Below are 72,089 nucleotides of genomic sequence, written 5' to 3' on the forward strand. Positions count from 1 at the left end.
ATCACATCCGTACAGTTAGATTCAAGAGAAAAGAACAAAAAATCTATAAAAATCATGGTTCACACATTAGTTCTTGCTACAGTTCCAAAACCCTTAAGTGAAAAGCTGCAATGTTTTTCATTTTTTTTTTCACATTTAACCCACTAGATGTGATCTACATGTTTGATTGAATAATGCTTTCTTAACATGTATGTTGAATTTTTTGGCAACTTAAAAATATGACATACAATGTAATAAATTTTAAACCCTTAAAAAAATCATATTTCTTAACAATATATGATCCAAAAATCAATTCCTACTATTTTGATCATATAATCCAACCTATCTATGGATCAGATTTGGTCTCTATATGAGTTTCAACCAGGGGGTTTGGAACTCATGAGAGTAGCCTATATAATGTATATGGTACCCTTGTATGTAAGAAAACCCGGTTGGAACTCATAGTGAGATGCTGCTTTGACCAAATGTAACCTCATATATGAATTAAAAGTAGTCAAAATAGTAGGTATAGAATCTTGAATCATGTATTTTCAACACAAAATTATGCTATGAGGACAGTCTGTAAGCACACTATGCAGAGTCAAAGTGGCTAGGTCTCTATTCTTGGAGATGGTTTCTCCATGTAAATATAAAAAAAAATACAAAAATATGATTTTATCAGGATTCAAAATTTGGCACGTTGTAAGCCATTGAATTTTGACCCTTGTACACCATTGGGATAACATGATCCAAGCACCGATTTCTACTAACCTAAACATTTAGATCACATCTGGATGGTCAGATGCACAAAAAATTAATTTTTTTAACATATTACAGGTTTTATTCAGGAGTTCCTTACCAATGTGGGTAGGATATATATATATATATATATATATATGGAAACCTACCCACTTGAAAACCTACCAACCCTATCCACTAAGAAACATTTTATCAAAATTTCGATTTTTTTTTCGAAATTCTAAACTTACATATGTATTCAACATGATTGATTTACTAGAAATTGACACTTAGATCATGCATTTTGGAAGAAAAAATTTGTATTTAGATTCTTGAAAATTATAAAAATTATAGGCCGTTGATTTTTGAAACCTTATAAAAATCTATCCATGCATCGGAATCAACTGCTCCAAGAACTGATTCCTATAAAAACAAGCACATAGAGCATATATATCTGTAAGGTCAGAATTTTGAAAAAACCTTGAAAATTCAATAGCACGTTTCTTAGTGGGTAGGGCTGGTAGGTTTTTTAATGGGTATGTTTTCAATATATATATATATATATATATATATATATATATATATATATATATATATATATATATATATATATATATATATATATATATAGAGAGAGAGAGAGAGAGAGAGAGAGAGAGAGAGAGAGAGAGAGATGAAACCTGCCCAATAAGAAATATTTATGGTTCGAAGTTGTTTTGAAATTCTGACCTTACACATGTGCTCATCATGATTGATTTAATATAAATTAGCATTTTGGATGAAAACAATGGTATTTGGAGGCTCAAAAATTTATAAAATTGTAGGCCATTGATTTTTGAAACCTTATAAAAACATGTCCTGGCATTGGAATCAAATGCTCTAAGAACTGATTCCCATAAAACCAAACACATAGATTACATCTGTAAGGTTAGAATTTCGAAAAAATACCAAAAATCTGATAAATGTTTCTTATTGAGTAGGGTGAGAGGTTTTCATATCTATCTCTCTCTCTCTCTCTCTCGCTCTATATATATATATATATATATATATATATATATATATATATATATATGGTCAGGATATATGGCCGGGGTGGTCAGCATGGCCTTGTGTGGAGCTGAAGGGCCAGGATCAAAACGTACTGGAGCATGGGGCTGCCGCTGCATTATTACGGTTGGGGCATGTGAAGCTGAGTGGTCGTGCCCTCAACCCAGAGTTTTATCTCGCAGGGACATGAACCCATCAAGTGACCGGGTTATTGGTGAGGTTTCTTCGTCATAAAAAAAATAAAAATCGTGGTCAGGATATGCATATGAAGAGCGAGGTGCTACAGAAAGCCCACAGTTTTAGCTGGGGGTGGTCATATTATATAATGTAAACGTGAATGGTATTGATGCCTTCCTTATGAGGTAGGGATTTAACTTGGGGTCGTGCCTTTCTGTTGTCATAGCAGATGATGGAAGAATTCTAGAAAAAAGAATTCGGTCAAGGGGCGTTTCACATTTTTCAAAGTATAGATATGCCTCACAGTTTGGACCAAGAGCAAATAAAGTTGACAAGTAAAAAACCAGGTCCCCAAGAGTTTTAACCACGCCTAGACCCACAGATAAGGAATAATGTGGTAGTTGCTCAATGCTTATCAACAAACAGTGAACCTCATAAATAAAAAGGACCAACCGACGGAGAGAGAGTGAGAAGAAGAAGAAGAAGAAAAATAATGGAGAAAAATGAATCTACTTTTCCTGGCTTCTTCACCCGCTATTCCCCTGACCATCTTGAGTACAGAAGGGCCCTGAGTCGTCTGCAGAACAAGGCACCTTCTCCACTAAAATTGAAGACCATGCCACCATTGGTGGTATGGGAGGAAGGCTCAAAATGGATCTCAAAATCGGCAGATTCAGCCAATGGGTGCTCAAGTGAGAATCTTCCCATCCCTCTGCTCTCACCTCTGGTGCTCCCACCTGCCTGAGACAGATGCTGCAGCAGATTTTAAGTGTACCCATGATCTAAAATTTGGTATAGGCTCAACAAGAGGGATATGGTAAAAGTTCAGTCTTTCTTTGATCTTGTCTGATTTCATTAATTAGCTCCTTGTAAAGTTAACTTTTTTGGAACAATGTACTGTAGATAAGAACAACAAGAACAGTTCTGCGTTTGTGCTCGATCTATATGTATAGATCCAAATTAACTTTTAACAGTTTTGGAAAATTGTGTCAATTCTAAATTGCTCGATCTGTTCAATTGAGACCTTATAATGCAATCCCATTCTCTGCACCAACTGCTGTTTTTGTTTACGTATTCCTGATTTATCCATCAAGTCGGCTGGGCTTGTTCTTTGCACCTAGTTTTGGCACAGCAGCTATATTGTGGTTCATCCTTTTCTTGTTTCATAATTGGACTTTGAATCCATTTCATATGAGGGGAGTTGCCAGAACATTGGTTGCTGTTTTCGTATGATGAGAGTCGCCATAATATTGGGTGCTGCTTTGCTATCTATGAACCGTCTTAAGGTACCTGGATGCCGTTCATCCTGGAAATGAAGAGCATCTAAAACCCATCCGAAGGATGGTCTCTAACTAGATGGGCTGCACACAAATTTCTAATGCTGTTCACTTTCTAGATGGACAGCATCATTGACAGCAGATAGGCATCTGAGAATCATCCAAAACAAGACACATTTGGTTGGTTTTGGCAGGTGCCTTGAACGGTTTTTTTTTTTAATGCATGGTGCTACCATCTTCGAATACTGAAAGAAAAAATTCTTATATTTTCTTTTTTCACGTAGAGTGACGGCTCACTTAGAATTCGATAAAACCATTTTTTGAAAATATTGATCAATCTTCACATTTCAAGCACGAGTTGCTGGTTTCAAAGCATACAAGGCCTTTTTCAACTTGTAAACTTTTCCTTTATATATTTTCTTCTCAAATCCAGGAGGTTGCTAAACATACACCTCTTCTTTTAGCTCTCCATTCAGAAAAACAGATTTCACATCCAGTTGGTAGACTAAAATTTTTAAGTCAGCTACAATGGTTAGCACAACTTGTATAGTTTTCATTCTTATAACTGGAATAAAGGTTTCATTGAAGTCTACTTCATTTTTTTGTAGTATCCCCTTGCTATTAATCGAGCTTTGTGCTTTTGAATTGAACCATCCTCATTAAATTTTGTCTTGTAGATTCATTTCAGACCGACTACATCTTTTCCTTCGGGTCTATCTACTAACTCCCATGTATAATTTTTCTCTATTGCAGAGATTTCTTCATTCATGGAAATTTTTTAAATATCATCTTAAACAACCTCTTCATAGTTTTGAGGCTCACATTTCAATGTCAAATAACATGAATAACAGAAGAAGTTTACTTTTGGTTTATGCTTATACCAAGCTTAATATAAAGTTTTATTGTGTATGGACTTTGTGTGAACTATTCAAGATATGCACAATAGTGTTTACAACTTCTACCCAAAAGTTGTTGGAGAGATTCTTTCTTTTGAGCATGCTCCTTGCCATTTCACCAATGGTTCTACTTTAGAGCTCGACCACACCATTCTGTCGTGGTGTTTTTGCAACAGATAATTGTCTTTTGATGTCATGCTTTTTGCATAAGTTTCAAAACTCATTAAATGTGAACTCTTCTTTGCAGTCCGTTCTCAATCTCTTCCGCTTGAAACTGCTTTCATTTTCTGCATAAGCTTTGAATTGCTTAAAGATGGAGTGCTTCTAACTTTTGTTGGAGGAAATATATCTACGTCATGTTGTAGTTATCCATGAAGAACAACAAATATTGTCTTCTATTGTGAGATTGTGTTTATGTTGGACCATAAATGCTTGCATGGACTAACACAATTGGACACTTTGCCTTCAAGATGGGTCTAGGAATAGCAATCTATGGAATTTTCATAGATACGTCTTTCATATATTTTTTTCTCATTGATACAAGGAAGCCCAATCACTATTTTTTTTGCTTTAATAATTCCAGGCATTTATTATTTAGATGACCAAATCTTAAGTGCTAAAGATTTGACACATCCAAATTTTCATCTTTCAAAGCTTGATTTTCACATGGAGTCATACTCAATGAAAAAAATTTGTTGGAAGTCATTTTTTCCTTCACTATGACTTGTTGACTTTTCTTGTCAACTATAGTGCATTGGTTATTATCGAAGTTAACCGAGTATCCTTTTGGCATGAGTTGACCAATAGCTAACAAGTTATGAGCTAAAGTAGAAACATAGGAAACATCATGAATGAGTTTAGTTTGACATATTTTTATCTTCAAGGTTATGACTATCTTGCCTTCAACATTTTGAAATTATTCATCTCCCACCTTTATGAGAGAGATATCACCTTGAAAAGCCGCCCTTGATTCCCTATAGCGTTTTCACGATTCAAGAATCACGGTTCGGTTTTTTATTTTTTTAGCAAGGTTACAAAACCCAAAATGATCCAAATTTTTTTATGGGAAGACATTGACATGTGCACAGTTTAACCCTAAAAAAATTAGAATTTAATGACAGAAAAATGAACATAAAATAACGTCATTCTCGCTTGCTCGGAATCGAGATTCATAGATTATCGATAAAACATGAATAACCCTAATCTAAACATGAAAATAATAAAGAAAGGCTATGAATAATATAACGAATTTGGATTTGATGCTTGAATGAGTAAAACAAATATAAGCATGATGAAATAAAAAAAATCAGAGAAAGCATGATTGAAATTTGATTTAGTCTCTAAAAAGGAGATTCGACCATAGAACGGTCGAATCTCGATCTTTTTTAGGCGTTTAACATAATGAACATTATACCAACAATTTTAATGGATCCAAAATATAAAAATCACCCTCTTGCATCATTGGATTATCTTCTTGAATTGCCTTCACAATTCTTGAATGAATGACATGCTCGAATCCAATACCAAAGGGGTGGCAATAGCTAAAACGTAGAATAAAATGATAAAACTAAACAAAATAATAAAAAAAGGTGGAAGGGGATTTTTCCTTGGGCTGCTGCAACAATGGAGGAAGAAAGGGTTGCTGGAGGAGAAAGAGAGCAATAAAGCAATGAGAGAGAGAACATTGGTCGACCCCCTTAGAGCCCCTTTAAATAGGATTTTCAAAACCCATGTACTTAGGGTTAATTAAGCGCCTTTTGACTTTTTGAAATTCTATCTAATAAAACTAACTAAAAAGGAGCGATTTTGGGTAGACTTCCAACTTAAGTGAGACACTAACTAGCTAACTCCAATTGACCTAATTAAGTTCTTAAAATATTTCAAATGTGGCGCCACCTAGTGTGGCCCACATTTGGTTTTTCAAACCTTAAAAAAAAGAGTTAAAACAAATTTAAAGTTTTAAAATCAAATAGAGTTTTGAAATCATCTAGACTTTTCAAACTTCTAACCTAATTAGGACACAGACTAATCCTAAACTAACAAAAAAAAATTCAAATGTGGTGCCACCTATTGTGGGCCCCACTTGTTTTTTAGAAAGCGATTTTAGAACTTTGAAGATAAAGGGGTAAAAAATAAAAAAAAATGAATTTAAAAATTAGGGTTTTGCACCCATGTATTGAAAAAGTTGAAATAAAGACTGAAAAGGGTTTTGAAAAGGAGTTGAAATCACCATACGAGAATCAGAAGTTTTGAAAACAGAGTCCTAAATTAACTGAAACTCTGGAACAATCTTAAATTTTTGAAACTCTTATAGTCTAGGCATGATCTTGACTAGGGGTGGTCATTGGGCCGAGAACCGAATAGGCAACCAAGTATCCAGCTCGATATGAGTGTGCCCAGACTGTGCATTGCAGACCCGAACCAACTATTAATTAGACATTAACCAGGCCCAACCCATTCAAGAATTGAATGGATCCAGCCCCTCCTAGCCCAACATGAGTCAGGTAGCCCAAGCTTGGCTCCAACGTGATAGCGGTCAGGCTGGGCTAGAGGAGGAGCCAGAAATCCAAATTAGGTTGGGCATAAATGTGTGTATGTGTGCACACATGAGCATATGTGTACTTATATATAGTAATGGGTAGGTGAAAAATGATACATGCTAAATGAGTTTTTCAGGTCTTTTTTTTTCATTTTATTTTTGAATTCTGACAGATATGATCTATGTTTTTGATTTTATAGGGATCAGCTCTTGAAGTGTTTGATTCTAACACATGGGTAAGTTTTTATAAGGTTTGAAAAATCAATGGTCCAAAATTTTTGTAAATTTTGGAGGGTCCAAATATCATTTTTTTCATCAAAAACACATGATCCAGTCTGGATTCCTTGTACATCAACTATGGCCAACACATTTATGGGGTTGAAACTGAGAAAAAAACACAGGAAGGGCAGAAAAACCTATTTGACATGTATCAATTTGGCACCTATCCATTACTCTCTCTCTCTCTCTCTATATATATATATACATATATTTATTTATAGTAATGATAGAGTGCTCCTACTCCTCAATCACAACCATCAGATTTGTTAATGGTTATGATGATGGGTTAAATAGTGCATGTCTTTCAACTATTATTCAAAACCCAAGTGTTTTTTTATTTTTTGAAAGGCAAGCTGGGGTTAGGCAGACCCCTACCAGTCATTAGGATTTGAACCTGCAATGTCTTGTGACGTGAACTAGCTGCCGTGGTGGAGCCACTTTATGGGTAGGGTGGGGCACGTTCCCAACCTGACCCAAAATAAACCCCAAGGGGGTAATGGGTCGGGTGGGAGTGCCCACCCTCACCCGGTGACTATGTGGGCAGTGCCCACCTTGACCTGGGGCACTGCAGGTTAGGCTGGGCACTGGTGTAGTGACGCTCCCTGATGGGTGACGGCCCAGCCCCAGAGGCCCGAGTCCAAATATCTCCGTCTCTCTATCTTTCTCTCAAATCATCTTTCTTCCCAACCCTTCTCTCTCTCTCTCTCTCTCTGTATATATATATCCAGCAGCTCTGCCCTTGCACCTCCCAAATCGGCCACTTACAGTGCAAACAAGTATGACATTTCTCAAAGTTGTGCAATTCTCAATGATTTAAATCTTCACGTGCCTATATCATGGATGAACCGAATGACTGATTCACTCTCATGGATGCATCCTTCTTTTAAGTTTTTGCAAGATCATGGTACATACCAATATCATGGATAAACTGAATGGATGATGTTCTGTCATGCATGCTTCTTTTTCTTGCTGGACCACCCTGCATGATTATATTATGGACAATGGCCTATCTTATGCCATTTGCATGTGTAACATGGGATCAAAGGCATGTGAACAAAGAGAGAGATTTAAAAATAGATGAGAGAGGTATGTATTTATAAGCAAGGCATGCTTTCATGAAAGAGACTAAAAGTCAACAAATCATTTAATTCTTAGCTTTAAAATTGTGGTCTCTCACCATTTCATTTAATTTTTTGTTTCTAATAATAGTGCAGATGCATGCAGCATTCAACCCTTTATCACAGGATCTTATGGTTGTGATTAGGGTGGGCAACAGGCCGTCGATGGGCCAAGCCGACCTGACCACTATGAGCCGGGTTTGGATCAAGGTTTTAGGCCTGGACCCGTTAGGTATTGGGCCGAAATACGGCCCACGGACTACAGGGCTGGTTAGATGAGCTTGAGTTATTTATTAATTTTTAATAATATAAAATTTAACAGTTGTACAGTAACTATTACGATTTACTTAATTAGTTATATCAATTTTTATAAAAATTAGAAAGAATTGGGAGAATGGCAAGTTGGGAACTTGTTAATTATTATTATTTACAAATGAATTTGAGACCGGTTGAGCCAGACTCCAGCTTATCTTCAAATCCGAGCCCGTAAAGAATTGGGCTGGACCACACTTAAAGCCCAACAGGCCAAACTCAAAATGGGCCCAGCCGGGCCTGATGCCCCTCCAGTTATGATCATGGAGTAGGTGCTTCAAGAGCTATATATATATATATATATATATATATATATATATATATATATATATATATATATATATATATATATATATATATATATATATATATATATATATATATATATATATATATATATATATATATATAATGAGTGGTAGCTCCGCAAGCGCAACCACGTTGGCCGTCTATCACAGAGTGTGATGGACGATGGAAAAAACACAAAAAAAGGGCAAAAATGCATATTTTGCACGTTTATTCTTTTTAGGTGGTTTTTGACCGCCGTTAAAGGTCCCAGCAAAAAATGCGACCTTTCACTGGTCAAAAATTTGTCACTAAAGGTTCCGTTTTTCGCTGGGACCTTTAGTGATAATTTTTGGACAGCCATTAAAGGTCCCATTTTCCACTGGGACCTTTAATGGTGGTAAAACATTGTCGCTAAAATGCGTGTTTTAACATTTTTTTTAATGGTTTTTGCGCTGGCTGTCCATCACGCCCTGTGATAGATAGGCCAACATGATCCTGTAGGTAGTTGTTCCCTTAAGGGTTCCGCAGCTACTCCTTTTTCTATGCATAACCATTGAGACTCTGTTTGTTTGGTAAGAGCTATCAGTGCACACCACTTTCCACTTTGTGCTGAGACATTGCAAGTTCAAAACCTAATGGTATGTTGTATTAGTGGTTGGGGTATGACTAAACCGAGCTTGACTGTAAAAAAAAAAAAACATCAGCTATGTTTTTTCTACAAGTGCTTATGACATTTAGAACGCTACCACTGCAGGGGTCGCCAACGTGGTTGTGAGAGTGTTGAGATGATGGCATCGGATCAAACCCCGCTGCTGCACGGGTGTGTCTATAGATTTTAGAAGTGGGTCACGTAAGGCAGGATGATCGTGGGGTCCTACCTGGATTTTTTTGTGACAGTTCCTAGTAAGGGCGGTGTCAACGGGTCAGGTTTGGTTCAGACCTAGGTGAAACTAGACTTGGACCAGATGTTTGGGTATGGTATTGAATCCAGTCTAATCGGGTCTACTATAAGAGAAACTATACATGAACCCGATAAAAACTACATGAACCAGACCTGGACCATACCCAGTAAAATAATATTTTTATCATTTTTACATTGAAAAATTGTGGGTATTAATAGAAACTCGGGACAGGCTCAGGTTTGGTATAAAATTTCATAAACTACACTCAGGTCCATGTATTAATTGGACCTTTGGGTTTCGACCCAGTTCTTAATTGGGTCTTCTTATTCGTCACCATACCCGGACTCTATCCGGGTAAACCTGACCCGTTGACACCCCTAGTTTCTAGTCATAAAAAACATTTAGAACGTAAAACAGTGTGAGCACTACTGATTATTTCAGAATCACCACCAACTACAAAAATACCTTTTAATTTGAGGGAAGGCTTGACATGTGGGTTGCATGACTAAGGTCAACAAGTCGGGTTTGGTTAGGAGTCAGGTGAAATGGACTAGATTTTCGGGTATGATATTGGGTTTATTTTAAGAGAAATCATACTCGGATCCGATAAGAACTACATGAACCAGACCTGATAAAATAATATTTTTATTATTTTTACATTGAAAATTTGTGGGTCTTAATCAGAACTTAGAACTTGGGTAGGGTATACAATTTCACAAACTATACCCTGGTTCATGTATTAATCAGACCTTTGGGTCTGGATCCGGATCTTAGTCGGGTCTTCTTATTTGTCACCATACCCGGACCCTATAGGGTTTGATCCGGGTCGGGTCCTGGTAAACCCGACCGATTGACACCTCTAATCGCGATCGAGTCAACTGCTCTTTGGAGTTGCCGACCAAGAAAATTAAGGCGGAAAATCGTTCCTTCCATTTTGTACGCGCGAAGAAGACGACTTCTGTCTTCTCCTACGACGATCGACGAAACTTCGCCGAGAATCCGTCGCTCGTGGGCACGGGTCTTTTGTTTTCTCGGGATTCTTTTCCGTGGCGTCTTCTGCTGAGTGCCTTCCCCGACTCCCTGACCCTTTTTATCGATTGGATTGATCCGGTGATTACCTCATCCGATTGTATGTTGTTGGTGTCTGAATGGCAACTCTGGTATTGATGAGCAATCGAATTTTGAACTCTAGAGTGGGAATGAGGTTTGTTTTCTTTGGTGGTGTTATGGTTTCGTATGTTTTGTTCGAAAATTGAGCTTGTTTCGATTTGGGTGTTTGAGGATTTGAATTTTTCTGAGGTGGGTTTTCTCCAAAATGGATGATGGTGATCATGGGAGCATAGTTTTTTGGGTGTTTTCTTGTTCTAATTGTGGTTTTTTTTTTACTGAATTCGGAATTCGGATGTGTGTTGATTGTGAAGCTTCTGGCTGGATTTATCCTGTTTGTTTGATTTTTATGTGGTGATTGTCATTTATTTTGCATTTTGTGAAATTCAACTTCAATATTTGCGTTTGGCGGTTGTGTGAATTGGATTATGTGCTACAATTGAACGTTCTGTCGTTCGGGTTTTCTTTTATTGGAGGTATGAAGTGGAAAAATATCTTATCTATAGGAAGTTATGATCATAATTCCCGACAGTGTTTCTGTAGCATTGGGTGAATGTGAGGAATGAATGCTTACTGTAAACTTTACATAACAATGTATAGACAGCATAATTCTTGATATTCCTAAAACTTGATTATGCACATATTTGGAAGTGTTTAGATTCATATGCATCTATCGAGAATACATATGCACTGTTGCTCAACTACTTGGAAAACGTACAACTTAGGAATTACTGCTTGTGTTTGACGGCTAGCTGTGGAGCCTCGGGTATAACCTCTCATGGGATTGGAAGCGCATTGTCTAAGGTGGTGCATCTCTACCATCCTGGCTATTATAAAGCACTAGCTAGTATATCCACCAAAGTTTTATCATTTTCTCAAATACTCTGCGAACTTTCAAGTTGAGTTAAGCAAATAATGCTGATGTTAACCCACTAAACTCATGCATCAAAATGGTCGATCACCAATACTAAAATGACTAAAGAACATGTCAGTTTCAATCTTTTAACCCATCCCTTGTCCTGACTTCTTTGTCTCAAAAAATAAACGTAGTCGAGAGATGAAAACCTTTCAGTGCTCGACAGCAATAAAAAGTTTGTCATAAATGTAGAAAACAAATTTATACTAAGCATAAGGGAAAATTTTGTGAATACATTCTCTTCCGGGTAACATGGTATTTTAGCTCCATAATCACATTAGCCCAGGATCAAGTCAAGGGTGGTAGAGAAATGGGGTTTATCTGTTTGAAGGTGGCAAAGTTTTGGGGGCTTTTGTAAAATGTAAAATTATGGTCAACATATCAATTAAGAAAAATATGGTCGTGAGCATTTGAAAATCCCTATTTTTAACATCTCATTTTTTTAAAGCATCAACAGTGCATTTTTTTCTCATGATATGCAGAGATTGTCTGAAAATTTTCCAAGCAAAAATGATCATTTTTAAATATTTCCCGCAAGTTTGTTTTACATTTTTCATTGTGCCGCAATTTGCACATTTATTCTTTATGTCTTAATGAAAAGATTAAATTGTGCTTCCACGTCACAACAGGTACATTAAGAGCTGAGGCAGTGAAAAGTTGGATAAACTTCATGCAAAACCATAACTTATGAAAGGGGGGCTAGTGAAACCCGAAGTGACTGTACTTCTGTACACCGCAGAATCTTAATTGTTCATAGATGGCTATAAATGTGCAAATGGTGGTTTTATAGGGAAGTACTTTAAGCAGTCAATGTCTAGGGGTCAACTTACTCAAAGAGCAAAGCTGTTAAAGAGGCCTATAGAAAATTGCAAGGGTAAATGTACTTGCAAAAATGTAGTTATTGTAGATGTTCCAGAGACTTCTGAGCAAAAAAAGAAAGGCTATGTGCTTCCCATTGTGAACAGAAGACTTCCTTCAAGAGGCATTACTATCGTTATTGTTGATGGCAATGACAGTGATAATGCAGTGTCTGATGATATAGACAGCAATGCCAGTTCCACTGAGGCATGTCATTCGTTTTCCTGCCAAGAGTACATAATTGAAGATTCAGAGAGTGATGAATGCCAATTGTTTGATCAAGAAAGAAGGCCATCTTTCAGATTATCAAAATGTAAAGAAAGGTACCAGAAAAGTAGATCATCCCGATGGAGCACCAGTTGTGATCACATCTCTCCAATCAGTTCATCAGAAGGTGATGATTCAGATTGCGAACTTCTGGAGTCATCCTTGGAAATTCGTGCACGATGGGAGAAGGCTGCTCTGAGAAAGCAGAAGTTGAAAGGAAGTCAGAATGTTCGGTTAAGGGTTAGCGATCAAATTAATGGATCTGGTTCAGATACTGATCCTAAAACTTTTTCACGCCAAACTAAAAAGAATGCTGATGTAGAAAGTGACATAAACATTGGATTCAACTTTGAGGTTGGGCAGCCTTCTGAGGCTCCAACTTCTTCTAGCTCCAATGATGCAGTACACAGTGGTGAAGGAGAGAGTGTATCAAGATGTGCAGCTACTGCTAATGGGATTATGGATGACAGTTTTACCAAACCTGTAGCAAATGAACCTATTGCAAATTCTGTTTGTCAATCATCCAAATCTGCTGTCCAAAATCCAGGTTTTGATCAGGTTGATTCTGATCATTTCAACTTGAGACCTACAAATGAAAATGCACTTGGAGAACAGATCCTTTCGAGCACCCAGCTACAGGATGACACATATAAAATGAGTTTACCCATAGCTTTTGAAGATGAAGAGGTCCAGAATGATCTCATTGGTGGAAGAGAGAAGCTAAAGGAGACTGCTGCTTACAAGCTTGCTGATCAAGAGGAATGGGAATCCAGGCACCAGGAACTGCAGATACAGGTCCACAAATTAATTTGCTTTCCTGAGTACATCTCATTTTTGAGTTTGGAATTGTATCATGTCTTGCTGCATCTCTGTTTCCTATTTGTCCATGAAACCATTTTGGTCAAATATCTGATGAATCTCCACTTATGTTATATTTGCATCACTCCTTATGTAAACTTTGCAGATGTATAAAATTAGAAAATTAGACGTGTGTTCAATTGTTACATGGATATTTTAAGTTACATATAGAGAAACTACTTTTAATGTATGCTATGTGTGCAAGGTTATTGTTGTTGTCAGTAAATGTTTGCATGATATTTTGGTCTTGAATGCTTATGTTTTGCGGCAGCGAGTTAGTCGAGTAATGACGTGTGTTCAATTGTTACATGGATATTTTAAGTTACATATAGAGAAACTACTTTTAATGTATGCTATGTGTGCAAGGTTATTGTTGTTGTCAGTAAATGTTTGCATGATATTTTGGTCTTGAATGCTTATGTTTTGCGGCAGCGAGTTAGTCGAGTAATTTGTTCACTTGTTACATACTCGTTCACATAGAGATTAATCCTTTGTTGATACTATCACTCATTTAAAGATGCATTCTCTCTGAAATATTATAACTAAACTAAATAGCATTTGGAATGTCTTTTTACTTTTTGGTATGGGATGAATGAAAATTTTAAGGCCTAGGCGGTGAGGAGATTTGATTGGAGAATTCTACACTTGTGCTGGCATGACTAGATGGTATATTGATGTAAGCAATTTACAACTAAGAAAGAAGGGGAAAACTGCTAGAGTTCATCTAAGATGTGAGATGTGGTTATTAGGATGGGTTAGACTAAAGAGTTCATGCGAGGTGTTGGCTGAAAAAGATCTGTTTTTTGCAATTAGTAAACAAATGTGACTAGGGTATTGCAACTCCAATTGCTGAGATGCCTTTGTTAGTGAAGCATATTTACATGGTATAGGGGATGAGGACAGGCATATGCAAATAATACAGGAATACAGGCATGAATTATAGTAATGCCCTGTAAAGTCATTGATGGCCCTTCATACTGGTCTAAACATGGTTGTTGGGTTGCTTGTTTAGGTTAGACTCTGTTTTTTTAGTGCATCATGAGGTACAGGCACATTTTGGAGCTACATAGGTTTATGTCTGTGTTTGTTATGTATTTAATTTATTTTCAAGTTAAAATATTAGAAACATTGATAAACTAAACTTGAGTTTTTTTATCATACAAAAACACAGGGTATGCATATGGCTTGCCTTTCAAATGCCAATGTCATAGTTGAGTGTAAATCTTGATAAGTATATCAATAGGTTTATTCTAAGGGACTCTTGGTTTGCATTGTGGTTTATGAATATTGATCAATCTTGGTACATTTGAGTCATTTATAGATGGGTGGATGCTGTAAATGTCTGACCGGATATCCTGATTGTGGTCAGGACTACCAATCTGTTGTTTCAACAGTGCAGCTAGGGAGTATTTTCTCTTAATCATGTTCTTAGACAATTTAGCCAGAACAAAATTTGAGAAATTAATCTAACTTGATAAAAAACAATTAGAGGAACATTTCATATAAGTTGTGTGATTGACACCAGTAGGTGTCACATATTGACTGGCTGCAGTTCATGATTCTACAGGCAGAGGAAGCACAAAGGTTGCGGAAGAGGAGAGAAGTTGAAACTTTACGATTGTTGGATATGGAAAGAAGACAAAAGCAACGACTGGAGGAAGTGCGGCAAACACAAAAGAAGGTTTATATTGAACACTCATTTTGTGTTCCTGAGTAGATTATATTTTTTTCATTGTATTTATCTTTAAATGAGGATGATTCTTCTTTTTTTTACCGTTCCCGAGTGCTGCTTACTATTTTTCATCTGATTATACACATAACAGGATGAGGAAACTATGAACATGAAAGAGCAGTTCCGTGTTGAAGTCAGGAAGAAACTTGACCAATTTGAGCTTAAATACAGAGACATGGCTTCATTGCTTCATAGTCTAGGCATACAGGTTGGAGGGAGTCAGTATCCCATGCCACATGAGGTAATTGCATAAACTTTTATTCTTTCATAGTTAATGGTTTATAAAATCTACCTGAAGGACCAGTCACTTGAATGTAGCATGTGCTCCATGACATGGTTTGTGGACCCAATGATTTAACATCAGCCAGCTCAAACACTTTCCTTTTCTTGCACACTGCCTGTTTTGAGGAATAGCTCAGCAGAACCTACACATTCTTCCTCCTTCGGTACAGCTCTTTGAGGGCATATACAACTATTACAGTATTTAAAGTTTGGATAGCATGTTTTCAGTGCCATCTGCTTGTAGGTCTGTGTTGCAAATTGGATATCCATAGTCGTGTGATGATTCCTTTTACAGGGCAATGTTGTGTCTGAAATGTGTGGTCCTATGGTCTTATGAAGAGTCTAATGATATCGTGCTGAGACACACTCAGGATTTATTCTCTGTTGCTGAAATTTCTTATGGTTTAGCACTTTACAGCACTTAACGGTCAGATGGTTTGAGTTCAACTCTTTGACAGTGGTTATTACCGCTCTATGTTTCTCCTGCATTTGAGGAAAAAATGGTGTGACCAGTTTTAGTTGTCAATGTTATTAGTGTACTGTTTTCTACTTAATCTGAATCTGCAGATGTGTTCATTGTTGTTTACTAGAAAACATTCTCTGGATCGAACTATTTCAATTAGAAAGCCTACAATTTTTATAGTAAAATTTAGGTGCATTATAAAGCATTGATGTTTATATTCATTTATAAATATGTGTAAACATAAAAATTCTCTAATCTAACAGATGGTTTATACTAAATAAGCTATTGAGATCACCATCACATCACCCCTTGCGCAAGCTGAAGCGTGGCAACTCCCTAGGGGCAAGGGGTAAGCCCACGAAATTTTATGCTGCCAGGACAGCGACCGTAAGTATGGCAGGCAAAGCCAGCACGGCTAGGTCTCTGATCCTGGGGGTGGTTTCTCCATGTAAATATAAAAAAAAAAGCTATTATCACATTTGTAGGGTCTGAATTGTGAAACATGTGATAAAACATTTAAAATTATAAAAACTAAAACCATCCATCCCTTGTCATTCCTTGTTACACACCAAAAGGTGTTAGGAGGGAAGTTTGAGATAATCATACTCACTTATCTTCCAGCATGTTGCTCTACTCATGCTCAGTTTGCTTTTGAAAGTTTCTTGCTTGATGTGTGTGTTCGTGTGGTCTTCTATTGCATGCATTTATGAAGCTTGAAACAACTCCTGAATATTATCATTTGTCTTTTTTAAGGCAATAGAATAATATGTATTGAGAGTCTTCATCCCCATGTGAGAGATGACAGTCCTTTGATAGTGTTACTTGAATTGTGGTACAGAAGGGTGTAGTTAGTCTTACCTATTATGGATAGGAACTTAAGCATAGTCTGTGACTTCAAACTTGTTTTGATTGTATAATAGATAGTTTTGGTGGATTTATCATAAATTAAATGTTATATAAACCATGAACATGGCAGGTGAAGGCAGCTTACAAAAAAGCCCTTGTACGATTTCACCCTGACCGTGCATCAAGGGATGATATCCAACAGCAGATTGATGCAGAAGAGACATTCAAGATGATTTCCCGTTTGAAGGATAAGCTTCCACTCACGCTTAGCTGCCTATTTCCGATGCCAAAACCACCATGGTGATTCTCATGTAGATCTTGCGCATAATTTTCCACTTGTACCTTGCACATAATCATATCCATGTGGGAATCCTGATATCTGGTTTTGGTCTAACCATGAAGTGGGAGCTGATGCATCTGTATTTTCACAGTTTGTCAAAGCCATTCCTCATGTTTATAGAAAGTAAGAGTCTTCTTTTATTCATTTATTTTGCAATGCAAAATTTTGCTGTGATTATTTGCAGTCAGACCTTCATTTGCCGATTCTGATCCACCATAATTTTGTATGGAAGAATTGTGTATTTGTGGTCAGTGTTAGGGTCCAGAAATTGTCATACCATTCAACACCTGATGATGATTGCAGTTGAAGCTTATATTGAAATAAATGGGCTGTAATGATCAAATTATTAGAAATGTGTAGCCTATTATTCTAACACAGGCAAATTTACATAATATTGGTTTCGTGAGGAAACACAAAAGCAGTGTTCACACAGTTCCAAATGGCCAATATATCTCGTATTGTGAGCATCAACTTCTCCTGACAATATTTTGTTGACTAATTTTCCTGAATGCGTGAAAGAAAAATGAGGATCAAGCAGGGATTATATGTTTTTAATTTTTTTTCATGATTGCAAGTGTTGCATTACCCCTTCCAGTTATTGGATCTTCATTGGGCTTAACCAGCCTTCTAGTTCTTAAAGATGGGATTGAGACTGTGGGGGTCTATTGTCCTTTTACTGTAAATATGTGATACTTTAGATATTAATGACAGGTCTTTGCAGGCATCCAATAGAATTGGAATGTTATGTAGAAAGTTGGCATTCCCCTGCGGAAGGGTGATGTGCAATGGTTTATGAGTTGAATTTAATTGTTGATTTATTGGTGCTAACTAATGAATAGAATATATTTCTTTTGGTAATCACTGAAGGAAAGGTAACTGTCTCTGTGTTTACACTATCTGTTGCATCAATGTATCCTGATACTTCAACCAATTTCTGGGGCTTTGGCGAGTACTCGAAAGCTTGATGTAATTTTTGGGTAAGATGATTAACCCCAATTGAAAATGTAAACTGAATCATATGATATTTCCAGTTCTACAAGGATCGTTTTCAGCTTCTCGATCTGGTTGGTATGCAGCTGATATAGTCATTTGATTCAATCTGATTTTGGCACTTGGAGATGATGACATGTAAGATGTAGTCGCTCATGTTGTGTGAGACCACTAGTTCAACTGTTTCTGAAAACCATTGCAATATTGACGTTCTATGAATCTATCTAGTGAGCATGGTCCTTAAAATAAAGGTTGAAGATTGGAGCATTTATTTCAAGGCCCTCAGTCTGGATACATGCTCATCCAAGAGTTAACATTAATTGCTCACTTTTCTGGAGCATTCATTTGCTTGTTATAACATTGAATGCCCTTATCAAGCATGGTTTCGGCCATTTGGAACTTCTGAAATTAATGCATCATATGCACCTGCTGGGGGTCTCTGTGTAGGTGATTCGAAGGGGTTAAGTTACACATGCAGTGCACACTATGTATCAGTGGTTACATAGGATCATGCTCTCTCTCTCTCTCTCTCTCTCTCTCTCTCTTAGAGAGTTACCTTCATAAGCAAAACTCATACAAAGGCTGTTTATTAGTGTAAATAGGTAAAAATTAATCCATGAAATCATCCTGCCAAATTTATTCGATTTAAAACTAAATACATACACAGGTGAAACTAACTGCAATCACTGAACAGAATCTGCATGGAGACCAGCATGCTTTTTGTGTAAATTTTTTCCACTCAAAAACATGGGTAGTGGATTTCTTTGTTCCAGTTTTAGTGGGAGCTGCAGGAGGGATACCTGGTATTGGTGGTGAAGCGGGACGAAACGGGTTTGGAAGGAATGGGAAAGCAAGGAAGGATATCAGAGGTGGTGACTGTGGTTAATTAAGATATGGAAATGGTGGGGATTTGAAATATTGAATTGAATCTTGAGTGACTTTTGACATGGACCATATTAATAGTATTAATCCAAGAAGATTTTATTTAAGAGGGCTATATATGTTGATGGGCATTTATTCCAATCCTTAATTTCATCGTCACTTGCTTTGATACTTGGTACCAATGCTTTGTGAATCTAGCGGGGCAGTTCTTTGAAATTTGGACCATTTGATCTAATTTAAAGATACATGTGATTTTCAAGCTAAATTCAAAGAATCAGTAATTAAAACTAGCCATTTCTTTCGCCCCAAAGAGGTTTGGCGTAGTGGAATGGGGCCTAGGCTGCGAGTCAGGTGGTCTAGGTTCAAATCCCATGGGTGTCACCCCTTGCGCAAGCCAAAATGTGGCGACTCCCTGGTGGCAACCGGTAGCCCAATGGAGTTTTACGTTGTCAGGACAGTGTCCTTAAGTATGGCAGACGGAGCCAGTGTGGTTAGGTCTGATCCTAGGAGTGCTTTCTCTGTGTAAATATCAAAAAAAGAACTAGCCATTTCTTTCTTTTCAAGGATTTTTATCATTTTTTTTTGTCTAAAGGATAATCTTTACTATATATAAGTAAGATTCAAAAGAATACTATTTTATGGATATAAGATCCAATTTTATCCTACTCATAATGGTGGTGCTCTTCTTGTATATAGGACCAAAATTAGATGCTTGTAATTCAGAACTACTATACGGATGTCTTGCTTTGGACCTAATTTAATTATGGATGATGAATTCATAAAATGTCCTCTTTTTATTACTTCTCTTGGAATGTGTGGATTTGGGTCTGGTTGAAACAGTGTTGTGAAATGCATTGAGGCGTAGTGAGGCGCTCCACCAAAAACGGAGACGAGGCATAAAGCGTAATATTTTTTTTGAAAACTTTAAAAAAATATCTAAAAATATACATAAATAAAGAAATGCTTTATTGATGAAATAACAACCAATAAGAAATATAAAATCTCAAATAAGTATTAAAAAATATGAGATTAACATATAAAAGTAACTAAAAATTGATTACATAACTGGAAAATATATGAGATTAACCAAAAAAAATTAAAATATACTAAGAAACTGATTACATAACTGAAATAACTGAAAAATATATGAGATTAACCCACAAAAGTTAAAATATATAAGATTATTCTAAAAAATATGAGATTAACATATAAAAGTAACTAAAAAAAATGATTACATAACTGGAAAACATATGAGATTAACCAACAAAAGATAAAATATACTAAGAAACTGATTACATAACTGGAAAATATATGAGATTAACCAACAAAAGTTAAAATATATGAGATTATTCTAAAAAATATAAGATTAACATATATAAGTAACTAAAAAACTGATTATATAACTGAAAAATATATGAGATTAACAAACAAAAGTTAAAATATACTAAGAAATTGATTATATAACTGAAATAACTGAAAAATATATGAGATTAACCTACAAAAGTTAAAATATATGAGATTATTCTAAAAAAATATGAGATTAACATATAAAAGTAACTAAAAAATGATTACATAACTGGAAAATATATGAGATTAACCAACAAAATATAAAATATACTAAGAAACTGATTACATAACTGAAAAATATATGTGATTAACCAACAAAAGTTAAAATATATGAGATTATTCTAAAAAATATGAGATTAACATATAAAAGTAACTAAAAAACTGATTACATAACTGAAAAATATATGAGATTAACCAATAAAAGTTAAAATATACTAAGAAACTGATTACATAACTGAAATAACTGAAAAATATATGAGATTAACCCACAAAAGTTAAAATATATAAGATTATTCTAAAAAATATGAGATTAATTAACATATAAAAGTAACTAAAAAAAATGATTACATAACTGGAAAATATATGAGATTAACCAACAAAAGATAAAATATACTAAGAAACCGATTACATAACTGAAATAGCTGGAAAATATATGAGATTAACCTACAAAAATTAAAATGTATGAGATTATTCTAAAAAATATGAGATTAACATTTAAAAGTAACTAAAAAACTAATTACATAACTGGAAAATATATGATATTAACCAACAAAAGTTAAATTTATTAAGAAACTAATTACATAACTTAAATAACTAAAAAATATACGAGATTAACCAACAAAAGTTAAAATATAGTAATATACTAAGAAATTGATTACATAACTGAAATAACTGGAAAATATATGAGATTAACCTACAAAAATCTTGTTGATCATGTCTTGGACATCTTGTTGAAAAAAAAAATTGCGCCTTGAGGCACAGAGGGGCGCGCCTCAAGGTGCGTTTTTTATAACACTGGGTTGAAATGTTTCAAGACCAATGAAGGTGGCGGTTGAGGCAAATTCCTAAAATTTATAGCTACTTCCCACATAGAATCTGTATTTTCACCTTGCCTTTTTTTTCTATCCAAACGAGATACAGTATGGTACTAAGTTGGTAGAAAATGGATTTTGTGGTCACATGATTTTGCACCATAAAAATCCATCTTCATTCATTTATATATGTTTCCTTGTGATTATCTTCTGCCTTATAATGTTCCAAATGTAGTGGGATCATTTTTCAGTTTGCACATGCAGATCATATCTACTCACAATGGTCCTAGATCTAAACTATATTTGAGTATGATGTGATCCAACATTAATCGAAACTTAAATGGATGGATTTAGTGGCACTAATGGATTTGGATTTGAAAGATTGGATCATGTTATTGCTCAAAACAATTTTCATGTGCATTTGGATTTGGATTTAAAATCAATGGAGATTTAGATTGATTTATTCAATATCTAAAATATTAGAAATAGTCAATATTGAAAATATAGGATGTTTAAATTACGTTGCATACCGTCATGCACGTCTTATGATCTATGTTTATTTTGGGGTAATGTTTTATACCCTCTTGCATAAGGAACCCCTAGTGACAAAATGTAATATTTTTATTGTTTTCAATTTTTTTTTCACATCTGACCCTCCACAGGTGATCTACATATTAAGTTTAATACAAACTGACCTTTGAACCTTGTTTTTCTGATGTATATGTCAGATTTTATAAGGGTTGAAAAAACAACAGCCCATAATGTACCAAATTTTCAAACCTAAAAAAACATATTTTTAGATTGAAAAACTATGATCCAAGGGTCGATTCCTACTATTTTGACCATGCTGAACACATCTATGAGGTCAGATTTGGTCAAAACAACCTCCACCTGAGTTCCAACTAGGGCTTTTTTTTTACCCACGGCGGTAGCAAATGCTTTCCCCTTTATTTTGAGGTCAAATCCTATCAATAGTATTCAACTTATCTCTCACGAGTTGGTGATATTGGTTGGACACTGATTGGAAATTCATAAGCTGATGGAATCAACTCATTTATTATGAATCTAAATTGTGAGCTATTTGATTTATTATGAATCAACTCGTTTATTATGAATCTAACATGAATCTCACTAAATTGTGGAGAAGCTGAATAGTGGTGGATATTCTGCTTTTAAGAAGCTATTGCCTGCTATTTGATGTTGTGATTAGCCTATGTGCAATGTGAAAGCAGGTCATCAGGTGTGCAATGAGAAAATCAATGTTTGAGATGTAGAGATAAAATAGAGTAATATCTCCAAAATGTGCGAGATCAAGTCAAAGCATAATGAACCGTTTAAATGAAAAGCCTTTGGAGAAAGATCAATCTTTAAACACCAAAGGAGAATGGGAATAAAGCCAAATATGTCTTCATTCAGGGAAACCCAACCTAGTGTACTAGAGATCTCCAATACCTAGGTTCAAGCAGGAAATGAGCTAAGGAAGACTGTTAAAAGCACATATATGTAACTCATTCTTGATGTGTGCTCATGAGTTTTAACAAATTGGAAGATTGAACTAAAAGTTTTTAATAAGTTTGTAAGGCTTGACAAACTCACTTATGTAGATGTAGAAACATGAACCACTACTCATACAATTCCCTAAAGCACTCATGAATCCAGAAAAAATACAAGGCTATAAAATGTCCCAACTTAAATTCACACAAGTTTAACTTTGAAAATCTAATTAACAATATAAGAAGTTAAGTTCAAAGCAAGCCCACTTAGTACCTTGATTAATTTAGATTTTCATTCATCAAGTGAGGGTTAAGTCCCAAGGACACTCTCACTGATAATAGGATCCCTATACAAGAAAGCATTTTTTGAAATTAGTGAGGGATTGTTGGTAAATTTTAAAAATAATTAATATATGTTTTTTTTAAATTGATGAGTATAGTCTTTTTGCTCCAAAGTGCCTCTGGAAAGTTTAATCTCAAAATAATGAGAAAAACAAATTTTAAGGGTTCAAGCAATGTTCTTCCTCTTCTGAATACTTTGAAAGCATTTGTCTATAGGCAGTGGCGGAGCCACATACCAGAAGGGGGTTGGGGTTAGGGTGGGAACTGCCCACCCTAACCCCAATGTTGTGCCTCCCTCAAACCCACCCCTCTCCCTCTCCCTCTCCCTATATATATATATATATATATATATATATATATATATATATATATATATATATATATGTGTGTGTGTGTGTGTGTGTGTGTGTGTGTGTGAACGTCAGTGCAAACACTTGTGCGCTGCGCACCCTAATTTGGATTCCTTGAGAAAGTTGCTGTGCAACACACAGGATATGGGTGTGTCATCCATGCACATTCATGCAAAGGGTGCTCGAAGTTTGACTTAAATGGATGCTTATGGACGGTTTTGGCTCTTAAATAGATTTTATGAATACCCACAACAATTTGGATCAGCTTGATGGCTATTTGATCGGTGGACTTCCATAACTAAAGCTGGACACTCAGGAATATCTTCATCCAAAAATTTGTAATATCTAGAAATTGGTAACTACGGTTCGTTTAGAGCCTATAAATGGTCTATACTGTAGAGCCTTCTTGGGCCTATTAATACCTTAGACTCAAGGCATTTAAAAAGAAACGGAGATTTTCTAATTCTATTCTTATCTTTGCTAATCATGTTTAGCTATCAAGCTCTTGTGTGGGAGAACCCTTATGATTAGGGGTGGCAATAGGTTTGGTGGGTCGGGTCGGTGGGTCAGCATACCTCAACATGAATCCGACATGTTTATTAAACGGGTCGGCTGTGGCAAACACAAACCCGACCCATTTATTAAATGGGTAACCGGACACGACATGGTTAACCCATTTAATAAACGGATCAGGTCGGGTAAACGGGTTGGCGGGTTAGCAGGCGGGTCGGGTTGGTGGGTCAGGTTCGAGTAAACGGGTAAACAGGTTGGCGGGCGGGTCACGTCGGGTAAACGGGTTGGCGGGTCGGGTTTGGGTAAACGGGTTGATCCACCCGCCTAACCCGTTTATTAAACGGGTCAGCCGGGTTGGCATACCCCTAACACGAACCCGACACATTTAATAAACGGGTTAGGCGGGTCGTTTACAACACGAACCCGTTTAAGCCAAACCCCGGCTAAGAAGCGGTTGACGGGTCGTGTCAGATTTTGCCACCCCTACTTATGATCTTGTGAAGCAGAGTTGCTCTTGTGGTCAGCGCTTAGTTGCATCTTAGGACCTCAGTCACACCGAGCCTCGTTCACATCTTTATGATTCTACACTCGAGAACGTGCCTCTAAGTGTCAATCTCGAACGTTCAAAATCCTATTTTAAATCACCCTGTTCCAACATAAACTTGTGAGTCATGTTCTTGGTCAACATATCTTTAATCTAAACAACTTTCTAAAGATCCAATAATGAGCTCAAATTGAGAGAGAGAGAGACTTCATCTTCAAACAAACTGAATGGCTTCCAGAGCATATGCTTTTGATAAGTTGTTTTCCAGGTTTCTCTCCACTTCCTTTTTATGGAATCACCTTCATAAGCAAAACATACAAAAGACTTTATTATTGTATAGTTTGGTTTTTCTCTAATTCCTTTTTATGGAATCACCTTCATAATCAATACAGACCAAAGACTATTTATTATATTGTATAGTTTATCCGTGAAAACATCTTTCTAACTTTATTCTAATTAATACTAAATACATACACAGACCGCTGCCTGGAGCTTAGTATGCTTTCTGTCTAAATTTGTACCACTCAAACATGGGTAGTGGCTTCCCTTGTTCCAGTTTTAGTTGGGCCAGCAGGAGGGATTCCTGGTATCAGTGGTGAAGGGGGACGAAATGGGTTTGGAGGGAATGGGAAATGAGGGAAGGAGATCCGAGGTGGTGGTGGAGGTGGCCGAACTGGGTTTGGAGTTAAAGGAACAGGCACTAGAGGAGAAAGTGATGGTTGGAATGGATTTGGTGGCAGAGGAAAAGGGAAAGCTGGTGGTGATGGAATTAGTGGAATTGTGGGTGGTGAAAAGAAGCCTGTTGGATTCACATTTCTTGAGTTTGATGATTGTGTTTCAGACTGTTTTGATGGGTTTGAAGAACCTGGCTGAGGTGGGGTTGTATTTATGAGAGGTGGTAGTGACAGAAGGGGAGGCAAAGATGGTGTTGGTTTTTCATGAGGGAGTGCTGGTGGTCTTGACTGATATGGCAGAGGTGGGGCTATATTTATCGGTGGGGGTAGTATGATTGGTGGCAAAGATGGCAATTTTGGCAAAGGTGGCAGAATTGAACGAGGGTTTCCTTCTGCTGGTGGCTCATTTGGAGGAGACACATAAGGGAAGGGGAAAGCACCATAATTGGAGGATGTCAGGCTAGGCTTCTGATAGCACAGATCAGGCTCCTGTAGAGGCTTGAAGGTGAAAAAACCAGCAGAGAAGATGTGGAGTCCTGCCTTTCTTGACTTCAGTTTTACTGTAGAAGAAACTGCCATGGATGCTACAGAGCAGTAAGGGTCACTACTCTTAACCAACACCACAGAACATCTCCTGATCCTCCTTGTGTGATTGTTGACAGAAAATGGCAATTTCACTTTGAATTCTCCTCTTGTGTCAGTCTGTACTTGTTTGAAATTGTGCCTCTGTTTCCCATCTCCACATTCTATTTCAATAATTGCACCTTCAAAGAACAAGAAAATAAAGTTAATGAGATATATAAGTATAGGAAAGGGAGGCGGTTGTAGAATCAGTATGAACCAGAGATGAAGTGGCTGCTGCTTGAAAATCTCTGCTGAAAGCAGGTGTCACAGAAAACAGTGCCAATAACCAGTGCTGATGGCTGCTTTCGTCCATGTTGAGCAGAAGAAGGGTACAACAGAAAAGTGAGTATGCACAGAAAGAAGGGTATTCTGAAACTTCCCATTGGTTATGCTTCATTGATCAAGTGTAAGTAACTGGGGGGAAGGGGCCTTTTAAGGATGCAGTTCAGTGGGTTAATCATCACTTTTTTTTTATCGACATCTATGTGTTGAGTTCTGTTCTTTCTTTCATTTACTTTTGCTTTAATATTTTACAAGTGGTTTTGAGAGAGAGAGAGAGAGAGAGACCCACCAGGCTTCTTAATGGCTTCTTAATGTGGCAGGCACCTGTAAAAATGCTGGGCTCAAATGGGCCCCCCACTCACAGTACTCCCGAAGAAAATAATCTGTACCAATAAAAGATGAGAGAAATAGCACGGTATGCACTTTAATAATCATAAAATTGACAATGATAAAAAAAATATTGGCTTTCATGGCACTGTGAATCATCCACGGTCCTTTTGAATTTTGATGACCTATTTTGGAGGGATGTCTATATGATGTGATCCATTGCCCAAAGCTTCCCAAGCTCTAAGTTCAAATAAAGTTTGGTTCTCTAGTTATGGGCCATCTTAAAATTGGAAATATTAAACTAATGGCTCTACGTTAAAAGTGAGAAACTTTTTGGTGTGATATGTTAAGATACTAAATGACTGCTAAATGGGGGTTTAATACGATAGCTGGAGGGTTAGTTGCACTATCACAACTGAGGGGTCTCAATTCTCAAGTTCGAATCTCACGGGGTTTATCCACAACTGCCTGCCACAAAAAACACTGAGCTAGCCAAAAAAAATAAAAATAAAAAAGCAGAAAATGCTGGTCTTTTTTATTCATCTCAAGGAATATTGTTTGAATGTTGTGGTCATGTGCAGTGGGGACCCACCAAAGCAGAAGAGCCGCAGGGTTCACGAGTCTATCTTTGTATCCGGTGTGAAGACGACATTGATGAACAGGCTATTGTTTGTTTAATAATTGCATTTGATTTGTATACGGCATGAGCATTTGATGTGGAAGTTGGGAGATGGACCTCCTCTCACGAGCAGAATATGAAAGCATTTTCTTGTTAAAGGCATCTCACAGGATGTCATTGGTAACATAGTCAAAAATCTTTTCTTGGCAAATTAAAATCCTGTGAAACAATTAAAAAAGTTGTTATTAAGATGAAGAGGCATCCGTTTATTAAATTTTTTTAAATATATAGAGATATAATATATAAGTATTTAAAAAAATCACATTCTTTTGGAGATTATATCAGTTTTGAAAATCCCACAATAAAATCACGAGAATTTCAAACAATTATGACTATGAATGGTTGCACTAGTCTCTCTCTCTCTCTAGCCCATGTGAGTTACCCATTGACGGTTACTGGTGACTTTGCACGTCTGAGGGTGCAACTAAGGGGCTGTTTGCGTGTCACGGAAACTGGGGCTTTTCTGCAGAAACGCATCGACGGGAATGCATTTTTGCTGGCCCCACTGTGACCAAACAAACTGGGCACTGCTTTTTCTCCTGAAAAAGGAGCCCAAAATCCATAAGAACACTCCACTTTCAGCATAAAGGGTTGTCTGACATCTAAGTGAGTGGTACTGCCCTTGAAAGTAATGGTATTTCAGTGTAGTCCCAAGATATTGCAATATTCCTCTCATATTCACCCACCTGATTTCTACCAAATTCTAACGATTTTACACTTTTGCTAAAACGTGATCTAGTGAAACTCAAAACTGAGATTCGCTTATATATCAAAATAACAAAATTCAGTTTGTGAAACTTTTTTTTTTTACAACTACTTTTCTTTCACTCCACCCCCATCATCCTGGTTACCACCACTATTTCTCCACGGTCACCATCACCAGAGCCGGACCTGTAAAGAGGCCAATGAGGCTTGGGCCCCTGGGCCCAAAAAAAAATTAGGGGCCCATTTTTAAGGCCAATGAGTATTGTTTAGGTAGTTTATATAAATATTTTATACATTTTTATTTAATATAATATAAATATTTGAAATATTATATTTGTTTAATGTGAATGCAAATTTTATTATTATTTTGATTCTTTAAAAAAAAAATCGGAGGCCCTGGCCCTGAAGTCCTAATATTAATAGGAGGCCCATTTTTTCCATCCGCCTCAGGCCCCATAAAACACAGGTACGGCTCTGACCATCACCACCACCCACAATCATTTGTCACAAAATTAGATAGGGGTAAGCGTATTTCATTGGTCGCAAAATATATATATATATAGTTTGTGTATGTATGAGCTTATGCAAAATAAAAACATGCAAATATTCTCAAAATAGGCATTTTGATAATCTTTTTGCAATTCTAACCCTATAGATGTGGTCGACAATCAATTTGCTAGGAACCTGAATTAAGTTTTCAAATGAAAATTGACTTTTTGAGCTTAAAATATTTACAAAAGATTTAGGCTGTTGATGTTTCAATCTTTGTAAAAACTTATCCACGTGAAAATCAAATATCAAGCATGCAAATCATATCTATATGGTCAAATTTTAAAAATATTTAAAAACATTCCAATTTTGTGTATTTTATTTTGCATATTTCATTTTATAAGTTTTCATTGTATATATATATATATATATAATAGAGAGAGAGAGAGAGAGAGAGAGAGAGAGAGAGAGAGAGAGCAGTTGCTTACTCTAACCATACCTACCCCTATCATCGTCCAAGAATTTTTAAGGAACTTTCTGATGTTTTCTCAATTATGACCATACAAATATGTTTTACATGTTTGATGTTATAAGAATGAACTCTTAAATGATATGATTGACACACGAATAAGTTTTTATAAGGTTTGAAAATTGATAGTCTAAAATTTTCATAGATATTCAAAGCTCAAAAAGCTATGGTTTTGTGTAAAAAAATGATACAAGTATAGTTTTCTAGCAAATCTATGAACACATCTGCATGGTTAAATTTGTGAAACACCCTAAAAAATGTCATTCGTGTGGTAGGCATTCTATCACAAAGGCAGATAAAAGAGTTGAATGTTTTGTGAATTTAAAATGCAACTTGCAAAATATGTGGTCATTGCAATATATATATATATATATATATATATATATATATATATATATATATATATATATATATATATATATATAAAAGTCGAGACCCTGTGTTTGGGCTAGACTCATTTAAGCTAAATGAGTTGCTAGTGGCTCAACTCTTCAACTCTATGAAATACAAAACGAGACTAGTTGAGTGTAAACACCCTAAATTTTCCTCATACATTTTCAGACACCTCCTTTCAGCAGATGTCAGTCCCCTTAGGAGTCTAGACCTAGGTCGATTCCAGCTTAAGTATCATTTTACCCCCTTTTCATTAAGAAAATTACTATTTTACCTCTAGGTCACCATAGATCTCTATCAGTCAGAGTCGACCAAACTCATTTTTAAGCCCAGATTAGTTAGAATGTCAGTCATTTCTAGCTCACTTGAACTCATGATGAGTAAATCTCGTTCATTTCTGACCATTTTAGCTGAAATCAGTTCATTTTCTGAGAAATGAGCTCATTTCTAGCTCGAATCCAAGTCAATTGTCGTTGAGCTAATTAATCTTAGTCAACCCTATCCCTCTAAGTCTAACATGAGCTCAAAAGAAGTTCAAGTGGCTCGGTTCCAGTTCAAATCCACTGTCCATGGTGTTAGACTCCATTTTAGCCCATTTCAGCTGAAATTGAGCTGAATCCAGTCAGTTGAGCAAACCGAAGCACATGGTTGATTCCTTGTTTGATTACCTCTGGTTATGGCGCCAAAAACGGTTGAACCACGTACCGACAGGTGAGTCTCATTCCTCAGAATTTTCTCGTATTTTAAAATAAAGGTGAGTTATTTTTAAAATCTTTTTTAAAGGTCAGTTTGACTCGCAAAAGTAAAATTTTGCAATGATAACAGGTTTGATGACCGTGATGAGACCTATCTCTGCCTGATTAATCTAGTGTTTTGTTCTATTCAACTTGTCAAAATCGTGTTCTACAATGTCAGTTTTATTTCATGTGAACCTAGGAGCCTAGAATCGAACCTAGCTGACATGAATTGCATGTAAACTTAGGCATGGTTTGGTAGGACCGATTAAGAAGACATTATTCATGCTCACTTAGACTTAGGTCAAATAGAATCCTCCTCAATCTAGGATCTGATTGAAAATAATATTTGAATCTCATAATTTTCAAAATTTTATTTCTATAGGTCATTAGAGCCTTCTGTTTTCTTGTATGTTGATCATATTTAAAAAACAACCCCATCTACTTTTACCTGCCCACCACATTGTTGGGCTTTCTTTGAGAACCATAGTTTAGGACAAAGTCTCACAAATGGGGCACTTATTTGGGTTGATCCCCCCATGCCACGTACCAAGGGCCATAGTCCAAAGTATATCAGCAGGCGCTCAAGGATGTTGAAAAATATGAAGCTTAGAATCGAAGATTTTTTTTATGCCACGTACATCGAGCCTTGACTCAAGTATATCGGCATAGCATGATTGGACACAGATGATCTGAGCCTTAGAGTTAGGATTAAGGTCCTACAGCTATTTCAAAATTTTATGCATTTAGAGTCAGCCTTTTAGGGAATGTTGTATGCGGATACTTGTTTGTGCAGGATGTGATTGAATCTATTTCTCTTTATTTTCTTATATTTTTTCAATAATTTTTCTAAAAATTCTGGACGATTTTCAAAGTCCCTTATTTTTCACTTATTCCTTGCATTCTCTTTTATTTTTACAAGGATTTTATAAAACCCTGCATGATTTTTCAAATTCTCTATTCTTCAAAACTCCGGCCGATTTTTCATCCTTCCTTTCTTTTGAATCTCGAATTTTCAGCTTTATTTTGATCCTGCCTGTTATTTTCCTCAAGAAAAATCATGTATTTTCTTATGGATTTCAATCCTGTTATTCATTTTCAACATCTCTTCACCTTATTTTCCAGTGACTTCCCTGATCATGGCAGTGGGAAATTATCCGTCCACCTTCTCTTTTGGGTTTACCTTAGTTGCATACTTCATTTGTCGAAGTAACAACGCAATTGTCGCAATTCCAGCGATGACCCAATCCTTGGTAATGAGATACCCTTTCAAAATTGTCAACCTGATTTCATAAGATTTTTCTCTTATCCATTTTATTCAAATTGTTGCCCTAAAAATTTTTTCCTCATCCTGACCATCCCCTTTGTCCCAAGAGAGCATCGACATTGTTGAATGGTTCAGATCAGTTCAGGCAAGAAGACTGCACCATATCAGTGCATCAGCAATATTAGCAGCAAGCAAGAAAGAATGAGTTCTCCAAGTTCGGCCAGAGGACAGGGTCAGCAAGGTGGCGATGACATCAATCCCGCCATGTATACCTTATTCCAGAAGTTGATGGCCAAGATGCAATCAGAGAAAGATGAGGCTAGCTCAGGAAAGGTGTCATCCAGGAAGAAAACTACGGGCAAAACCATCAGAAAGTACATCAAAATCGCCTGAAAGAAGGTTCGACAGGACAACAAGTCTGAAGGTGTAGATTCAACAGAAGAAGATTTTGAAGAAGAACAAGAGTTGTTTATTTAAAAGCCTGAATCTATTAACCAGTTATAGAAGCAGACCCTAGCAGTCAATGATCAAATCCAGCTTCAGCTGAAGGAAATGACCAGGATGGTTAAGGACCTGTAGGCTCGTGATAAGGGTAATAAAGTCTATACTAGTGAGGATTTCTATGATGGTCTAGAAGAGGACGATAGTCTGGAAGATCTCCCTCGCAAATTTGTCAAATTCGATGGGACTGACAAACCCAAGGCTCATCTGGCTATGTTCTCCGTGGAATGCAACCGATTCAAGAGAGACAATCGAGCTTTGTTCAGATGTTTTTTTATGCAGCTTGGAAGGCACAACAGCCAAATGGTATTCTGAGTACATCAATCGTATCGAGCTGCGAGAGTTTGATAAGGTGGTCAACCTTTTCATCAAATGATTCTTATTCAATATTGAGGCCTTGCCCACATTGAACTATCTTTGCAGCCTGAGACAGAAAGAGGGCGAAAAGGCCAGAGACTTTATTCATAGGTGGAGATCCACTTGCAATCGAATAAGGGATCTGATATCAGAAGGGCATGTATTGTCAGTGATCCTAAATAATTTTTCCCAACCTTTGAGGGGCCTGATCTTTACCTCTCTAGTGCAATCCTTTGTCGAATTAATAGAACGAGCTGAATGACTTGAAATGGAGATAGAAAATAGTGTATATGAGAGCCTCACTCTCTCGAAGAATAACTCAGACACCAAGGAAAAAGTGTGAGCCACTTACGCAACCAACACCATGGCCAAAACAATAGCAGCAACATGAAAGGCAAAAAGGGTGATGCCCTCAAGCATGATAACAAGTCTTCTGGCTTCCCATAGAAACCAAGCACTCGAGAGAAGATAAAGCGTGACAGTTGGGATTATGACCGCGAGTTCACTCTTTTAGATCAACCGTTTGAGAAAATTCTTGAATACCTTCTCGAAAAAAATATGATCAAACTTCCAAGGGTTGTTGATCCTCCAGTCACCCTAGGGAAATGTAAATATTATTTTTGCAAGTTTCACTGAGCAATGGGGCATGATATTGAACGTTGCTTCGTCCTCAAGAACATCATTCAAGACTGCATCAACAAAAAGCTTCTTGTGGTAGATGAAGAGAAAGATCAGTCGACCATTTTGACCAAGTATTTCCTTGATCATTCAAGAAAATGACAATGTCAATGATTTTTCATCTTGCTTTTGTCATTTTAAAGGGATGATGTAGTCTCATTTTTTTCTTTGATTTGTCATTCTTTCTTTACTGCATCAATAAAATTACCTATTTTCCTCATAACTTGGCGTCATCTTCTTTTCAAAATGTCTTCTTGCGAGGAGTGACCACCTTCAGAGTGCCTCCCGAATCAATCAAGAAGTGCATCGTCAATCTTTCTCTTGTTATCTCTAGGAAATGTCTGTCATATATCAAGTATTTATTCTTTTGTTCAATATCTTACACTCTAGTTATACTGGGGTATTTTTTTTTTGAAAATTTGTCTTTACTTTAAAACATCATGTATACAGGCAGGATCAAACAAAATCTTTCACCGTCTATTTGCATTCATTTGCATTTGTCTGCATTCATTTGTATCTATTTGCATTCATTCACATCCATTTGTATCATTTTATATCAATTCATTTCACATTCAAGATAAGGGACAATCCTGAGATCCTGGCAGTTGTCTAAGTCATCGTGAAAGTGAAATTAAAAATTTCTCATCACAACTATCAAGCACTTTCAGAGCATCGATTTTTTCAAATTCGACCTTTGAGTCAAGTCTTTTTATCAAAAAAGTCAACCTTTGGGTTGAGCCTTTCTCCAAAACTATCTTTGACCAGTTCTTTTCAAAATCAACTCTGAAGTTGAATTCAAATTTCAAAACCCAGTGCTCGTACTGGTCCTTTATCAAAATCTAGCACTCATGTTGGTCATTCTTTCAAATCCAGTACTTGCACTGGTCTTTCATCAAAATTCAAGCTCAATACCAATCAGACCTTTGGGTCACCAGTTTTGTCAATCAGACCTTCGAGTCACCGATTTTACCAAATTTTCAATCAGACCTTCGGGTTGCCAATTTTCAGACCTTCGGGTCACCAAATTTTACAATCAAACCTTTGGGTTACAATCTTTGTCAATGCTAATTTTTATAATCAAACCTCTGGGTTGCAATTTCGCTAGATATCAATCCTTCAAAATCCAATTTTCGAGTTGGTCCTTCAAAATCCAGATTTTACTTTGGTTCTACCAAATCCAGTTTAGCATTGGTCCTTCCAAATCCAATTTTTGAATTGGTCTTTACAAATCTAGTTTACTCTGGTCCTTCAAAATCCAATTTTCGAGTTGGTCCTTCAAAATTCAGATTTTATACTCGTCCTATCAAATCCAATTTATCAATGGTCCTTCCAAATTCAATTTTCGAATTGGTCCTTACAAATCCAGTTTACCTCGGTCCTTCAAAATCCAATTTTTGAGTTGGTCTTTCAAAATTCAGTTAATATTGGTCTCTCCAAACCCAGTTTAGCATTGGTCCTTTAAAACCCAGTTTAGCACTGGTCCTTCAAAATCTAATTTTCGAATTCGTCCTTTCAAATCCAGTTTAACATCAGTCCTTCCATAAAATCCAGTTTTACAGTGGTCTTTCTAAATCCGGTCCAGTATCGATCCTTCCATAAAATCTAGTTTTATATTGTTCCTTCTAAATCTGGTTCAACATTGGTCCTTCCATAAAATCCAGCTTTGCGTTGGTCCTTTTACCAAACTCAGTTTAGCACTGGTCCTTTTACTAAATCTAGCTTTGTGTTGGTCCTTTCACTAAATCCATCTTTGTGTTGGTCCTTTTACCAAACTCGGCTTTTGCGTTGGTCCTTTCACCCAATCCAGCTTGGTGATGGCCTTTTACCAAATCCAGTTGTTTTGGTCCTCTCACCAAATTCGGTCTTGTGGTGGTCTTTCCAAAATTTAACTTTTGAGTTGATCTTTTATTAATACCAAGTCTTTTTCAAGGTTCACTATCTAGCCATGTATATATCAACTGAATGTCTAGTACTTTCTTTCATCAAGGATTTCAAGAATATTTTACTAATTTATTATAAAAAATAGTTGTTGATATAAAAAAGAATTATTTCAAAATACATTCAGTATTCTTTCCAAAAAGACAAAGCTCTTGCGAACAAAGAACAAAATTCATTTTTTTTTGTTGGTCAACCAAAAGGATGAAGAAAAATCCTCGATATGCTCGGTAAAGAAAAAATTCAGTGATGTTGAAAAGCCATAAGTGAACTGATATTGATCATAGCCATGGTATATTTTTAAAGACCATTCTTCTGGTAATAAGGCAATAGAAATATCCTGAGCAAAAAAGAATTCACTCAATCCTAATATCTCTTCCATTGTTCAAGTTGCAATTAATTATCTGCAAATAGGATCTCTCAATCATCGTCAAGTTGAAGAATGATGGATGAATTAGACCCCCAGGGCAAAAGAAGACTCGAAACATCTTCAAGTTGAAGGAGCATGTGATGTGTCCTTCTAGAGAAAGTTTAAATCATCGTCAAGTTAAAGGCGGATGCATTGAACCTCCCGCCAATCCCTAAAAGATATTTGATCAATGCTATCATCAAGAGATTTTAATTAAAGAGACAACATCCTTAATGTAATTCATGGGATCAAAGAAGACTCAGATCATCTCCAAGTTGAAGGAGTATGTGATGTGTCCTAGGGAAAATCAGAACATAGCCAAGTTGAAGGCTGATGTGATGAAATTCTCTCCAAATCCCAAGAGAGCTCAATTTTATAACTCAAAAGAGTGCAAAAACATCATCATGCGTAAACCCCAGATATTAAACTGCCCAAACTGCCAAGAATCTTCTTTATTCATGTGAAATACTTTTATCAATATCCTTTCATAAATCCCTTTTATGAAAACTGAGAACAAATTCTTTTCTTTTCATATCAAGGAAATAGATAACTTCCTTGAAGAAACCCAACATCAATAATTTGATTTTAATTCTAGATTCTACGGAGTTAGCTCAGTTGAAGGTAATACTCTAGGTAGAAGAAGGAATATTTTTCAAACAAATGTGCTTACATTTCAATTATCTTGAATCAACTATCATTTTTATCATATTGGTAATCTTTTCAAGCTATCTCGACATGAAGCAAAGAGCTTGATGTCCATTTTGACATATCCTGGCATTGTTGTTATCCTTCTTTAGGATTTGATGACACAAGTTTTCAAGATTATTCCCTTCTTTTTAATCTGAGTGCTTGGGCTCTCAGATTTGCACACTTCCCTATGTTCCTTATTGTCCCATCATAGACAATTTATTTTTTTATTTTCGGTTTAAGGTCGAGTCAATATTTATATTTTTCAGCAAAAGGTTATTTCAAAAGCTATTTAGTCCCAACAATAAGATGCCCAAAATCAATCATTTTTCAAAGCTTTAGGGAACCCCATTTTCTTTCTTTTGCAAACCCCTCTCGAATTTATTGTGCGAAATTCGAAGGTTCCATCATGGTTTCTTCTTTCGAGGATTCTATTTTTCCCGTTCAGGTTGAAGGTCAAGCCTGAACCTCGTTCTTCCACGAGGTATTTTTTTTCTTTCAAGATAAGGGTTAAACCTGAATCTTTTTTGCAAAAAGACCATTTTTCAAAAGCTATTCAGTCTCAGCAATGAGGAGCCCAAGATCAACTCCCTTTTCCAAAGCTTTGAGGGAACCCCATTTTCATTGCCTTCTTTGCAGCCTCTTATTTTATGAGGTATTTTTCATGGTTTTCTCAATCTATTCTCTCGAGGATTTCACTCAAGCCTTCTCATTCAGGTAAGGGTCAAGCCTGAGCCTCATTTCGATGAGGTGAATTTTCTTCTTCATTCTCCATGCCATATCTACCACTATCACCCGAGCCAATTCTTTCATACCCAATCAAATTCTTTTAACTGGGGCATTTTTATAGCACAAATTTGACATATTTTCTTTTGCCACTAAGCTCGGCTCCCAACCAGCTTAGTAGCAAAGAGGGGCATATGTAAACACCCTAAATTTTCTTAATATATTTTCAGACACCCCCTTTCAGCAAATGTCAGTCCCTTTAAGAGTCTAGCCCTAGGTCAATTCAAACTTAGATGTCATTTCACCCCCCCCCCCATTTTATTAAGAAAATTATCATTTTACCCCTAGGTCACCTTAGATCTCTATCATTCAGAGTCAACCAAGCTCATTTTCAAGCTCAAATCAATTATAATGTCAGTCATTTCTAGCTCACATGAGCTCACAATAAGTGAATCTCATTCATTTCTGACTATTTTAGCTGAAATCAGTTCATTTCCTAAGAAATGAGCTCATTTCTGGCTCGAATCCAAGTCAATTGTCTTTAAGCCAGTTAATCTCAGTTGACCCTATCCTTCTAAGTCTAACCTAAGCTTACCAGAAGTTCAAGTGGCTCAATTTCAGTTCAAATTCACTGTCCATGGTGTCGAAATCTATTTTAACCCATTTCAGCTGAAATTGAGTTGAGTCAAGTCAGTTGAGCAAAGCGAAGCACATGATTGATCCTTGGTTTGATTACCTCTGGTTATGGCACCAGAAACGGTTGAACCTTGTACCGACAGGCGAGTCTCATTCTTCAAAAATTTTCCGCATTTTAAAACGAAGATGAGTATTTTCAAAATCTTTTTCAAATGTCAGTTTGACTTGTAAAAGTAAAATTTTGCAATGATAACAAGTTTTACTTTTGCATCATGATCACCAAACATGTTATCATTGCACAATTTTACTTTTGCAAGTTAAAATATTTTGAAAAATATTTTGAAAATAACTCATCTTTATTTTAAAATGCGAAAATTTTTTAAAGAATGGGACTGCTTGTCGGTACGAAGTTCAACCGTTCCTGACGTCATAACCAGAGGTAATCAAAGTAAGGATCGATCATGTGCTTCGCTTTGCTCAACTGACTGGACTCAGCTCAATTTTAGTTGAAATGGGCTAAAATGGACTCCGACACCATGGACAATGGATTTGAATTGGAACTGAGTCACTTGAACTTCTGATGAGCTCAGGTTAGACTTAGGGGGATAGGGTCAACTGAGATTAACTGGCTCAGAGATAATTGACTTGGATTAGATATAAAAATTAGCTCATTTCTCAGGAAATAAACTGATTTCAACTGAAATGATCAGAAATGAATGGGATTCGCTCATCATGAGCTCAAGTGGGCTAGAAATGACTGACATTCTAACTGATCTAAGCTTGAAAATGAGCATGCTCGACTCTGACTGGCAGAGATCTAAGGTGACCTAGGGGTAAAATGATAATTTTTCTAATGAAAAGGGGTGAAATGACACCTAAGTTGTAATCGACTTAGGGCTAGACTCCTAAGGGGACTGGCATCTGCTGAAAGAGGGTGTTTGAAAATGTATGAAGAAAATTTGGGGTGTTTACACCGAATAACAAGTTGCACTGTTTGCTTACCAACCCTAATCAAACAAACAAGAAAGTCAACAATATTCTCGAGGGAGCAACCAATAATTGTGTCTGGCTTGTGCTTTGAAACTTGGGAAGTATGAAACCCAACATTAAAGACTACACCAGATGGAAGAGAGGTGAACCACCCTCCATCAACACAAACAAGTTTTAAATCTATAGATGTGATATATATGTTTTGTTTAGTGGTAACCGGCTTTTGGATTGCTGAAATTTGACCTGTATACAAGTTTTTTTCAGTGATCCAAAATCAATGGCTATAAAGATACTAATTTTTTTCCTCATAAAAACATGTTTTTTCATTAAAAAAACATGATCCAAGAGTTGATTCTCACTAAATCCAGCACGCCAAACACATCTAAGAGTTCAGATATATCATAAAACACTTCAAAACTATGGGGCAGAATGACAAATGTACTTAATATGTTGAGTTTATATATATATACACAGTGGCATAGCTAGGATTCATGTGAGTGAGGGGGCAAACAGGGGTGTAGGAAAAAAAAACTTGTTTGATAGTCGGGGTTTTGGGGGCAGCGCCCCAAAAAAAAAATTGAGATAAAATAAAAAATGGCTAAATTTATTAATAAAAATCTATTTCATATGGACAAATCAAACTATTTGCTGCAGTCAGGGCTGGGCTTTTACAAAAAAAAAATAACTGTTTCGGGAGGCAGCCCGCCCCCCAAAGCTCCGCCTATATATATATATATATATATATATATATATATATATATATATATATATATATATATATATATATATATATATATATATATATATATATATATATATATATATATATATATATATATATATATATATATATATATATATATAGGCCACACCCTACTCGGAAAAGAGCTTCCCAACCTCTTTTCTGGTTGAGAGAGAAAGAGATGCACCATCAGAGTCGGGCTCCGAACCTGTAACCGGTGACTACCAGCAACACAATCTAGGCTCCAGCCAGAAGGCAACTTGCGGAGGGAGGGATTGAGAGACTTGTTTAACCCTTGGATTAATGGGGATTGTTAAAAGAGAGAAGGAAAGGGCAACGAAGTAATTTTTTGATGTCTAACTATAGTTTAACCACCATGGGACTAGCTGAATTTGATAAGGAGTGTTTGAGAATTAGTTTCCTAACCAGAGGGGTATTCCTAAATTTCAAAAGTTAATATTTTTATAAAATAGGTCAAAAGTTAAGTGGGTTATATATATATATATATATATATATATATATATATATATATATAGAGAGAGAGAGAGAGAGAGAGAGAAGGGTTCATGTGAATAGAGTGTGGATAGACCCAACCATCAGATGTATAAAAATCAGGCAAAGAGTCTTTAATGGCAATTTAGACAGTTGCTAAGGACTCTTTAGTGGTAAAAGGTGTTTGAATCATAGTTACCGGAAGCTTCTTAGCACCGGAGAAGCTTGTTTCAAAACACGAAAACTCCTCACTTTCCAAAAAAGAGGAAAAGCTTTGAGAAACCTACTTCAGAAATATGAGACTCAATTTTCTTTAATAGAAAGTCCTCTTCCTCCTTGTTTTTCAAATCGATTCATTTTCGCTTCCTTAATGTTATTCTTTTACTTTTGATCACTTTCAATTCGCTTCTTCCTCGCATCCTACATTTTTCATATTACAAAATAGTAATTTTTTTATAACAAACTCATGTGTTAGTTTTATATCATTTTATACTTATGTTCATGTTAAAAATATGTGAAAAACCAAACAAAAAAAAAAGAACCTCCGAATTTAAAACCCAAATTTCAGTTACAATCTATAAGACCCACTTTAAGCTCAAATGGTTTATTCTTGAGTTAAGGCTAACGTAAATTTGTCATAAACTCAAGTCCCATTTATAAATAACTAATATAATTTGCAAAGTTAAATGTCCAATTAAACCGTAACTTATGACGACAAATATACATAATAAAAAAGAAATTTCTTTCCCTTTGATATTTAGATAACAGTATATAGAGGTAAAAAGGAGGGAAAACATTGGCTTTAAACCCGCATTTTGGTCGACCCAACCTGATTTGTTATTGAGTTAAAGCTATAACCTAAAACATCATAAACCAGAACCTATTCGTGTCCAAGGTCATCTCAACCTGAGCCATCATGGACCCAACTGTTGAGGTTGTGCAACAGAAGGTCCTCGGTTGTGGCGGCAATAGAGACGTTGAGGAGCGGCAGCAGAGGAGTGAAGAAAGAAAGAAGAGAAAGTGCAGATTATTGTTTTCTGCTTGGAGGTTTGCTTCAAAGGCTTCACGGTGTGTTATATCACATATCTTCATAGGGGTCGAGTCCCATGTTTATATAGCCTTCAGATTTCCTCTTTCGGCTCAGTAGACGGTTGAGAGAATATCAGTGAGTCTGATGTTTTTAATAAACTTAGAGTTTGAATTTAAAATGAAAAGGGTTATTTGTAAAATGGACTTAGCTTATCCATGAGCAAGCCTACTCATAGATAAGCACAACATCTAGTGCATGGCCACATGCACCAACATCTTCCACTTGGACATGAGACTGCTCAGTTTGCTCCTACTATTGTAGGCTTCCTTGAATTAATTACGGATTTTCCGTTAAGGATTTCCTTTGTAATCATATATATCTTAATCTCATTTGGGCAACATGCTTGATAAACAAGTCTTCTGCAATACCCTTAGTTAAGGGATCCACTACCATATTCAATGTAGGAAGGTACTCTACAGTTATTTCATTATTTTCAATCATATTGTGTATGTAGTGGTATTTCACCATTATATGCTTGCTCTTGTAGTTATCAGCTTCACTTTTCATTAGAGTAATAACAACTTGATTATCACAGTATATCTGTACATGCTCACATAATATTTCTATCTTTAAATCTTTAATGAACTTGTTGATCCATACTGCAAATGCCGCGGTTGCATTACACGTGATATACTTAGCCTCTTGAGTGTTCTAAGCCACACAACCCTGTTTCTTACAAGACCACACAACAGCTCCTCCTCCAAAGAAGAAGATGTAGCCTGAAGTAAATTTGTTGTCATCTTTGCACCCTGCAAAGTTAGCATCAGAGCATCCAATCAAATCAAGATTGTTAGCTTGAAAGCTCAGTTGCAAGCCTTTAGAACCTTTTAGGTATCAAAAAATTCTCGTTATGGCTTACCAGTGAGGCCATCCTAGGTTACTTTGATATCTGCTAACAAGACCTAAAGCGAATCTTATGTCAGGTCTTGTACATAGCATCACATACATTAGGCTTCCAACAGCCTGAGCATAAGGAATTTTAAGATTTGGTTGGCCCTCACCAGGACAATCGCTTTTGCTTAAGCTTACTTCTTTTGCAACAGAAGTTCCAATAGGTTTGGAGTCATGCATTCTGTATCTTTTAAGAATATAGTCAATGTACCTTTCTTGGCTTAAACAGAGAATCCTTGAATCTATGTTTCGGGTGATTTTAATTCTCAGAATATAGGAAGCTTCACCCATATCTTTCATTTCAAAGTTGGTATATAATCATTTCTTTGTATTGACTATATTTCATTATCATTCTCAGTGAGTAAAATGTTGTCAACATATAGTGATAGGATACAAAAAAGACTCTCACTTTTCTAAACGTATACGCAGTGGTCTAACTGATTTGGTTTGTATTCAATCTTTGTTATAGCTTTGTGAAAAGCCAAATACCACTCTCATGGTGATTGCTTCAATTCGTACAAGGATTTTTTTAACTTGTACACTTTATCATCATTTATCACATAGCCTTCTAGCTGAGACATATATATATCTTCTTTTAAGTCACCATTTAGAAAGGCAGTCTTTACATCCATCTGCCATATATCTAGGTCATAATGAGCAACTATGGATAATATTATTCTGATGGACATAAATTTAGCAACTGGCGAATAGGTTTTGGTATAATCGATTCCTTCTTTTTGGGAAAAATCTTTCGCTACTAGTCTTGCTTTAAATTTATCGATAGATCCATCTGCTTTATATTTTTTCTTAAGAACCCATTTACAACCAACTGGTTTTCTTTTCTCAGGAATATTAGTTAAGTCCCAGTCTTGGTTCTTTTCAATGGATTCAATTTCTTCATCTATAGCTCTTTTCTATTCTGATGTCTCTTTTGAATTAATTGCATTCCTCACACAAAATACACATAGTAATCATCCAAGTAGGATGGAGGAACTTTAGATCTTTTACGACCACTTAGTCTTTGAGAGATAGAGGGTTCGAAATCAGTTGGTTTATTGCCTGACTATTTCATAGTTGGTTCATTACCTAACTGTTCTACAATTGGTTCATTACAACTATTCATTTTGATCATCATGATCATCTAGTAAATCAAAGGGATCCTCAGTTGGATCACCGAATTTATTGTTGAGATTTTTTAAAAACTCAACATCTCTACCCTCTATCAGTCCTAGTCTCTGGTGATACAATCTGTAGCCTTTTGATCCTTTTGGATAACCAATAAAGATACATCTAGTTGATCTGATATCCAATTTATTTATAGTTGGATCTAAGATTTTTACATGAGCTACAGATCTCCATCTCCTTAGATGATTTAAGTCTGATTTCATATCAGTCCATCTTTCATATGGAGTCTTCGGGACAGCCTTACAAGGTACTCTATTTAATGTATACATAATTGTATTTACAGCTTCACCCCAAAAACTTTGGGTAGATGAGCACCTACTAACATGGATCTTACCATGTTCAGGAGAGTTTTGTTACACCTTTTAGCAACACCATTTTGTTACGATGTCCTTGGTACGATTTTTTGCCTATTAATACCAAGATCTTTGCAATAATTGTTGAACTCATTTGAGGTGTATTCACCATCTCTATCAGATCTAATAATTTTAATGTTTCTACCAAATTGTCTTTCAACTTCATTTTTGTATTCTTTGAATTTCTCAATTGCTTCTGATTTATTTCTAATGAGATACAAGTATCCATATCTCAAGAAATCATCAATAAATGTTATAAAATATAACATGCCAGTATGAGTTTGGACTCTAAAAAGTTCACAAATATTCGTATGGATTATTTCTAATAGCTCAGTGGCTCGAATAACATTATGTAGAAAGGGTTTTCTTGTCATCTTTTCAAAAATACAAGATTCACATTTTTCAAAGTGAGATTCATTGAAGTTAGAGATTAGTCCTTGTTGTGCCATATTTTTCATTTTCTTTAGGCTTATATGCCCAAGTCTTTTATGCCATGCATTCACATCAATAACTAAGGCACAATCAATATACGAGGAAAATTTTCTTTATTTTTAGATAATTTAAATATCCCATGTTCTTTGTCAAATTTACCCTCAAACATGATTCTACCATGTTTTCCCATAATGACCTTCTCGGGGACAAACCGGACCTTAAAACCTTTCCAAGTCAAAGTTGGTACAGACACCAGGTTCCTCCTCATTGAAGGGATATAAAGTATACCTTTCAGTAACACGCTAGTCCCTCCCATATTGAGTCTGTAGGACCCAACTCTTAGAACATCACTATAGGAGTTGTTGCCCATATAGACCTTGTGCTCGTCTGGTCCTAGCTTTTTGAGATCCACAGCTCCATTGATGGATTTGGCTATATGTCGAGTAGCTCTAGAGTCTACCCACCACCCAGAGAGTTCTTCATTCACAAAGTGACATTCAGATACAACACAGATGACTTCTTTTCTGTCATGCTTTTTGCTTGAATTGTTGTTGTATCTCCCACCATTCTAGTTGTTCCTGTTATTGGGAAATTTTGTCTTGCAGTTCTTCTGGATGTGTCCCATCTTGCCACACTTGAAGCACTTGACTTGTGAGCCTTTATGGCCTTGAGGTTTGAAACTTGTGCTTTGTCCTTTATGGAACTTGCGATTACCCTTCTTAAGTTATTTTGCTTAACGGGTACTTGGCTATGAGATGGTGTGTCTTGAACCACCATCAACTCAGACTTCTTCTCCTTAGCCATATGTTCTTGTTCTATGGCTAATTGCAGAAGCAACTCAGTCAAGTTTAAATTCTTTGAATTTAATCTTAACGCAGTGGTCACCATTTTCCACGAATGTGAGAGGCTATTCAGTATGGTGGACACCTGCATTCTATCTAGAATTATCTCTCGACTTATTTCAGACCCGAACAGGGCGCAACCGACTCAGATGCGTCGGGTTTCTCTCTCTCTTCTTTGTCGGATCTCCAGACCGATCGGAGACTGCAGTGGCAATGTCACCGGTTTCTGGCCGATTTTCGGTGGTGATGACCTATTTCTGCGGTTGGGCTTGACCCTCTCGGTGTAGGCTCCCTTTGACAAAGGACTCTCGGTCTTTCTACTGCCAGAGCACTCAGAAATCAAATGAAAAGGGTTTTCAGGCCATTTGTTGGTGGCGATGGGTCGTCTTCCTTTTTTTCGATGCAGGCTCTCTCTGCGCTCAGACCTGAGGCCAAACCGGTTTTTCCCGGTGGTTTAGGGTTTTTCCCTTTCTCTATTTTCTATTGTTTTGTTTTCCGATTCTCTATTTTTTTTTCAGTTTAGTTAGGGAGCAACAGTAAAAAACAGGCTGGAGGCCTTTTATTTCTAATTGATCGGTGCTGTCGGAAAAATGGCAAGTGACCGATAACTTTCTGGCGACAGCAAATATATATTCTTATATATATTTTCCTTTTGTTCTATTTTCATTGTTTCTCTATTTTGTTTTTTCTCTGCTTTCCTTCTTTTGTTTTGATGTACAGAGTCGAACAGGTACAACTCAGTTTTTCTAGTTTTGAATTTCAGAGATAAATAAAGCAGGCTGATCTCTGCTTTTTCGGTTGGAGTTTTTAGAGTCAGGCACAGAAGCAAGGTCTCTGATCCAGAGACCAAACATGAAGGCTAAAAACAAAGGGGGAGCAATAGCTCTTACCTTTTTTGCCCTCTTTTTTTTTGTGATTGCTTCTTCCTTGCAGGTTGAAGGTCGCAAGTATTGGAGAGTATCTCGAACCTCTGCTCCAATACTACTATTGAGGTTGTGCAGCGGAAGGTCCTCGGTTGTGGCTGCAGCAGAGACGTTGAGGAGCTGCAGTAGAGAGAGAGTGAAGAAAGAAAGAAGAGGTGCAGATTATTGTTTTCTGCTTGAAAGTTTGCTTCGAAGGCTTCACAGTGTGTTGTATCGCATATCTTCATAGGGGTCGAGTCCTGATATAGCTTTCGGATTCTCTCTCTCGGCTCAGCAGGCGGTTGAGAGAATATCGATGAATTTGATGTTTTTGATAAACTTAGAGTTTGAATTTTAAATGAAAAGGGTTATTTGTAAAACGGACTTAGCTTATCCATGAGCAGGCCTATTCATGGATAAGCATAACGTGCAGCGCATGGCCACACACGCACCAACACCAACACCAACATGATGACTCGACCCACCAAAGACTTGGCACTACAAACCCAAACTTAATGCATCATATGGGTCTAAAATAAATTTCATACCTAAACAAATCCTAAAACTCTTGTTTATTTGTCTGGGTATGAGTTTCAATCTCTAAACCTGATGTAACACTGGTGTAATAGAAACTGAAACCTTTTATATCCAACCCAATATGAACCCAGGCTTGACAGTCCATATAAGCCTGACATTAAAAATCATTCCCAGATCTGTATCCAAGATCAACACGAATCTAAAGTAGAATTTACGGGACTGAGAGCTTGTTAAGGACAATAAAAATGGCAAAGACATGGGACATACGGCGCTAGTGGATGTTCACAACATGGTGGTATCTCTGGCTCGAGTGGAACAAAAGAAATTTTGCTGATTTATCCTCAAGCTTGATCGCTATTCATCGTCAAATCCGATCAGACATACGCAATTTTGCAAAATTACGCCGAGGCTGATCTCACTTGGGTCGGTAAGGCTGATCTAGGGTGTTGTAAACAACCCTGGGATCAGAGACCTGGTAGTGCTGGCTATGCCTGCTGTACTTACGATTGCTGCCCTGATGGCGTAAATCCATGGCACACCCCTTACCCCAGGGACAATATTTGACTGTACTACCTTGGTGATCCCTCGTCACCTATTACTGAATAAAACTTTACTTCTCAAAAAAAAAACGGTGCACTTTCATGTTTAATTAGATGTGAAAGCATCTATCGCGAATAGATAGGGGAGGTAAATGAACTAAGCTGCTTTCTAACTAGGATTACTTTGTCTTGGTGATGAGCTCATCCGGGCTTGTAAAATAAGCTTGCATTCTTCTTTATATAATTTTGTTTATTTTTGTGGGCTGTCTTATCATATCTTAACTGAGAGATCTTGGGTTTGTGTTGTGTCCCGCTGGGGCTTGGGTGTTCAATCTGATAACCAAAGTCATTCTTAGAAATGATTGCTATGAGTCAGGCTCAATAAAATTTGATCAATCCTTTTGTTTTGTTTTTTTCAGTTTCCTTTCTTCATCATCAATCGAATAATTGTTCACGACTCAATCCAATCACTGTTCACGTTCACTTTTTTTCTTATCAATGAACAGATCTCTTGTACGACTTAGATGTCCACTACTTGAAAAGTGATTGAATTGATGGGATATGGTATATCATCAACTTGATCCTGGGAAAAAAATCATGCCAGTATTCTACTTCCCATATCTCTCAAATGAAGCGTTTCAAAATACCTCTTTATTTAAGAAAAAAAAAATCACAATTCATCTTGAGAAATGCAGTTTCATATTAGACTTCAAATGCACCATATCACTCCAAAGGTGAGGGGAAGATGATAGGAATGAGCTAAGAAGACATGCGTCCTCTCTAAATAGCATTTCATCACAAGTCAAGGTTGATCATATTGTGGCTAAACCAAGCATTGTGTTTCTCTCAATTTGGATCAGCTCTGGTTGAACATGTTAACATTAGGATCCGACCCGAGTTGGACCATGCACAGGAGAAGAAATAAAACCTGGATAATATTCAGGTGTACCCTGTATTTGGTTTGAGCCCAGTATTTGGGTTCTTCGAGACCATGCTGCTGGACAGACTTGACTGACGCAGATGAATGATAACTCTTTGTATGGGATGTTTTCCAATCAAAGAATTGGACTTCACCAAGTCAGTAGAATCTATACCGAGCCCGGAGTCAAGCATGTACACCGAGCCGGAGTCATAGAGGACTATGAAACCCGTGGGGGCATCCCTCACCACAAGGTCTTAGCTGGGTGTAGGGGTTTTACCAAACAGAGGCCTGCCAACATGCAATCAGTGAAGTGGGGGGGCTGCCACAGCCAATGACCAACGGGGCGGGTTTCGCATGGTTGGTCGGAGCTGTCAGTGCACGTCTCCTTGTGGTGGGACGTTGCAGGTTCAAAACCCAGTGGTACATTGAATAACTGGTGGGGGTCTACCTAACCCCAGCTTGCATTTCGAAAAAAAAAAAGATTCTGCCAATTCTTGCTTTGCTTGGTTCAGTCAACCGAATCTGCATTTGAAAATTTCAGGCCCGTCCTGATACTGGATTTGGGACCTTAATCAAAAGCCAGAACTTACATGCTCAAGTTGTCGACCAAACGGACATTTGATCAAGGCTAACGAACTACTTCTGAACAGGGACACACCATTTTGGCTGCATGCCCCTGGCCACACAACAATACACCTTGTGACATATGCTATGACACGTACGGACATTGTTTTATTAATTTTAATATTATTTCGATAAAGAAGTCCTTATATATTAAAATATCACAAAAATATTTTTATTGGTTCTAAATTTTAAAAAATGTCCACGTGTGCTATTTTTAAATAAAAATCTTGAACTAATGCCATGTGTCGAGCGCACCTGTATCACTGTGACATTTGAGACCAACTCTTTAGACCCAAATAGAGAAAAATATGGCAAACATAGCACATGAAAATTCATAACCACCATTATTTCACAAAATAACAGAATTTTCAAATACAGAGGAACTGACAAACACATTGGTCTCGTTGTATGATTGAATTCCTTTGGTTTCAAGCACTCTGACGAATTAGTAAAATTCTCATGTTGAAACAATTTGGTCATAAACATCAACTCAGAAAACCCTAGTTAGTAGTTTCACAAGGCTCTCCCCATGCTTCATTTCCACCTTCAGTTCATTTTGGCCTTGTGATTCCACCAGCTATGAATCCCACAAGATTGTTAGTACTGGTACAAGTAAAGAATCGAACTTCACCAGGCCAAGAAAATCTTCCATTTCCCAAGATATCACTCTAATAATCTGTCTGAAGTTAAAAAAAATGACTGATACATGTGTATATAAAAGAAGCCAATTATTACAAAAATTTGCTTTGAAGCAAAGAATCCTTTACCTTAAACATCTGCGCAGGTCGCCTGTTCAAGAGATCTCATGTTCAACATCTTCATGCACATGTATGTGATTCTCGAGCAGCAACCCAAATTCAAGAACCAGTAACAAATGGGTTTTGATAAATGGATGAATCAGTGCATGAGGCACTCGCGCAAAATTGGGTTTGCAAAGTTCACGTACCGTTCCCACAGAGGTCTGTACCTGCTAATTGCTAACTTGAGCCATGGCTTCATGTTGCCGTTATAGTGAATGACAGATGCACTCTCTATCAATCGATTATCAACATTTGAATCATAGCCCAAACCCAAGACATGCCATCTGCGATCAAGGGGCTCGGTCAAGCCATAGAATGCCAGGAGGCCAGGAGGTAGAGTGCCCAACTTCCAAAGCAATTGGTTAGAGTTCTGCTCTTGCCAATAATGGTATCGACCGGTCACATTAGCTTCCTTCCATCCCACCAGATCAAATACGTTCAAGCCGAATGCCCATCCGCAGGCTTGGGGATCAAACTTTGAACTAATCACAGGGTTAGAGAAATTAAGGTACTTGTAATAACGATGAAATGACTCGAGGCAAGTCTCCACAGCACCATTCACATTTCCATGCAAATCAATCGAGAAGAGAGACGTCAGATCCTTTTGGACTACAACATCATCATCGAGGAATACTACCTTCTCCAATGAAGGATGAATCTCAGGAATGTAGAACCTCAAGTGGTTCAGCAAAGAAAGGTATTTGGGGTTGTGAAACTTGATTTCAGTCCTCAAATCTTCAGCACCCTTGAAGTAGAAAGCCCGTATTTCTTCATCGTGGAGCTGCTTTAGAACTGGAGCATAAGAAGCATTCAACCATGTGAAGTCCTCGACATTTTGGATGTCAATCGTCGCTCCTTTGTAGTTGTTGGAAAAAAACCAGGCCTGCATTGCTTTGTAATTAATGCCATCTGTGACAATGTGAAACACAAGCTGCTTTGGATGATCAGCATTACAAACAGTAGAATTTACAACAACTGAGGTAGCCAATATATTATCTGAAAATATGCAAAAGTGGTAGAGATTATTGTCTGTAAGGCGTGGAGAGTTTTTCTGCTCTTTTGCATGTTTGTCAATCAAAGGATTTTTTACCCAATCAAGGCTCAGTTTAATGCCAAGACAGTAGAGACTCTTGGGTAATTCCTCAGCAGCTAATTGTCCAAATGCAATGCTCTGTGCAATAGCAGCATTTGCTCGTTCTTCAAGGGACTCAATATGCCCTTTCAGTGACATAATTGTAGTTGCACTATCATAATGGGCTTCTTTAGCTTTGTATATTAAAGATGCTAATCCTTTAATCACAGGCTCAGCTTCATCCAGTGTGATTGGGGCTTCTCTTGTGACAGCTTTAGAGAGCAAAAGCTGTGCTTTTTGGATCAGTGAACTTAGCTCCCAAGCAAGTGGTAGGTTATTGTTCTCTTTTGCAATGACTATATAGGCTTTTGAAAGAGTTATTTGATCTGCCAATTGCCGTGAAAACGAAGTGGCACTCCACATTTCTTTTGTGAGATTCATTGTTTCACGGGAAACATATTGAGTCCTCTCATCCATCTACAGGCAACAAGAGAATGCATAATCAGGGTTTTACCTTTTTGAAGTGAGTAGTGAACAAAATCCATCAGTAGACCAGTCATCCAAAAAAAAAAGTCAACCAAATTCACAAACAAGACAAACAAGACAAGAAACTCCCAAAAAGTCATGAGAAAATGCAAGTTAAGCCTTAATTTAACATTGGCATTTGGATGAATGTCAATATTCAAACATGTTTGAATATCAGGAGTATGATTTAAGTATACACTGTTGATACATGTATATCCAAATTAAACCTAAACATGGAAGGACTATAAAAAATGATGTGTAATTATTTGAAGGTAACCAAGAAGCTGCTATAAAAGATTTGTGAACTTAGCAGAAGCTGCAGAACTAAGAAAAATAAGGTAGAAGCTCTTTGTAACTGAAAAAGAGATAAAGAAAAAGAAAAATGAAGTTGTTTTTAAAGGGCATGAAATGAAGAACATGAATTATTAGGGCAGATGAAACATCCCAAAATCATTTAAAAATGCCTGCAAAGGCATAACACACAGAATGACAAATAGGGAGGTGTGTAACCAAAAAAATGCTTGATTAACACAGGAATATTTTTTAAGCATATTCGCAGCAGGACGACACCCCCAAAGGGTTTAAAGCCATAGAATGTCACTATTAGAACATTGAGCATCAAGAAAAGAACCAAAGAAAGGGAAAAAGGATAATTCCACCCAATTTTTATTTGACTAGCACAATTTATTCAAAGGACTAATACATTAACCAAGTACTAAAATAACTTTGAATGTTATACAGACTAGCATGAAGAGAACCAATTATTAGTACATAAGAGAAAATGTAGAGGACGAAATAGAAATATGGCAACAATTAGCAAGGAATTAAGTTTGACAAATCTAGGACTTTCACAATGTTTAACATTAAAGAAATCCAGCAAAAAATGCAACCACATAACTTAAAAGTTCAAACATTTGAATGTCAAAACTGAACAGATCACAAAGATGTGAATGCTATAGTAAATGGGTCATTTCAAAAATTGGACCAGTACAGATTATGGACCATTTCACAAGGTCATAGTTTCAAGTTTTTTTTCCTTTAACCATGGCCCATAGATGTGTTTACCTTAATTGTTTACTAGAATTATTTTCAATGAAAAAATTGCTTTTTTTATACACATTTTTGCTGCAATATGGACTGTTGTTTTTTAGATTCTTTTAAGACCTGTATAAACATAAAAAGCTTCCCCAATTTAATAGATATTTTCTAACTCACATTTGCGGAGTCTGATTTACAAAACGTGTAGTAAAACAAAGGCTAATATGGTCCATAACAGTCCACATGCAAATATACACAGACCAATTACTTTATACATACATACAAGTATACAAACATACACATATATTACTACATACATATATAGATGCATGTTCATGTACCCAGGATGTGACCAAGGATTTGAAGGGCTGCATCATGACTCAATGAGATAGATTGGTTCATGATATTTCATAGTTGCCTTTTCTGGTGCAACTGATTACTAAGAATTCACATGGTGATCAAGCGCACATAAAAACACATACTATGCATGTGACTTACAAATAATTTTCCTAGATTGATGATAGATGGTTTGTGTGGGCACTCTATCTTCATTTCTAAAGTTGAGTTTCACTTTTTAACAAAATGAAAAGTCATATAAGATTTGTCAATTCAATGGCAAACACAACCATTATGACAATGCACATTGGGCCACATGCTGCTATGCATTCAACAACCCATCAAACACCAAAATATTCCAACCTAAGAATGAATTATAACAGAATCAGTGGAAACCGAAATGATCTTATTACTTTGAGTTGGAAGCTATACCTAATCGAATAGTCATGTCGACAAACTACATATATGATATTGTACCTTAGTGAAACCAATTTTAACTTTAATAGTAGTAAGGTCTGAAAAGGCCAAAATGTCCATCACCATGACGAATATGAATGGCAACAAACAGATCTCACCATAAGGGAAATGGTTTTGTATCAAGACTTAAAGGGCAACATCTAAATGAAATGACATGTTATCTCGGTCCAATCAAATTCAAAGCCATAATGAGGCATCATAATCTTCAAGATATTTCAAAATCCAAACCGAATTACTCCTTTTCTCCATTGTTCAGACTTCCAGAGATTTTAACATGTGAAGTGAAGCATTAAGATAGCAAACAAAAAGTCAAATTTTGATTGAATTTTAGAGTTATTTAGCATATTAGCAATTAGCATCTTTACAACATGTTTCAAAGTAACCCAGGGCCAAGAAGCTTAAGAATATGCATGAGTATTTTCACTTTTGGTTTAATCTACTGCCATGATCTAGGTTACAGATGCAGTTGTTTAGGAACTTAGAGAGTTTAGTAGATATCATTGTAATAGAACCTTGTTCTGGAGGAGAGTTAGCAACTTTAGTTCACTTCAACAATGGCAGGAAGCCAGAGATGTCAACATGAATTAAATTTACTTAATTTCACCTGTTTGAAGGGGAAATTATAAAAAGGCTCCCAACTATTTGACAATAATAAGAATACACCTACATTTGTTCAAAACTTTTAAAGAAGACAACTAAATGGTTACTCTAATAATAAAAAATATACCTCTTTAAGATCAACTAAGGTTTCCCTTCACATGACTTGAGTTTGGATTGTAAATTTATATTTTTACTCCTAAGAAAATACAATAATGGTTTGGTGTTCTTTCCTCCATTAAGCGCAACCTTCTTTTCTACTCAGCACAAGCATGAGATAATAAGAAGGTAGCAGATGATGGTTAGAAAATGAAGAAGTGACAAGAGAACAAAATGTAAAGAGAAAGGAGTGATGAATGCTAGAGTTAGCAAGAGAGGAAAGTTCCCTATGTTACTGAGAGAAGGAAGTAAACAAGATATATAGAATAGTAGATGGTAGTGAAAGAAAGTAAAAGAAAGAAGCAAGAGTTGGAGAGGGGGTGGGCTGTGGAAGATAGTGAGAGAATGGAAAAGAAGGCAGCAAGAGATAAGGAAAGGAAGGACCGCAGTGGTCCCCACACACACATAAAGAGCGAGAGAGAGAGAGAGACTAGAAGAGCATTCCTTATTTTGTTTTATTTCAAGGGTAAAATGATCATTGTACCATGAATGTAAGGCACTTCTAACAAAATAAAACTCTTAAGCCTTTTTTGGATAATTAAAGAAAAATTAGGAAAATTTTTTAAAACCTAGAGAACTTAGGTTCCTTTTTATTATTTTTTATTATTACTTAAGAAAAGCTAGGTGCATTTTTTTAATTATTAAAAAATTAAATTAGAAACTCTAAGCTATCACTTTTATAGCATATTTTTGTTATACATATTGGTTGACTCTCTTATGTAACTAAAATGTCTTTCTTAACAAAGAGAATACCAAGATGTAGTTGTCAGTTCTTGCCACAACCTTGACTTTTTTGGCAATTTTAGTAAATTAGCTATCTTTTTGAGTTTGTGCAATTCTAAAGGACAAATCTATGCCATAAAGGGCATTCATTTAGCAAGCATGCCCCATGTCAACACGATATGACATGAATGAAACTATCAGTGGAGTCACCATGACACTTGATGTACACAATCAAACCTGCATTAGACATTGACAACACCATGTTCGCGACTTAATGACCTTGTGCATTTAGTTAGTTGCATAGACACAAAAATAGATCTGAAAATAATACTGACAAGTATTTTTCTTGGGAGAAGTTAAAAATAAGTGATTTTCCTTAGGCAAAACTCAAGGATTACTCAAAAATGGAAAATAAAGAAACAAAAATTTTGAAAGATAAACATTTCAAACAAATATAATGATAACATCATGATATTAGTGTAAACATTTTCATTTTTTGAGTGTTCTAACTTTCAAAATACTCTGATATTTTCCAATTTTAAAAAAACTTTTCAATGCAATCATTTCAAAACTATCATGAACATATTGCTGAATATGCTTTTTTGTTACTTTTCTTATCCTTTCATAAATGATCATTGACATGGCTACCTTTGTACCTCATGACAATCTTGAGCCATAATCTGGTAACTTGTAGTTGTGCCATAGGAAGTTTATGTCTTATGCTCTATACACACACATGCGTATGGAAGTAAAGAATACATGTGTGTGGCTGTGCATATCATGTAGTTAGTCCATGTCCTTGCCCATGTGATGTAGGGGTGAATTGAACTTTACTACAAAGATGATAAATTGGAACTTATTTTAGATTATATTATATTTATATATTTAAGGATCTATGCAATTAACCACGTAAACTTGTCACTGCAATTTTTGATAAAATTGTCATTTCTTAAAAGAGGAGAAGCAAAAAACTCATTCTTCTTGTTTAAAAAAAGATCATTACCCAAACATCTGAGAAGAAGCACATGACGTTACAGAAATGTCTTACAAACGAAGCACAAGTTCAGAGTAAGTGTGACTGCAAAAAGGCAATATGAGTTGCCAGAGATGGTCAGAGATGGAGATGTTTGTCAAAGCAATGATGTCTAAGTTGTCGGCATGGATTGGGCAACATAAACTAAATTACGAAGTTTTCATTATTAAGTTATTGCCGTCCATCAAATTTCTTTATTATATAAACTGAGGTTGGGTGTCTTATGCAATTGAAACTAGAAAATCTTGGTTATACAATTATTGATTTTCAGCTAATCTCTTAGCTATAAATGGAGGTCGGGTCTCTTATCTTGTAGAAATTACTTCTTTATGGAAGCGTACATCAGCATGTAGCTAACTAGCTACCGTATTCTACCTGTGGTTTTCTTCTCGAGGTATTCAGGAATCTAAAACACCCATTTGATTTTAGTCCAACATGATACTAAAGCAATTTCTGCTTTAAAAATCCAATGGCAGTACGACTAGTCTTTTACTAAGAAAGAGATCATAAATCTCAAACTAGACTTGAAAGAACGAAAAATCAAAATTGCAAATTAAGTGAATCAGGCCAAAAAAGAAACATTGGAATAAAACTAGAAATAAGTCGGCCTTCTCTATAACTACACAAGCTACCCAATAACATTCAAGCAAAACTTCCCAACACTTTCTTAAAAGATTTTATGCAAATTCAGACAAAAAACTCAAGATATATTTTCCCATCTTTTCAAGTTCAACAAGTCTAGATCGAACCACTATCCATAAATCAAATATTGCCTCATTCAAGATCACCAACTCAGAATTTAATAGAAACCCAATTCACAAATTGGATTAAGCAATGAAGAATTCTAAATAACAATCGTTTTGAGAATGAAATGATCAAAAGAAGAGAACTTCCCGCATAAGAAGAAACGGGGGAGACAGAAAGAGAGGAATCACCTTATGATGTGCAGATCCATCTTCATGACGATGGTGAACGACGAAAAGAATCAACACAACGATCACAAAGAACCCGAGAAGGCCCAAGACCCAATTTGAAAACCTCGCTCTACCGTGCCTTCTGGGGTCTTTCCTCCTCATCTTCGACCAATCTCACATCCAAATCGAAAAAGCCTCACCACCCATTTCTCTCCATCAATGGAAGAAGGAAAGGGCAGCCACAAAAGAGAGGGAAGAAAAGCTAGACTCGGGTCTCTCTCTCAGCCGAAGAAGGATTTTTACAGGAGAGCGAGGGAGAGGAAGCTGTATATTTAGAAAATTCGTAAATGGAGTTTTAAGATTCTTTAGAGAGAGACAAGAAGAAAAGGGTGGTCAGGCAAGAGAAGGAAGAAATTACTTCAAGCGTTGTATTTAGAAAATTGGGAAATATGATTTAAGAGTCTTTACTTTAGAGAAAGGAAGGAGAGGCTCTCTCAGAGAGGGTGGCGAAATGGGATGGGGATCAGGTCAGAGTGAGCTCCTTTGGATGCCGTTGATCCAGACCTGTAAGAATGAGATGCCATCACTTGGATGGGCCCCACACTTTTTTCATATGTCACTCGTGTTTCGGATGGACGGCATCTGAATGGTTTAAAATTAACGGCTCACGATGAGCCTTATTCACTGTTTGATTGCAGTCGTTCATTTTTAAGATGAACTACATCCAAGTTGCCTCTGAACTGTTTCAAATGCAGTGTTGTGCATGGTCTTCAGATTAAAAAATAAAAAAGAGGGAAGTTTCCACCTCGACCGGTCCACCATTTTATTTATTGTGCTCTGCATACATTGGTGCCTTTATATAAGAATAAGGGTGATATACAAGATTGCACAAACTATCGTGGTATAAAACTCATGAGTCATACTATGAAACTTTGGGAGAGGGTGATTGAGTCTAGGTTGAGGAAAGTTGTCATGATATCGGAGAATCAATTTGGTTTTATGCCTGGAAGATCAACTATGGAAGCTATACATCTTCTTAGACAACTTATTGAAAGATATAGAGAGAGGAACAAAGATTTGCATATGGTTTTTATTGATTTAGAGAAGGCATACGATAGAGTACCTAGGGACGTTCTCTGGTGGACAATGATGAAGAAAGGTGTTTCTCTCAAGTACATTAGTATAATTAAAGATATGTATGAAGGAGTAGTAACCAATGTCCGCACTTGTGGAGGGGTGACAAAGAAATTTTCCGATAACGGTTGGGTTACATCAAGGATCTGCTTTAAGCCCTTTCCTATTTGCGATAGTGATGGATGAGCTTACGAGATCAATTCAAGAAAATGTACCGTGGTGTATGTTGTTTGCTGATGATATTGTTTTGATTGATGAGTCTAGAGCTGGGGTTAATGCTAAGTTAGAATTATGGAGACAGACATTAGAAGCTAGAGGTTTTAAGTTGAGTAAGAGTAAGACTGAATATATGGAATGTCGGTTTAGTAAGCAACGAAGTAGTGATGGGAGTGTAGTGAAGCTTGGTGAGCAAGATATACCGGTGAATGATTATTTCAAATATTTGGGATCTATCATTCAAAAGTATGGAGAAATTGATGGAGATGTAAATCATAGGATAAAGGTTGGGTGGATGAAATGGAAAAGTGCTACTGGAGTGCTGTGCGATCGTAGAATGCCATTGCGGTTGAAGGGAAAGTTTTATAGGACGACTATTAGACCCACTTTACTATATGGTACGGAATGTTGGGCTGCCAAGAGACATCATATTCAAAAAATGAGTGTAGCTGAGATGCGGATGCTTAGATGGATGTGTGGAAATACAATAAAAGATAAGATTCGGAACGAAGAGATACGTAAGAAGGTAGGTGTTGCACCCATTGAGAATAAGATGCGAGAGAATCGTTTACGGTGGTTTGGACATATTCGGCGAAGGCCTAATGATGCTCCAGTTAGAAGGTTGGAGAAATGAGAAAATATATTAGTTAAAAGAGGTAGGGGTAGGCCTAGGAAGACTTGGATGGAGATGATAGGAAAGGATATGAATGCTTTGAACCTCACCGAGGACATGGCGTTGGATAGAAATGATTGGAGGAAAAGGATTCATGTGGAAGACCCAAAATGAATTTCTTTTTTGGTTCATATCGCTGACCCCAATTGTTTTGGGATGAAGGCGTAGTTGTTGTTGTTGTTTGCTCTGCATACATTGCAAGGTCTTAATTGCCCTCAGATTTATTGTGAACGCAATTCCCCTGTATTAACTGGTAAATGAGATAATGGCAGATTTTGCAACTTACCTTCATAGTTTTATATATATATATATATATATAAGCACCACTCTCACAGTTCTCAGAGTCATGGAGGATTGAAAATATGATTTGCTCTTTCTCTTTGATAAATATTGAGAGAGAGAGATGTATAGCTTCCAGATTATTTGTCTTTCAAATCATCTTAAACCCCTTTAAAAACATATGTATATATAAATAAAACAATTTATTCATAGTCCAACCTTTTGGACCTAATCTAAAAAATTAGCACCATTTTTCTAAAATTTCCTGATATAAGTCATAGTTTTCCTGAAATCCATCAAATATTGAACTCTTGTTAACATCCATCTTATTGAAAAACGTGATTTATCTTGGTATCGTGTATTGTCATTTTAACTTGAAAACTAGTCATTCATCGTCATGACTAAGAAAGGGTAAATATTTTGAACATTTGATATAAAAGCTATTGTTGTAATTTACTTTAATTTAACTTGAGTTAATAGATAATAATATAGGTAGGCCTTTGTTTGGCAATTTCCAAAAACCGAAACAAAGGCCAATATCAGGAAATTCAAAAATGTGAGTCCCGTTTTCAAAATTAGGGGCATATATATATATATATATATATATATATATATATATAGAGAGAGAGAGAGAGAGAGAGAGGGTAATGTATTAGTTTAAGCTTACAGATCATTTATCTCTCTAACTCATTTAAAAAACATACTTGTATGTGTTTTTCACTTGATCCAAACTTGTTGATGTATTTATTCACTAAAAACCATGTTTTGTCTTGAATCAATTTAACAAAAATTCTTGATTTTTAGTAACAAAAATAAAGCATATATATATATAGACACACAAGAGAGAAAGTGAGTAATATGTAAAGCTTCCTGATCATTTATCTCCCAGACCATCTCAGTTCATTTAGAAAACATATGTGCATCCCTGTCCATCTCTCTCTCTCTCTCTCTCTCTCTCTCTCTATATATATATATATATATATATATATATATATATATATATATATATATATATATATATATATATCGCACTTAGTTACTATTTCAGCAGATCAGGGAAAATATTACGGCAGAACGTTTTATATTGCCAATTGGATGTAAATGGTTCTTTACTAGAGAATGACAATGTTGCAATTAGCTGCAAGAACAGGTGCGAAAACATTAGTATGATTGAGAAGGGATAAATGAAAGAGCTTAAGAATAGAAAATAAAAGACTGGTGACAGGGCCATGTGAGTATGCAAGTTGACCTTTCGAAAAGAGCAGCACTCAGATTGGCAAACAAGTGAGAGATTTTGCCCTTTTGGATTGCTACTAGTTACAGTGCGACAGAATAAGACCTCTCATTGAGAGAATGGCAACAATAAAATAAGAGGGCAGAGGATCGCTACTGAATTTGGCGGTCAATATTTAAAAACTAGAGAAAAATACTATGATCTATTGAATGAAATCAAGTAAAATTATAAAAGAAAGCAACAAAATATAGTTTCTCAATGTCTGAACAACCTCTCTCCTCTCTAGAATCAAATATATACTCTCTCAAAAAATGGACTTAGAATTTGGATTTGGTGGTAAATTTAATGCATAGACCCAAAGAACCAAACTAGGTTGGAATCCAACTAAGGAGGTGAATGGATAAATCTCTGCCTCATTTGCCCCTTCACTCTCTCCTAACTAAAGAGAATTTGACTATGATGAGTTAAATGTATTAAGATAGGAAAACAAGTCAAAAACACTGAAGATTGACAAAATTAGCAACTCAGGCGAGTATGCATTGTTCCCTAACTTCTAAAGGACTTTGAATGAACACTACTCAGTTTTTTCATACGACCCTAACGAAAACATAAGTATACCATGACCAAATCATCGACCACAAAGCTAACATAACATCATCATTTATCACCATGACACTTATATTTGGCATAGCTTTCCTCAAGCTTTTGCTTAACCTATGAATAAATTTCTTGCATGTAATCAACAGTTTTTAAAGCCTTGGGCACATGTGTGTCTAGTCTATAAACACGAGTCAAATCCGCAATATGAGTTTGAAATGGCAACCTTACAATGGATCGGTTCACTGCATTATTATAGGTAAACTGGGCTTGCGGTTAGACAAGATCCCAAGTCTTTATGTGATCTTCAACTAAACTCCTTGGCAAATTACCCAACGTACGATTGACAACCTCAGCCTATCCATTAGTTTGAGGGTGGTATGCGTTACTAAATTAGAGCTTAGGTTTCAACAGGACCCCGCTGACAAAGAAATAGACACCCTCAATTGATTTTAAAAACAACTAGGTTATGGAGAGTGTTTGGATCTTGCCAAAAGTGGTTAGGCCAGTTTTATGAAATAATTAGGTTGTCAAGTCCATATTTGGTTTCGCCGAACGAGGTCAAGCCAGTTTGAAAAAGAAAACTAGGTTGTCGAGATCATTTGAGTCTCACGGAACGAAGTCAAGCCTGTTTGAAAAGTAAAACTGGGTTGCTGAGACTGTTTGGGTCATGCTGAATGAGATCGGGTCAGTTTGAAAAGGGAAAGTAGGTTGTTGAGATTGTTTGGATCTTGTTGAAAGAGGTCGAGTCAGTTTGAAAATGAAAAGTGGGTTGACGAGACTATTTGGGTATCGTCAAACAAGGTCAAGCCAATTTAAAAAGGAAAACTAGGTGGTCGAGACTGTTTGGTTCTCACTGAACAAGGTCACGCCAGTTTTGAAAATGAAAACTGCAACAAATGACAGTGCTTCTCTGACGACAAAAAACACATTATCATCCACGAGATAGATGGGAAACATAGTGTTGTCCACAGGATGGATGACAAACATGAAACGTCGTCTGGGAGATGGATGGCAAACTACCAATGTCATCTGCAAGATGGATGACAAACTTGTAATGTCGTCTGTTGGATGGATGACAAACTCGTAGAAAAATTATAGCTTGACCTTCAAAAATGACCCAAATAATAAGTTTCACGATTGAAGGTGATAGTTTAATGAAGTTCATGGTAACAAGTTATTTCTTTAAAGTAATAAAAAGCAACTAAAGATGCATCAGAAGTTTGTTTACATGAAATAAAGACAATCGTTTTTTAAAATCAGTCAACAACAACAGCAAAAAAATCAAAACCCCTATCTTGGGTAAGCCAAGAACAAAGTTCATGGATGCATGATCCCATGGTCTATCAGGAATGGGAAGAGGAGCATATAGATATGTCTTATGCTTGTGCCCTTTGGTAACATGGCATGTATGACAACACTGACAAATTTAAAATATTTTGCCTTAGTTTAGGTCAATAATATTTCTTATCCAAGAGGACAAAGGTCTTGCCTTGACTAAGATGGTCCACCCCATTTAATTCTGAAATCAAGTATAATATGAGAGAAGAGTCTGGAACACAAAGGTGATTCTCTCAAAATAAATATTCATCATGTAATGAGAACTTTGAGTCATGAGAATATTTATTTGTAATGCAATTCTTTCAAATGTCCTTAAAATCAGGATCAGGATCAGATGAGTATAGCTTATTACAATTCTCAATTCTCAAATCTCATAACTTGAACAAACATAGTAGTAAGGAGGTTATTCTTTCAGCAAAGTGCCCTGACTATCTTGTTGAGAGTTCTAGATTAATGTCTAATTATGAAAGTGAACTCTTTTAAGTAAGCTAACCCACTTAGCATTATGATCACTTAGTTTTTGTTGACTATTAAGGTATTTTAGAGTTTCATAATTAGTATATAAGATAAATTCTTTATAAATAAGGTAATGCCTCCAATAACGAAGGGCTTATATGTAAACACCCCAATTTTTTACCCTCATTCACAAACACCTACCTCCTGCCACTGGGACTCACTCTCTACAGTCTTCAGGGAACCAGCTGGTCGAAATTTGAGCTAGGGCTGTTCACAGCGTAAATTTTTACAAAAATTTCAATACTTTATCTTACAATCAAGATTCAACCCTCATTTTGGCTCAATTTCAATTACCAATTCTCATCCTCATATGAGAACCTCCAAATTCTTTGTCTTTGCCAAGGATCTAAGATTTCAAATCCCTCATCCAAGGTTTACATTTCATGTGTCATTGCATATCACTGCATGCATTTGACATGTCATTTCATTGCATTGCATGTCATTTCATCTCATTATCGAAATCCAGAAATTTTGTTTTCAAAATATTAAATCCAGATTCGAGTTTTAAAACTTTTCTTGCAAAATCAATTTCAAAACCTGGGTTTTGAATCGACATTTTGTCATTTGCCAACCCCTAGGACACTTATATTCTAAATGTTTTCTCAGAAAACAATATGGATTTGTTTTAAACTCAATTTCAATTCTCAGATGAGACCCATTTAGGTGGTGTCGCTTCTAGATTCCTTTATTTATCAAAAATCTTAAAAAATTTAGAGTCCTAGTTGGATTAGGACTCTATCTTTTTATCTTTTTGAATCTTTTCAAAACTCCATTCTGATTTTAAACCAGTTGTGGTCATATCCTTGCACATTTTTGTCATTTTGGTCAAAAAATTAGAGTCCTAGTTGGATCAGGACTCTTTTTCCAGAGTCTTAGTCGGATCAGAACTCTACCTTTTACTACCATTTTACCTGTTTTGAGAAAATCTTTCAAAATCCTTCATTTTTGACCAAAATTCTAGAGTCTCAGTTGAATTAGGACTCTTTCTCAGAGTCCTAATTGAATCAGAACTCTATCACGATTTCATTCTTTACTCATGTTCTTCACTTGTTTTCAAAACCTTCTTATCTGATTTTCAAAATCTTTCATTTTAGTCAAAATTCTAGAGTCTTAACTAGATTAGGTCTCTTTCTCGAAGTCCTAATCGAATCAGGACTCTATCTTTCATTGGTATTTTTCCCATCTTTAATCAAATCTTTCAAAATCTGTCAAAATGAGTTAAAAACTCAGAGTTTTAGTTGAACTAGGACTCTATTCAAAGAGTCCCAGTTGGATCAAGACTCTGACCCTGATTTTAATTTTGAAAGAATCCTTCCAAAATCTCTTCATTTATCTTTCTAAATTTCAAAATTATTATAGCTTTATCATAGAATTTCAAAATTCTGAGATTTTATTACAGAGTTCTGATCGAATCAGGACTCTATCCTGAGTTCATTTTCTCACTTCATTTTCACTGGTTTTCAAAAGTTTCTTTTAAAATCTCTTCATTTGCTTTTTAGAAAACAAAAAATTCTCGGAGTTCTAGTCGAATTAGAACTCTTCCTCAGAGTCATAGTCAGATCAGGACTCTAAACCAGACTTTAATTTTATCTTATTTTCACCTGTTTTCAAGATTCTCTTCGCCTATTTTCTCAGAAAATCTAAAATTCTAAGAGTCCTAGTCTGATTAGGACTCTCTCTCCAAAGTCACAGTTGGATTACAACTCTGTTTAATTTCAATACTTGTTGCTACTTTCACTATTTTTACAAGTTCTTTCATCTATTTTTCAGAAAATACCAAAAAAATCTAGAGTTTTTTGTTGAATCAGGACTGTCCCAAAGTCCTAATCCAGTTAGGAGTCTATTCTGAAGTTTGTTTTCACTTTCATTTTTATTCATTTTCATTTGTTTTTCAAAAATTAGGTCATTTTGCAGGGTTCTAATTGGTTCAGGACTCTATTTCAGAGTTTTGGTTGAGTTAGAACTCTAACCCTGACTGTATTTTCTGACTTATTTTACCAGTTTTGATGAAATCTTTCAAAAACTTCTTCATTTGGCTTTCAAAATTCTAAAATCTCAGAGTCCTAATTGGTTCAGAACTCTGGTCCAGAGTTCCAGTTTGCTCAAAACTCTATTTTCAAAACCTTTGAATTTTATCTGTTGATTTTAACTCTTTTTCAAGGCTATTTTCAGTCTTTATTTCAAAATTTTCAAAACCCTAATGTGGGGCTCACTCAGTTGGTGTCATATCTAGAGGAGTTCTGACTCAGTTAGGACTCTGTGTCATTTCAAAATCTTCAATCTCAAGGCTACATTTGAATCTCGCTTGAAAAATCTCTCATTTTCAAGTTTTAAAATCATTTTTGAAAATTCAAGTGGGGCCCACTATAAGTGGTGCCATATTTGAAGAAGTTGGGGTTAGCATAGGTTCAGTCAGTATTCCTGTTAGGTTAGGAGCTTAGTAGGTTTCAAATTGATTTTAAAAATTCATCTTTACTTTTGGTTTTAATTAGAGATTTTTAAAGTTTTAAAATCAGGATTTTTAATCCAATGTGGGTCCACTCTAGGTGGCGCCACATTTGGGGTATTTTAGGGTTTTGACTAAGGCTTAGATAGGTTAGTAATTAGGTTAAACCCCTTTAGAAAAATTGCCCCCCACTAATGATTTTGGATAGGTTTTAAAAAGGGCAAGTTTGGAATTAAGAAAAATCTTAATTAACCCTAATTATTTCCTATTTAAAGAATTAAGAGGGGGGGGGTCGACCCCTATTCCTTTTCCAACACAATCTTGGAGCTTCTCTCTCCTCTCTACAGCCCTCTCCTTCCTCCTTGCAGCTACATCCATCCAAGGTACAATTTTAATCTTCTTCTTTTTTTGCTTTTATTAGTTCTTTTTCATATTTTTACCATGAATTTCATCATGGGAGCCTCTTGTTTCATGGATTCAACCATGAATTTTGATCAAGAACCCTAAGATCGACCCAAGAAAGTGATCTAACTCAGATTGATGGGTTTTTCAAGGATTCTAATCCATTAGAATCGATGAGAGGTACATTTTCTATGTTCTTAACCGACGGAAGATGTGATTTACTCGTTAAATAGGCTAAATCCATCCTTTCAAAGGTAAAATCAATTTTCACCATAGATTTCCTGTATTTTTTTATTTTTCTTGTCATATTAATTTTTATTTCATATGTTTCAGCATTTAATTAAATTTTGTTTTGCTGTTTAGGTATTTTTTAGTGTTTTTCTCATTGTTAAATCATTTTTTTAGAGTTTTATTAGATTTTTGTGTGTTTTGATTTTAGATCCATAGAAATCATGCTATTTTATATTTAAATATTTGTTAGAAATTTTTGATTTTTTTATATGCAGTCCATGAATGTGTCAGTGAGCCTTTGTAAAAAAATCAGAGGTTTTGGGATTCGGGAACCCTATTAGAAAAATATAAAGTCGAATCGTGATTTCTGTTGGTTAAAATCGTTATTCGTATTCAAGTATAACTTGTAGTTGTGTTATTTTTGTCATCCGAGATTCGATTCAGAATTCGTAAATTTCAGTAGCTTCATATTAGAGTCTATTATTTACTATAATTTTTTCTTAATTTTATGTCACTATTTGATATTTTTACTGTCAGAGAGTCAGATCAACTTTTTGGAACTCATTATGTCCTTTTCAAACCCTAATTCAACTTGTGTTGATCGTATCTCCCTAACCGAAGATCTGATTCATGATCTGTAAAAAAGGAAGTTCATTATTTACATGTCTGTTATTTTTTGCTGAAATCTCAAAAAATTTTAATGTGTTTTATTATTTTTCCCTGTATTTGAAACCGAAAATGTCTATTTTGATAAATTTTATATTTGTTATAATTGATCAAATATTTCCGGAACAATATCTCCCTAACCAGAGATGGTTTTTCCAATATGTAAATAGGAAAATCTTTGTTTTTCAATCTATTATTTCTCTATAAAATTTTATGAATTTTCATGGTAGATTGTCCCCTAATTCGGGTCTAACATTGAAACAGGTACGTGCTCGTGGGTAAAAATAGCATATTTTAGGGTTTTATGTGATTTTCATATTAAAATTATGTAAAAATTTGATCTTTCTATTTCCAATCTAATTTTAGGGTTATAAAGAGTGCAAATGTTGATTTGTATCAATTTTGGATATTATTTGATGCTTGGATGAGTTAAATTGCAAAACAGGGTACCCATAGGATCCCGAAACACTGCCAAAAACATGATTTTTATGATATGTCTAATTTTTTGGGTATAAGTTCATGTTTTTAGGGTTTTTGCATGTTTAGAATCATGCTAGGACACCTCATGTTCGATTTAGCTGCAATTTGATCATATTTAAACCCTAAATCCCAAATTTTTACCAAAATATTTTTTGAAAACCCTTATTTCAAGGCCATAGTCTTGCTATTAGGGACATTTTGGTCATTTGACCTCAATTTCGAAATTCCTAACTTAGATTTTCTCATTTTCAATCATATCATATCATCTTGTGTTTGATTTATTCTTATTTGAATTTCAAATTTTTCATTTTACAAAATATCTTTCTGAAAAAAACTGATTTCAAGGTCATAGTCTTGCTATTAGGGGTATTTTGGTAATTTAGACTCTAATTTTGAATTTTCAAATCTCATATTTATATTTTTAATTCAATTTCATCATTTATGTTTATATCATGGAAGTATGAATTGGGTTTATATTTGGATAATATCCGATAATTTTCTAATATTTTTGTGCTAACATATTTTCTAAATCCAGATAAACCTACATTTCTGTGCTAACATATTTTCTAGTTTTGCAGGATTATTCAAGTGGAGGACTTAGCTTTTCATTTTATTTCTCTTTTATTCGATTCAATGTAAATATCAAATGTAATATTTTGAATAAGATTTACATTTTCTGCTTAGAATAGAGAGCATTGCATATAGTTTAATTCTGCAAATATCAATATCTGATGTATGTCTGATTCATGCATATTTTTACAAATCCACCATGGTCTACACGAATGACATGTGCACTAGCTTCTAGGGAGTTGGTGAACTCGATCGAGTTTGTATTTTTTGCTATAGTCAGAATACGAACGGAATCTAGATTTACCATCTTCTTTTAAGCCACATTCAGCCTACACTCTTAGGCTAACTTCAAAATGCACTACATTTCTCAAAAATATAAAAAGATTTTCTCAATTCTTTAAAACAATGTCTTTCAAATCCATATTCATTCATTTCATTCAATTTGCAAATTCCAATTCCAATTGAGAGAAATTGATTTTCTCAAAAAAATTTAAGTCTTACTCAAAAAATGATTTTCTCAAAACTCTGAGCTTTCAAGTGGTATTTCAAATATTCCTCAAGTTCAAATTACGATTTTCCAAGTCATAATATCTTCAATTTTAAAGGCTGAATTCAAAGAAATCAAGTTTTTTCCAAAGTTATTTGAAATTTCTTAGAAATCGATTTTCACAAAACACTTGTATTTCTTCATAAATCGATTTTCTTTTCTTCAGAAACTCTCTCCCAATCATGATTCACAATTTTCAAAGTGTTATAATTTCCAAGAATTTTTCAAGTATTTCAAATACTCAAAGCAAACATCATATTTTCAATCTGCATTTTCAGAAAATTCATAGCACATGCCTGATTCTTTGTGCATTTAGAAAATAGAACATAATTTAGATAAGTTGAGCAAAGCAAAGCATTGGATTGATCCTTGGTTCAAATACCCCTGGTAAAGGTGCCAGGAATGATTGAACCTTGTACCGACAAGCGAGTCTCATTCTTCGGAATTATCCCGCATTTTAAAACGGAGGCGAGTTATTTTTCAAATACTTTTTCAAATGTCAGTTTGATTTGCAAAAGTAAAATTTTGCAATGATTACATTATATCATTGCAAAAAACTCTAAATCATATGTGGAGTATTGTCGCTTAGCTAATGTCAGCTTTTTATTAAAGAAAGTGACAGGATGATGATTTTCACTTAAAACTGAACCAATTCTCACATGAGAGGCATCACACTCAAACTCAAATACTTTTGAAAAGTCTGAAAGATCTAAGACATTTCGTAATAGCACCATTATGTCATGTGTCATCTTTTGTTTAAATAAGTTAAAAAGTCTTTTCAGTTGTAGTCATCCATCGAAATATAGTACCCTTAAGACATTTTGTAATATAAGCCACAATGGTGATGAAATTTTGAATGAACCTACAGTAAAAGGTTGCCAGCCTATGAAAGCTAGAACATCCCCAATAGTGTTAGGGGTTGGCCAATCAATTATTGCTTGCACCTTTGAAAGGACTTCCTTAACTCCCTTAGAAGACACAACAAATCTTAAGAAAATAAGGCTAGACATCAAAAGACATACTTTTTGGCATTCACATATAATTTTTCTCTACACAATGTTTTGAAAACTTGCCTCAAGTGTGACACATGTACCATCTCAATAAGGTTGTAAAAAAGAGTATCATTAAAGTACACTACACATTTCCTTGTGTTATAACATAAGTGTTGGGTGCATTCGATAAACCAAAGAGCATGACCATCTACTTATAGATTTTATCTTGAGTTTTGAAAGTTATCTTCCCTTCATCTCTTTTGTGAATGTGAACCTGATGTAACAACTTTTTAAATCTATTTTTGAGAAGACTCTAGAGCCAACAAACATGTTTAGTATATCATCAAGTCGAGAAATAGGAAAATAATATTTTACAATAAGTTTTTTATTGCTCGACTGTCCACACACATGTGCTTGGATCCATCCTTCTTTAGAGTAAGGTCAGAACTACATAATGACTCTCACTCTTCTGAATGAAGCCCTTTTATGGTAACTCACAAATCTATTGTTGTAACTCTGCATCATCCATAGAATTCATGTGGTACACAAGCAAGTTTGGAAGACTAGCTCCAAAAACAAGGTCTATAGCATGTTAGACCAACCTTATAGGAGATAGCTCATCAAGTAACTCATTGAGTATGATGTCTTAGGACTTCAAAATAAGAGGTGCTATATAACATCTAGGACATTAGAAATAACATTCAAAATCTCTTTTGCAACTAAAGTGTAATAATAACCATCATAATGTCAAACATCTAAGAAGTTCATGTATGACAAACCAACCAATCCTCTATATTTGATTGGTTTGTTTTCCTTAAAAAACTAGTCTCTTTAATGTGCAAAAGAATGATCTTCTTGCTATGAAACCTAAAAGAGTATGTGTTCTTATGCTATATATGAATGATCTTTATGTCGTATTGCCAAAGGCACCTTAACAGGACATAACATGCATCTATGAGTGCCACATCACACCATACTTCATCAATATAGTATTGACCAATAGTTAGTTTCACAAGACACCTACGGGTGATAGAAAACTCATTCCTTCGCTTGAACCAATCCATTTTATATGAACCAGGGTGCTTTTAAGTTTTCAAATTTAACATTTCATCCATTTCTAAGAGATGTTCTCACAAGCCCTATTGTTAATTATGGCATCACACTTGCAATGAGTACAAAAAATATTATTTCATAGTCATTTACTATCTGTGGAAGTGTGAGGGGTTGTTAACATGGGGCGTATAAAAAGGAGGTTGTCCAAATCATCACCATTGAACTCAACAATTTCATCATCTGAACCAAAATCACTATCATATTCATTCACATCCTTAACATTAACATGCTCAAGCTCAACACCATTTTGATCTTAATCAGCTAAATAGGTGTTCTTGGTTAGGGTAGGACATTGAGCTGCTAGATGTCCCAACCCTTGACAATGAAAACAACAAGTTGTCTGATATGTGGAACGAGCATGAGACCTAGTGTTATAGGTGGGTCTTAAATCCTCAGCTCATGCTATGGATTTAAAGCTCTTCTTCCTAACCATGGATTCTCGAACCTTAAAGGAATTGACTCTCTTGAGACCCAACTTTGGTCATAGAGATGAATCACTCTTAGCATATTGAAACACATTTTTCTACTTTAATGTTTCTTCTATATTCATTACATACCAACTTATTTCATTCACTGTGTTTATATCTTGCTACAATTAAATGCATTAGATAAATTAGAAAGGAGTTCGCTAATGTACCTAGAAACCTGATGTTATGGGGTCTTTGAAATTTAAACTCGTAACACAAGATGATGGAACTCTTCTATGTACTATTGTTCTGACCTCAAAAGTAAATATTTGCATTTTGAGATCGGTTTAGGTATGGATCACTAATTAGGTTATGCACTTGGTGGTCTCAATAATGTATTTGTTTAGTATCCGGATTGGGGTAGGACAGAGTCTTGATCGAGCTTGAGGGGTACCAAGTCTAGTTTAAGCTTGGTCCAAATAAAAAAATGGTGGGTTTGGTTTTGACTCAATCTAAAACTAAGTTGGAGCTTCGTTTGGGTCCGATTATGTTTGATTTTGGTTTGGTCTACACTATTAAGACCAAACAATTGAGTTTGGGTTTGATTCTGGTAGAAAATTGAACCAAACTTGTCTCCAAAAGGGTTTATTTGAAATGGTTTTGGGTCCAGACCCATAGAAACATGGTTCATGACTCAGGAATCGGTTTCTAAGGCACAATTTTGGGCCTCAACTGAACTCAAATGCCTAGAAATGGCCCAAGCAGCTGGTACGAGGAGGAACCGATTTTGAACTGAACCGGTCCCTCTACCTGTTCCATCATGTGTGGGAGGTTCCCACCCCAACTAGGGCAAGAAACTCTTCCCCTCTCATTGACATTGACTTCACCAATGCAAGGGAGGGACCTCCAGCCTCCGGCCGGCCACCCTGCCGGTAAGAGAGCCCCAGCAGGTGGTGTTCCCACTAGCGGTTGGCTGATTGTAGCATCATGGGTTTGAAGCCGACAGTGGGTTTGGGCCCAACACTAGTCTTTAAGAACCAATTTTTTGACAGGGGACGAGATCCAACCTATATATGATGCAATGCCATTTCTGATGAGGCCATGAGCATGCTTGGACACTAAACCCGAGGGTTGGATTGTATTGGCAGCAACCATAAAGATCGATTTCATGTCCCATTTTAGGGCTCTTCAAACACTTTCAATCCAACGTTGTTGATGGGTCCAAAATTTGAAGAATTTGAATAAGGATGCTACTTTGAGTCTGGATTGGTTACATAGTAGTAGACCATTGTGGTTCAAGGCAAAACTTGCACCATTGTGTTAGGTAGGCTATGTTAAAGATAATTATAAAGTTGTGACAGGTCACGTTTCTGTTACGCAAACAAAAACTCATGAAGATGCGCCATATCATGTTTCTCAAACATGCCCCTTCAGATTAGGGAAGAACCTCTATTTATTACAACCAAATTCAGTTTTTGGAAACCCTTCCCATTGTGTGAAATCTAATTCTAAAAATAAGGATCCACATTTTGTACTGTAAAAATTTATTTAATAGAGGGCTCTTTCTCCTTTGGCATTATCAGAGAGAGAAGAGAAATAGGACATAGGCTTCAACCGAACCTCTATAAAAGTGTTGGTTTTGTGTTCTGTTCTTCTTTTATTGCTTTGTTTTATATGGTATCAGAGCCAATCTGAAGACTGATCTTTAGATTTGAGAAGGTTCATATTCTTCTTCTTCTCTGCGTCCAGCTCCACTGACGTTGTTGTTGTTGTTATCGTCACGAGCAACAGGAACAGGATTATCAGTTTCGTTATCTGTTGATCATGGCCTCATCATTTGCAACTGGAGCATCCAATACTGGAGCGGTTCAATGGAATGTCGTAGCCAATCTGATATCTATCAAATTAAATCAAACAAATTATTTGCTATGAAGGTCACAAATTGAATCTATGATGTTTTTTCAAGATTTGGTTAAATATATTGATGGTTATTTCGAAGCTCCTCCTTCCATCATAACTATTGATGGGAAACAAATGCCTAATCCAGAATTTGTAACATGGAAGAAGGTTGATCAGCTGGCTTTGAGTTGGATCAAAGCAACAGTTAGTGAAGCTATTCTTAGCAAAATTGTTCGAATTGTGTCAGCTAGGGAAGCATGGGTCACTCTGAAGCAGTCCTATGCTTCATCTTCAAGTATGAGAATCCTACAACTCAAACGAGATCTGCAAAATATAAAGAAAGGTTCGAGATCTATGATTGATTATCTCACAGAGGTAAAATTTCTCTCAGATTCTTTTGGTGCTATTAATGAAGAAATTTTTGATAAAGATCTTACCTTATACACTCTTAATGGTCTATCACATGACTATGAAAGTCTTATTACAACTGTAACAACTTTTAAAAGGCTTCCTTCATTTTCTGAAGTTTATGATTTGTTGCTTAATCTAGAAAAAAGAGTTGATTCATATAAAATTGTTGAACAAGAATCAACCAAATCAAATACTATTGCTTTTATGTCCCAAAGAGGACGAGGATGATGGAATAATAATAGAGAAAGAGGTCGAAACAGATCTAATAATCACTCATATCAAAGTGATTATAAAGGTGGTAGCCAAACCTTCAATAGAAATCAGAATTTTCAGAATCAAACTCAAGTTATTTGTCAATATTATGGGTGGTGAAAT

General features: G+C 35.9%; 3 protein-coding genes across 10 annotated transcripts; 1 reads left to right on the plus strand and 2 right to left on the minus strand.

The window, feature by feature from the left end:
- The first annotated feature begins 10,439 nt into the window (after window positions 1-10,439).
- On the plus strand, window positions 10,440-17,668 carry LOC149848217 (uncharacterized). Of its 5 annotated transcripts, none has more exons than XM_090010706.1 (5): window positions 10,440-10,662; window positions 12,205-13,495; window positions 15,126-15,239; window positions 15,382-15,531; window positions 17,012-17,668. In XM_090010706.1, exons 2-5 carry the CDS (start codon window positions 12,386-12,388, stop codon window positions 17,183-17,185), a joined length of 1,548 nt encoding a protein of 515 aa, XP_089866832.1. In that variant the 5' UTR covers window positions 10,440-10,662; window positions 12,205-12,385; the 3' UTR covers window positions 17,186-17,668. The 5 variants fall into 5 exon arrangements, with proteins under 5 accessions (XP_089866832.1, XP_089866826.1, XP_089866854.1 ...); XM_090010700.1 differs by having other exon boundaries at window positions 10,463-10,756; XM_090010728.1 differs by lacking the exon at window positions 10,440-10,662 and adding an exon at window positions 10,715-10,851.
- A 7,569-nt stretch (window positions 17,669-25,237) lies between these two features.
- LOC149848218 (uncharacterized) lies at window positions 25,238-26,453 on the minus strand. The gene is made up of 2 exons (XM_090003696.1): window positions 26,229-26,453; window positions 25,238-26,151 (listed from the first exon to the last, which is right to left on the minus strand). Exons 1-2 carry the CDS (start codon window positions 26,392-26,394, stop codon window positions 25,238-25,240), a joined length of 1,080 nt encoding a protein of 359 aa, XP_089859822.1. The 5' UTR covers window positions 26,395-26,453.
- A 21,759-nt stretch (window positions 26,454-48,212) lies between these two features.
- Window positions 48,213-56,098, minus strand: LOC149848219 (hexosyltransferase GAUT11-like). Of its 4 annotated transcripts, none has more exons than XR_016432672.1 (3): window positions 55,582-55,925; window positions 48,654-50,235; window positions 48,213-48,562 (listed from the first exon to the last, which is right to left on the minus strand). XR_016432672.1 is itself a non-coding variant. In XM_090010735.1 (2 exons), the coding sequence occupies exons 1-2, from the start codon at window positions 55,720-55,722 to the stop codon at window positions 48,784-48,786; spliced, it is 1,593 nt and encodes a 530-aa protein (XP_089866861.1). In that variant the 5' UTR covers window positions 55,723-56,098; the 3' UTR covers window positions 48,213-48,783. The 4 variants fall into 4 exon arrangements, 2 of the variants coding, with proteins under 2 accessions (XP_089866861.1, XP_089866876.1); XR_016432671.1 differs by having other exon boundaries at window positions 48,213-48,566; XM_090010735.1 differs by having other exon boundaries at window positions 48,213-50,235; window positions 55,582-56,098.
- Between the last annotated feature and the right edge of the window lie 15,991 nt (window positions 56,099-72,089).

This window comes from Nuphar pumila, chromosome 1, assembly GCF_984573655.1.
Source record: "Nuphar pumila chromosome 1, dmNupPumi1.hap1.1, whole genome shotgun sequence".
Taxonomy (NCBI): domain Eukaryota; kingdom Viridiplantae; phylum Streptophyta; class Magnoliopsida; order Nymphaeales; family Nymphaeaceae; genus Nuphar; species Nuphar pumila.

Excerpts from the sequence above, each read along its gene's own strand:
- LOC149848218 (XM_090003696.1), bottom strand. The coding sequence starts at position 26,394 with ATGGGAAGTTTCAGAATACCCTTCTTTCTGTGCATACTCACTTTTCTG. Across the intron at positions 26,152-26,228 it reads CAGCAGCCACTTCATCTCTG|GTGCAATTATTGAAATAGAA; the intron begins GTTCATACTGAT and ends TGTTCTTTGAAG.
- LOC149848217 (XM_090010706.1), top strand. The coding sequence starts at position 12,386 with ATGTCTAGGGGTCAACTTACTCAAAGAGCAAAGCTGTTAAAGAGGCCT. Across the intron at positions 13,496-15,125 it reads ACCAGGAACTGCAGATACAG|GCAGAGGAAGCACAAAGGTT; the intron begins GTCCACAAATTA and ends ATGATTCTACAG. Across the intron at positions 15,532-17,011 it reads AGTATCCCATGCCACATGAG|GTGAAGGCAGCTTACAAAAA; the intron begins GTAATTGCATAA and ends TGAACATGGCAG.
- LOC149848219 (XM_090010735.1), bottom strand. The coding sequence starts at position 55,722 with ATGAGGAGGAAAGACCCCAGAAGGCACGGTAGAGCGAGGTTTTCAAAT. Across the intron at positions 50,236-55,581 it reads ATGGATCTGCACATCATAAG|ATGGATGAGAGGACTCAATA; the intron begins GTGATTCCTCTC and ends TGTTGCCTGTAG.